This window comes from Thalassophryne amazonica, chromosome 19, assembly GCF_902500255.1.
Source record: "Thalassophryne amazonica chromosome 19, fThaAma1.1, whole genome shotgun sequence".
Lineage (NCBI taxonomy): Eukaryota > Metazoa > Chordata > Actinopteri > Batrachoidiformes > Batrachoididae > Thalassophryne > Thalassophryne amazonica.
In genome coordinates this window covers 7,461,820-7,533,908 of record NC_047121.1, presented here as the reverse complement: position 1 = coordinate 7,533,908, position 72,089 = coordinate 7,461,820, and the positions used below count along the sequence as shown (strand labels likewise).

The 72,089-nt window shown below is 40.6% G+C and overlaps 1 protein-coding gene and 1 long non-coding RNA gene across 2 annotated transcripts; both read right to left on the bottom strand.

The window, feature by feature from the left end:
* Positions 1-17,864: 17,864 nt before the first annotated feature.
* LOC117501042 lies at positions 17,865-51,110 on the bottom strand. Its single transcript, XM_034159845.1, has 8 exons — positions 50,464-51,110; positions 49,967-50,271; positions 49,061-49,415; positions 47,135-47,224; positions 46,129-46,375; positions 45,337-45,492; positions 30,864-30,901; positions 17,865-18,177 (listed from the first exon to the last, which is right to left on the bottom strand). Exons 1-8 carry the CDS (start codon positions 51,108-51,110, stop codon positions 17,865-17,867), a joined length of 2,151 nt encoding a protein of 716 aa, XP_034015736.1.
* A 95-nt stretch (positions 51,111-51,205) lies between these two features.
* Positions 51,206-53,856, bottom strand: LOC117501099. The gene is made up of 2 exons (XR_004557928.1): positions 53,705-53,856; positions 51,206-51,538 (listed from the first exon to the last, which is right to left on the bottom strand). It is a non-coding gene; the product is annotated as an uncharacterized LOC117501099 (long non-coding RNA).
* Between the last annotated feature and the right edge of the window lie 18,233 nt (positions 53,857-72,089).

The following is a 72,089-nucleotide window of genomic DNA, read 5'->3' as shown; positions in this document are numbered from 1 at the left end:
TTGTTTGGTAAGAGTCATTCGGGGACATCTCCAGCAGGTGACCCCAAACTTCCCTTTCCTGGGGCACTTTAACCACCTCTGACTGGGGGATACTGATGCATTCTCAGCCCAGTGTGGAGAAAGAATTTCTCCACCTAATCGTAGGTCTTCACCAGGGTCTCCTCCTGGCTGGATATTCCTGATCCCCGAGCTCCTCACGAATGGCCGTGTATATATGTATGTATATATATATATATATATATATATATATATATATATATATTGTTTGTTAGCAGGATCACTCAAAAAATCCTCAACGGATTTCAATTAAATTTTTACCAGGGGTGTATCTTGGCCTAACTTAGAAGTTATTAAATTTTGGTAATGATCTGGAACACAATCCGGATCCAGTCATTTTTTTAAGGATTCTTTATCGTTGCAGGATAGGGCCAATTTGAACGTTTTTGCATCTAAATTCATGACGGGTCACAAAGGCTGAAGAAAAATTAAGTTACAACACAACAATAATTTAGCATTTGTTTCTCCTCATTGAATAAACTTGATATTAGAAAATAAAAAAAACTTGTGTACTTCATGCAGTTGCTGAAGATCTAAGAGTTTAACCCTCTGGGGCCAACGCCATCATATACGACAGCTGAGACCAAGCTTTACTAAATTATAAATAACTTTTTACCTCTGCCACGGAGATAATGTTTTCGGTCGAGTTTCAATTCAATTCAATTCAATTCAATTTTATTTATATAGCGCCAAATCACAACAAACAGTTGCCCCAAGGCGCTTTATATTGTAAGGCAAGGCCATACAATAATTACGTAAAAACCCAACGGTCAAAACGACCCCCTGTGAGCAAGCACTTGGCGACAGTGGGAAGGAAAAACTCCCTTTTAACAGGAAGAAACCTCCAGCAGAACCAGGCTCAGGGAGGGGCAGTCTTCTGCTGGGACTGGTTGGGGCTGAGGGAGAGAACCAGGAAAAAGACATGCTGTGGAGGGGAGCAGAGATCAATCACTAATCATTAAATGCAGAGTGGTACATACAGAGCAAAAAGAGAAAGAAACACTCAGTGCATTATGGGAACCCCCAGCAGTCTGTCTGTCTGTCTGTCTGTTTGTCAGCAGGATAACTCAAAAAGTTTTGAACGGATTTTGATGAAATTTTGTGGAGTGGTTGCAAATGACAAGAGGAACGAGTGATTAAATTTTAGTGGTGGATCCAGGAATTTTTAAAGGATTCTTCACCATTGCGGGATGGGGGAATTTTGACATTCTAGTTTCTAACTCCACAAAAACAAGGCAGAAAGGCTTGAAAAAAATTACGGTCTAACATAGTCAAATGTTCTATCAAACAACAAAGTTTGGTGATAATCAGATCTGGATTCCAGATCTGGTGATCCAGAATATGCAAAAATATAGGGAAAATAGAAAATGTGTCAGTGTGAGATGACAAATGAAGCTAGAGATGCACAATTAACACCAAATTGTAGATGAATCTGTAGCTTCAAATGTTATGGAGCTACTCAACAAAAATATAAACGCAACACTTTTGGTTTTGCTCCCTTTTTGTAAGAGATGAACTCAAAGATCTAAAACTTTTTCCACATACACAATATCACCATTTCCCTCAAATATTGTTCACAAACCAGTCTAAATCTGTGATAGTGAGCACTTCTCCTTTGCTGAGATAATCCATCCCACCTCACAGGTGTGCCATATCAAGATGCTGATTAGACACCATGATTAGTGCACAGGTGTGCCTTAGACTGCCCACAATAAAAGGCCACTCTGAAAGGTGCAGTTTTATCACACAGCACAATGCCACAGATGTCGCAAGATTTGAGGGAGCGTGCAATTGGCATGCTGACAGCAGGAATGTCAACCAGAGCTGTTGCTTGTGTATTGAATGTTCATTTCTCTACCATAAGCCGTCTCCAAAGGTGTTTCAGAGAATTTGGCAGTACATCCAACCAGCCTCACAACCGCAGACCACGTGTAACCACACCAGCCCAGGACCTCCACATCCAGCATGTTCACCTCCAAGATCATCTGAGACCAGCCACTCGGACAGCTACTGAAACAATCGGTTTGCATAACCAAAGAATTTCTGCACAAACTGTCAGAAACCATCTCAGGGAAACTCATCTGCATGCTCGTCGTCCTCATTGGGGTCTCGACCTGACTCCAGTTCGTCGTCGTAACCGACTTGAGTGGGCAAATGCTCACATTCGCTGGCGTTTGGCACGTTGGAGAGGTGTTCTCTTCACAGATGAATCCCGGTTCACACTGTCCAGGGCAGATGGCAGACAGCGTGTGTGGCGTCGTGTGGGTGAGCGGTTTTCTGATGTCAATGTTGTGGATCGAGTGGCCCATGGTGGCGGTGGGGTTATGGTATGGGCAGGCGTCTGTTATGGACAAAGAACACAGGTGCATTTTATTGATGGCATTTTGAATGCACAGAGATACCATGACGAGATCCTGAGGCCCATTGTTGTGCCATACATCCAAGAACATCACCTCACGTTTCAGCAGGATAATGCACGGCCCCATGTTGCAAGGATCTGTACACAATTCTTGAAAGCTGAAAATGTCCCAGTTCTTGCATGGCCGGCATACTCACCGGACATGTCACCCATTGAGCATGTTTGGGATGCTCTGGACCGGCGTATACGACAGCGTGTACCAGTTCCTGCCAATATCCAGCAACTTCGCACAGCCATTGAAGAGGAGTGGACCAACATTCCACAGGCCATAATTGACAACCTGATCAACTCTATGCAAAGGAGATGGTTGCACTGCATGAGGCAAATGGTGGTCACACCAGATACTGACTGGTATCCCCCCCAATAAAACAAAACTGCACCTTTCAAAGTGGCCTTTTATTGTGGGCAGTCTAAGGCACACCTGTGCACTAATCATGGTGTCTAATCAGCATCTTGGTATGGCACACCTGTGAGGTGGGATGGATTATCTCAGCAAAGGAGAAGTGCTCACCATCACAGATTTAGACTGGTTTGTGAACAATATTTGAGGGAAATGGTGATATTGTGTATGTGGAAAAAGTTTTAGATCTTTGAGTTCATCTCATACAAAATGGGAGCAAAACCAAAAGTGTTGCATTTATATTTTTGTTAAGTAGATCCAGAAGAAAAACGCCATTACCGAAAAATCATTTTTATACAATAACTTTTGAACTAATAAAGACATAAAAGTGATTCCAAGTTCTAGTGGTATGTTTTCATGGTCAAGGATGTCAAATATAAAGGAAAGAAAAGTGTATGTATCATAGTTTTGGTTGTAACACTGAATTGTTGAATAGATCACTGTGCCAAGGAGGGAATCTCTTTAGGGACAGTGACCCTATGGTCTTGTGTAGCACATGCAACACTTTTTCAGAACACTATTTCTGAATTTACTATTTATTTAGAGAAGTGTTTCATAAATGTTAAAAAAATTCAGATATTTGCAGTTTAGTTGAATAATAAATTGCATTTTGTCTCTTATTTGTTTTTGTCTATAACCACATGCAATATCAGTATCAGTGCTCAGATGACATTAGCTTCTGGGAAAGGTGCAAGTTGCAATAAACTGTGATGCCAAGCGCTAAGGATACATGCTATCCAGTCATAGCAGATGAAACTTTTTTTACAACTGCACTGTAAAAAAAATAGTTGAGAATACTTCAAATTTGCAGGCAACAGTCTGCACTAAGACTTTTATGTTGTGCCGATGATGAACTATATACTATAACATATATTTCATCATCAGCACAACATAAAAGTCTTAGTGCAGACTGTTGCCTGCAAATTTGAATTATTCTCAACTATTTTTTTTTTTACAGTGTGAGCAAACATCATTGTTAGACTTTTTTAGGTTGAATGATTCCATGGCGTGTAGATGTTATGGCGTCAGTGACCCCATGGCCTTGGAGGAGGTTTGCTCCATCCGAGTGCTTCTAGTTAATGATATGATATAGAAACTTACTTTTTTTTTTTTGCTGAAAGGTTAACTCCATGGACGTTCGAGCCACCGTTCACCATCTTTGTACTCCTCATAGAAGCTGTGTGATGACGTGAGCAATGTGAGTGTCCAATCGGAATTGGTTCACCGTCACATGGTTTTCCAAAATCCAATCGTAGGGCAGATTCACCTCATGTGACACACCAAAATTGTTTTTTAGGAGTGATGTTTTACTAGATGGCCCATTTGAATAGCCCCCTGGCTGCTCCAATGCACCCTGCACCATTACACACAGCGAAAGTGAAGGTGAGCAGACGGAGAGCCTCTCATAGAATCTCATGTTCTTAAACAGTGTGTGAGTATCAGGATTGCTCGACTAGTTTTCCTGTGAATGTTACTGGATAAGCCTGTGGCAAGCTCTCTCGCTCTGGCGTAAAGCACTGTTTACCATATCAATGGAGCGAGGGAGGAGACTGCTCCTCAAACTGACTGAACCTCGAAGTGTGAATGTTGTTTTCAGAGCAGGCGAGAAGAAACACACAGTCAACTTCATGGTAGAAGTTTGTGATGTGACCTTTGTGTAATAGCAGACAGAAATTGCTTTGAGATGAAGACAAACAAAACGCATAGACTATATATATATATATATATATATATATATATATATATATATATATATATATATATATATATATATATATATATATATATATATATATAGTTCAAAATGTACATTTGTGTTTATTGTTTGAACCTTTTTGTTGTACAGTCTTTCACACAAGAGCCCAAATTATCTTTATAAAGGGTCAAACAGTTATTTATTATAGTTTGCTGTGTATTTTGAATAAATGTGTGTGGAAAATAATTTCCGCTTTACTTTTTCCTTTCTTATTTCTGATTGTAAACCTTTATTACACTTATAAAACACAACTATAGCATATATATTTTGAAAGTACATGTTGTCCCGAAAAAAGAGACATAAAACTTGATTGTGGGATGCAGGGAGAGCTGTTAACAGCAATAATAAAAGATTTATGCCAGGCGAGTGAACTGTCCAAAAAATGCCCTCGGACCCCAGAGGGCATTTGACTGGAATTGACTTGATGGACTATTTGTCTGCACTGAATCTGAAACATGACAGTAAATGCGTGAAACAATGTGGAATAAGTCTCTTTGCTAAAGGGTATTCCATGTTATGTCAGTGACCCTATGGCCTTGGCAGAGGTTTGTGCTCTCCGAGTGCTTCTAGTTAACTAAGTACCAACAACTTAGTAAAAACAGCAACAACAATTCATAAAAAAGATCCCCATCTACAAACATTTCTGCTACTGCTGTGGTGTAAACAGCAAGTGAGTTTTTTGTTAACACTGTGTGACATCATTCAGTGCCTCTCCCAATATGGTTGAAGGAGCAACACTTTTCTGTGTCCCCTCTTGTCATTTTAATCATTATGTCCAGGAGTGGTCAAGTGTACAAGTTACATCAGCAAAGCAGTTTCCATTTCAGTTTTTGAAAATAGTTTAGCAAAGATTTACATTTGTCATATCAAAGTATTACTGGTGTCATGGTGCTAGCTAAGAGGATAGGTAATCTGTCATTTCAAATATTCACAACAGTCAGGACAGAATAGTAAAGAGGGTCTTAATCTTATCAAATATGTCAACACAAGGATAGATAATAGGAAAAACCCACACTAAAGGAGATGGCAAACATAATTAGTTTCTTCTGCTGCTGTCATAATGGATGTAGTGCAGTGTCTGAAAATTATAAATCCTCAATGTTAGACATAATAAAAAAATAATAATAATCAAGCCAGTCGAGTTATTTTTACAGTAAAAAAACACTCTATTACTTTTGTGGTCACTGTGTTGTGAAATGTCTGGGTGCACATTTAAAGCAGCAAATCCAAAAAGATTTAAATTTACATCCCGCTAGCTGAGTGCAGTAGTGCTTGCTATCATTTGGAGGAGTGAGATACAAATAGAGATGATGTTAATCAATTTGTTAAATAATCAGGCAAGTTGGTGCTATTGTTGGTCGATAACTCGATTGGTATATAAACATGGGAGTTTTGCATAAGGAACATCATTCATCAAGTCCAAAAGTATTTGAAAACTTGGTGCTAATCTATCATACCAAGTGCTGGAAAATCAATGCAGGCATGCATAAGGGCCCCTGCACACAGTGCAAATTTGGTCGAAGTGCACATGAAGCAGGAATCGTATGCAAAACATTACACAATAAATTCATAGCTGCCTTGCACACCTGTTTGTGCACAACATGTGGCTGAAAGACAGACTGCGCGCTGTGCAAGCCCATCAAACCCTCTCGTGGCAGGGCTAAATTCCAGCTGACACACATGAACATAACACCGCTCGTGTGGCACTTAGAAAATGTGTGACCATTCACACTATCATCGCAACAATCAGCAGACACTCACTGTCAAGTTGGATGTGAAATTTGTCTAAGTGTCCCGCGAGTGTGGCTTTGCAAACCAGCAACACACATGTGAGGTCCCAGAATGTCAGCTCTCCCTGCACACACATGTGGCATGTGTGTCAATCACGCATGCATTGCACTCTCCCCATCTGTAAACATGTGGTGCTGGGGGCGGGGGGGGCATACTTACATGAACTGCTGATATATGGATGTACACATGGTGTGTTGGTGTGTGCGCTAAACTGACAGGGGGTGTGTACACCCACAGCACGCACATTGACAGGCTGCCCCAGGTGACAATGGACCATTATATCATAACACACAGTGGGTGATCTGATAGTGACGTCACCCACGTGAGCTCTGTTCCGCATGGACACGTCCGCGGGGCCGGCTGGCCACCAGTAGACCAGTAGATGTGGACATCATAACAGCGCACTGCTTCATTAATGTCATTTCATGACTGTATGTCTGTGACCATGGGTCATCTACAGGGGAACAGACAGTTCATACTTGATAAGAGGGTGTTTTTTATGGTGTGTGGTTTGATATTTTTTTAAATATGTCCTTCTCTTTGTTGATTTTAGGCATTTTCCCACACTGTTTACAGGCCAGCGATGGTAGCTCAGTGGTAAAGCTTCGGGTTGGTAATCAGTAAAGTGCCGGTTCAAATCCCATGGGTGATATATTTTGTTTTTGTACAGCAGAGGAGCGAGGTGGTTCCACAGGTACCAGCTGTTTTTTCTTCTTCTTTGTCTTTCGGCTGTTCCCGTTAGGGGTCGCCACAGCAGATCAATCGTTTCCATCTCACCCTGTCCTCTGCATCTTCCTCTGTCACACCAACCACCTGCATGTCCTCTCTCAGCACATCTATGAACCTCCTCTTTGGTCTCCCTCTTCTCCTCCAGCCTGGTGGCTCCATCCTCAGCATCCTTCTCCCTATATACCCTGGGTCCCTCCTCTGCACGTGTCCAAACAATCTCAATCTCGCCTCTCTTACTTTGTCTCCAAACCGTCCCACCTGAGCTGTCCCTCTGATATGTTCATTCCTAATCTTGTCCATTCTTGTCACTCCCAAAGAGAATCTCAACATCTTCAGCTCTGCCACCTCCAGCTCTGCCTCCTGTCTTTTTGTTAGTGCCACTGTCTCTAAACCATACAACATAGCTGGTCTCACTACTGTTTTGTAAACTTTCCCCTTCACTCTTGCTGATACTCTTCGGTCACAAATCACTCCTGCCACCTTTCTCCACCCACTCCACCCTGCCTGTACTCTCTTCTTCACCTCTCTACCACACTCTCCATTACTTTGAACAGTTGACCCCAAATATTTAAACTCATCTACTTTCACCACTTCTACTCCTTGTAACTGCACTATTCCACTGGGCTCCCTCTCATTCACACACATGTACTCAGTCTTGCTTCTACTGACTTTCATTCCCCTTCTATCCAAAGCATATCTCCACTTCTCCAGACTAGACTCAACTTGCTCTCTACTCTCACTACAGATCACAATGTCATCTGCAAACATCATAGTCCATGGGGACTCCTGTCTGATCTCATCTGTCAACCTGTCCATCACCACTGCAAACAAGAAAGGACTCAGAGCTGATCCTTGGTGTAATCCCACCTCCACCTTGAATGAGTCTGTCATTCCGACTGTGCATCTCACCGCTGTCACACTATTCTTGTACATGTCCTGCACTACCCTCACATACTTCTCTGCCACTCCAGACTTCCTCATACAATGCCACAACTCTTCTCTTGGCACCCTATCATAAGCTTTTTCTAAGTCCACAAACACACAATGTAACTCTTTCTGTCCTTCTCTGTACTTTTCCAACAGTATTCTCAGAGAAAACATTGCATCTGTTGTTTTAATTATTGCACAGCAGCAGTGCAATGTGGTTCCACAGGAACCAGCTGGTTTTCATTTATTCCACAGCAGTGGCATGATGTGGTTCCACATGCTTGCACTGTGTTTGTGCATGAGCGTGCACGATACCTTTGCAGCAGGATCGTTCATGCCTGCCCGTCAACGTCAATGTTTTTGTGGTTCACTAATTTGAACTGTTTTGCGCTGTTTCGCAAGTAATTCTCTGAGCTGTTTGAATAGGTATTTCTTTATTTTCTCTCAATAATCTTCCTTATCACAGACAAAATGATGATTAAACATGAATCTTTTTTATTTATTTTATTCCTTTTACTTATTTATGTTTTACATTTTTTTATTGTGTTTTAATCTTAATTCATTTTATTCTGCTTTTTAAATGTTTGTGAAGTGCCTTGAGATGACTGGTCATGATTTGGTGCTATGTAAATTAATAAATTTGAAATTTGTAGCCTACATTTAAGAAAACAAAACATCTACTGCCAAATTAAAATTATGAACATTTATCATGTATTTATGTGTAATAGAATTATAAGTAGAAAGTTGTTTGCATGCCTATGCAGCACTCATGTCACACCTTGCAACTCTGACAGAGCAAAAATCATTTTCATGGTACATTCATTTTTGATTTGGTCATGGTCATGAGAACACTGACTGTTAGTAAACCAACAGAAAAAATGTGGAAAGGCCAAGCAATTTTATACTGTGATATGGGATCTTCGTAAGTCAGACCCATAATGAGCACAAAACCCGATGAACTTTAATGCACCAGATGAGCCAAAGCAAATTTGTTTTGGCTATAAAATATCTCATTGACATCCTGCAACCCTGGGTATCTGCTTGAAAACAGAAAAAATCTTATCAGGCCATCAGAAGCCATCACACAAGCCAAACTTGCACTGCAGGAAAAAGGAAGGTATAAAAAAAAAAAAAAACTGAAGTGAATTGAAGTTGAAGTGTTTACATGTTAATCACCTACGTCATGAACTTTGGCTAAAAACATACAACAAATCTGCAGATACGAATCTGCAGATACGAGGTCTGTCCAAAAAGTAACGGACCTTTTAATTTTTTTCAGAAACGATATGGATTTGAATCATGTGCGCTTGCATCAGCCAAGCTTGAACCTTCATGCGCATGCGTGAGTTTTTTCACATCTCATGGCGCTCATGGCGCACAACAAACACCTCCGTGTTGGAAGTCTCACAGGACATGTTGTGGCATGCCCAGCTGTTACACATTTTCTGGGACACTCACTCGACTGAAAAGCCACCGAAAGCCATCTGAATCTTCCGAATGGTTTCCAACATGGAGGTGTTTGTTGTGCGCCATGAGCGGCTCTGTCCTGATATGCGAATTCCTCCACACGTCTTTCATTACAAAATCTCCTGTAACAGTGGAATGTGCCGAAATGTGCTGATGTCCACATTTTCTGCGATTTCTCTGGTAGTCACACGACGTCCCGGATCAACACAGCCTTCACTTTGGAAATGTCGTTTCAGCCTGTCGATGGCCGTTCAGAGCACGGCGCGCCCTCCGCTGGTGTGGTCCATCTTTAATCCGGTTGTAATGGTCTTTAATAAGTCTAACCAGATCCTTACTCTGGATGACATTACCCTGACCTCTAGTAATACTGTGAGAAATCTTGGAGTCATTTTTGATCAGGATATGTCATTCAATGTGCATATTAAACAAATATGTAGGACTGCTTTTTCGCATTTGCGCAATATCTGTAAAATTAGAAAGGTCTTGTCTCAGAGTGATGCTGAAAAACTAATTCATGCATTTATTTCCTCTAGGCTGGACTATTGTAATTCATTATTATCAGGTTGTCCTAAAAGTTCCCTGAAAAGCCTTCAGTTAATTCAAAATGCTGCAACTAGAGTACTGACAGGGACTAGAAGGAGAAAGCATATCTCACCCATATTGGCCTCTCTTCATTGGCTTCCTGTTAATTCTGGAATAGAATTTAAAATTCTTCTTCTTACTTATAAGGTTTTGAATAATCAGGTCCCATCTTATCTTAGGGACCTCGTAGTACCATATCACCCCAATAGAGCGCTTCGCTCTCAGACTGCAGGCTTACTTGTAGTTCCTAGGGGTGGTAAGAGTAGAATGGGAGGCAGAGCCTTCAGCTTTCAGGCTCCTCTCCTGTGGAACCAGCTCTCAATTCGGATCAGGGAGACAGACACCCTCTCTACTTTTAAGATTAGGCTTAAAACTTTCCTTTTTGCTAAAGCTTATAGTTAGGGCTGGATCAGGTGACCCTGAACCATCCCTTAGTTATGCTGCTATAGACGTAGACTGCTGGGGGGTTCCCATGATGCACTGAGTGTTTCTTTCTCTTTTTGCTCTGAATGCACCACTCTGCATTTAATCATTAGTGATTAATCTCTGCTCCCCTCCACAGCATGTCTTTTTCCTGGTTCTCTCCCTCAGCCCCAACCAGTCCCAGCAGAAGACTGCCCCTCCCTGAGCCTGGTTCTGCTGGAGGTTTCTTCCTGTTAAAAGGGAGTTTTTCCTTCCCACTGTCGCCAAGTGCTTGCTCACAGGGGGTCGTTTTGACCGTTGGGTTTTTTCCGTAATTATTGTATGGCTTTGCCTTACAATATAAAGCACCTTGGGGCAACTGTTTGTTGTGATTTGGCGCTATATAAATAAAAGTGATTTTTTTTTTTTTTTTAATCTGTGTGACGCCGATAGAATCTTCACTGAAAGCCATCTGAATTTTGTGAATGGTTTCCACCTGGCTGTCTCACACAGTTTCTGAAAAAAAAAATTCATGGAGCAAAGCAGCAGTCGCTCAGCCATTTCCCTGACAATGAAAATCCGACGAGGGGGCTGGACCAGTGCTCACTCAAAGCCTGCCCACAGGAGAATGACACAATCGACAGGCGTGAAAAAACACACGCATACGCACGAAGGTTCAAGCTTGGCTGATGCAAGTGCAGATGATTCAAATCCATATAGTTTTTAAAAAAATAAAAAGGTCCGTTACTTTTTGGACAGACCTCGTACAAGTGGGAGAAATAAGATTCCTCTCTATCGGGGCTTACACTGGATTTACACTGGATTTTTTTTGTGTGAATTACAATTGCCAGGAGGTAGTGGTTAAGTGCTGGGCTTCAGAATAGGGAATCCTTGGTTCAAACCCCAGCCAGACTGGAAAATCACTAAGAATCACTGGGCAAGGTCCTTAATCCCAAAGTTGCTCCCAGTGTGTAGTGAGCACCTTGCATTGCAGCACCCTGTCATTGGGGTGTGTGTGAATGGGTGAATGTGAGGTATCATTGTCAGGTGCTCTGAGCTTCTGATTTAGATGGAAAAGCACTATATAATTACCATTGATATATATTCTAAAAGTTGTACGTTGTTCTGCAAAGTATTTATGGATTTTTACTGTAATGCTTTGCAACTGCAGCTGCCAGTATTTTTTTTTTTTACATAAAAACATTTTTTTCCCCCTTACTGTGATTGTAACTGTTTCAGGTCACACATCTCCCACCTTCATGAAAAGGAGAGACTGAGAGATACTAATGCAATTTCAGGGCCAACCTTCAATGACATATATGTTTCATAGAAATCAGCAAAATGACTGAAGAGGAGTCGGCTAACAAACAGGCAGGTAGATATGACCTTGGCCAAAATTATTGACCTTTGCCACATTTGACCTTTCTGAGGAATTCCAGAACACACACCATTTGCATGGCAGACTTGATGCAAATCAGAGTGAAAAATATGTTTGACATTTGAGCTCACTGCACCCGGTGAGGCGGAGAGGCGAGCCCTGAGTGGGCTTACACTTCTGTTGTCAAGTGCCAGGCCCCACTGGGTGTGAACTGCTCCGGGGACAGTGGCAGGTAGGGAGTTTGCCCGGGGCGGTACACCTGTCAAACGGTAACACGCGCAAGTTGGGAGGTGGTGCGAAGCCCCATAGTGCAATGTAAGTAAGTGGTGCGCAGTCGTAATCCCACAGATGGTAACTTCGCACCATTAGCTCCTCAGCCAAGCACATACAATACAGCAAATTGTGAATCATTTCACGTTTTGCGAGATGTGCGTTTATGTTTCAGGACATATTTTTTTCAGTATTCACGTTTTTCAGTTCATGGTTTGCAGGTAATTGGCAATTTGCAGCTGATTCATGTTTTTGAGGTGAACAGACTGAAACCAAAATGGACATAGAAAATTTGGTGAAAACTTGCCCAAGTATGTCAGAGGACTGGTTTATCAAATGCTTCTCAAATTATTACTATTATTACTAATACCATTTGTAGTGGCAGTGCATCAGGAAGGGCATCCGGCGTAAAAAATGTGCCAAATACCAATGCGTATCTGGCTGTATCCGCTGTGGCAACCCCGAACAAAAACGGGAGCAGCCGAAATGACACACACATACACACACTATTTGTAGTAGTAGTAGTAACAGTAGTATACAAAGATAAAAGTATTGTTGTTGAGTGGACATTTTTCACCCAATACACTCTGTGCCTCTACACCAAGGTACTGTGGTACTGTTTTAATTGATTCCTGTTCCACAGTTTTGTTTGTGCACAGAAGATTAATACATCACCACAAACAAGACAACTGACTTTTTAAAGGGTAGGGTACTGTGCTGTTGATTAGTTTGCTACTTTCAGTGTAGTTCTTTTCTGCCTTGATCTGCATATGATAATTTGGACCTTGTTTTGTACTTAGTTGCTTTGTCGCTCACCTCACAGCCTCTTTGCTCTGCACTCAGGGCTGTTTCTTCCTGAACTGTTTGAAACTGAAACAAACCAATAAACTAAATCTAATTTCAAACACATATTTATGCTCAACAAAATACTTTGTGTTTTTTTAAATTTAAATGAGCCACATACTGGTGATTGAACTTTAAAAATATTGCACAACCCTACTGCATAAAGTTGGAGGAACCAGTTACCATAGAAAAACAGACTTTACCCAGTCTTCATGAGTAGATATGAATTAATAGTGTCACATAAAACTGGTCACTCTGATTTATACCCATTGGACTTGATGGCCTATTTGTCTGTCGTACAGTAGCCTGTGTTTGGAGACGTACCAAACCTCACCGGCTTCAGAATCAAGGTCAATTTGTCATCCTTGCAAAATTCTGAAAGCTTTCAATGAAACAACACAAAATGATGGTATAATTACACAACAATATTTATTTGATATCCATTTAAGGCACCATTCTCATTTCAAGTCATGTTTATTTCTGCTCTAAAGTTACGGATTTTAACGTGGCGTCCTAAGGTTAAATGCTCTGTTTTGTAGCCAGCCTCAATTGGCCAGTCAAGGAACTGCACTTCCACACTGGCTTCATTTCACACAGTCTCAGGTTGCAAGTTGGAAAGGACACAAATTGGCTCACTCAAACCATGCCAGGCAATGGTAACGGTTATACCCCTTTCACACATAATATGATTGAAGCCGACTGGCACACAAAGGAGGAATTGCATGCCAATTGTGAAAAATCTGAGCCGCCTTAAACAACTTGTACAGCTGTTTCCACAACCATCCACACACACCAGCAGCCTGAAAACAGCGAGTGACCTGGGAGTGCCCATTCATAACCCGTTTCAGCAGGTGTCAGCCAAATTCCAGGTGCCACACACGAACATCCAACACCACTCGCTGGACACTTAGAAAAGGTGGGGTATTTGCTCCCGGCATGAGAGTAGAGTGCAGATGACCATATTCAAGCTGTCTGTGAAAATTGTCTAATGTGCAACATAAGCGTGGTGTAATCTAGCAACACATGGGAGTGACTGTGCCAACCCCCCCCCCCCCCCCCCACACACACACACACAGACACACAAATGGCTAGTGGCGAGTGTCATTCTCCCCCATCACACATGGCTTGTGGAGTGTCTCCCCCCCAACACACACACACACACCATGAATCCAACATTGTCAATTGTGGCTGAGGGTCCCGGAGTCCGGGCACTGTCCAGCGCAGTGTGCTGCTCGAACAGCTGACCACTGTGTACTGCAACTCAGCTGGTGAACACACAATGCCCATGTGTGGGTGGGCGCTCGCCCCCTCGTCACATAAGGACAGCATCTGAGTGTGCGGCATGGTGTGCAGCTGGCCAGGCAGGCTGATGTCACGTAAATTGAACTGGAAATTTGTGTCCTGTGATTTGTGACTTCTGTCATGTTGTTAACATTTAGAAAAAGTTAGCAATAACTGCTAACTTTTGTTACTGTGTATTAATTTAGCTATGGCTTAGTTTTTTGTTTGTTTTGTCTGTAAAACTGTGAAAAACTGACCGAAAGAGCTAAAATTTTAATGCTGGTGGGTAAATATGGAAGGTCCCAAAAAGGTTTAACATGACATGATCAAATGATCATCAACATGTCCACAAATAATTGAAATTACATAGCTGTTTCCATTCAATGTACAGTTTAGGCACAGTACCCAAATTCTTAAACCAACCCAATCACAAGCCCAGTTTGTGATGGCATCACACAAAAAAGTGATTGAATCTATTAGTTCATGAAGCCATCATGAAATGTGTTTTTGGGGTGTGGGTTACGGTTATGGTCAAAAATGGTGAACTAAACTTGACCTCGTAATGAAAATGTAATGCATTCCATGATGGTATCATGAAAAAAAGAGACTTTGTTGTGTTAAACACATATTAAATAAAATATTAATTCATGCATTATTCTGGCTTGACCTCCAGCTCATTCATCTCCTTGAGGTGATGCCTGTTGCTTTTGCACAATGTGTCGATTTTCTCCGTGGGTTAGTGTAAATGCTCAGGGTTTACAAATGTTTTTGGCGATTCAATTTTATTTAAAAAAAAAGCAACTGTCAGCTGACTATAGCAAGCATAAATTAGGGGAAGCTAATTGGCCCACTAATGGTTTTTTAAATGAGCTGAAATGATGATACACCAACAAAAAAGACTGTGCTTTGCTATATAACTTTCAGATGATTAGCTGAACTGTGCGAACAGTTAGTAGAGACATGGAAAACTCCTTTCAAAGTATGAAAAAGACCTGGAAGTGCAGTACCTGGGAAGACAGTTGGATTGACACCTGTCTACAGCATTCAGCATTGCTGAAGGAGTTCTAGGGATGAGGAAATTGTGTAGAGTGCATCTTTAGTCTCTTGCCAGTCATAGACGTATGGTCCAGTAGGACACAGATGAATTTATTAATTTATTTATTGGCTCTACAAGAAAACTGATTAAATCTGGGTGTAGTTTCCCATTTACATTTTGGCAAATTGTACCTAAAATTTCACATCTTGTTCAGAAGAAAATCATTCTATGTTCCCCTCCACCATGAAGCCATATAACTGGTGATATAACTGATGTAAGATGAGCTATTCAAAGTTTTTCCATTCGCAGTCAGCGAAGCTTAGAACTTCGTTAGAGTTGTGTGGGTGTTTTGGTGGCTTCCCTTGCTACTCTCCTTCCCAGGTTTTACCCAGTTTTTGAGAACTGCCTATTCCAGACAGATGTAACATACAGCACCATACTATTTGTATTTCAGAATGATTGTTGGAAATGAAGTCCAAGACACATTCGCTGACGAGGGAATTATATCCTTCTTACTGTAATGAGAGCAAGACTTAATTTTGACTGTTTACAAGCCATACAAGTATTACTTAGGCTGTCACACAGCTCTCATTGAAGGCTCCTCTCTTGTTTCACATCCTTGTCCTTTGTTTACGTTGCTCTGTTCAAGTGTCTCTGTTGTCTCTGTTTTCTATCGTCAGGAATCGTCTCTCTCTGTATATATATTTGTGGGGTTTCCAAGTTAAGCTCTGTCAGGCTCATTTGAAAGTCAGATATTTGCCTCTTTCTTTCTCCCACCACACTCTGAGCTCAGCACGATGGCTGGAAACACTTAATGAAACCTCTGCCACAGCACAGCAATCAGCGATAACAGGGCAGGGATACGGGCCATCCCGTGCACTCCGCTGAGGGTGCACGCTGCCACCACATGCACACTAATGAGGCAGACCCCACCGTTACTGTGTGTCTCACGCAGTGTTTCTCTGCACTCTCCACACTGCCAGAGCCCATCAGGAAATGCAATGAACACAACATATGAAGCAATAACATTTCATTGACCATGTCTGTACAGTCATTCATGGACATTATGAATACATTATCAGAATTAGTAAAAGAGCAGACAACAATGCTTTAGGGAACTATTTCAAATGTTTGTACAAGCACTAGATTTGTCAGAAATACTCCTTAGATGCAAATATTTTGAAAATGCTGTTGGCTGCCATGTTTGGTAAGGAAAACTTTTTTTTCTGTGATAAATATGCACAGACTTGCCCGGTATTGATGATCCGAGCATCACATAATACAATTTTTGAACCATATAAGAATCCAGATTTGGAACCCTCACAAGCCATTCGTCAAGTCACGCAACATTACTTCAATTGCCCATCAATATGGACACCTGGATTTGATTGATGCTACCTGTCTGTTTCCTTGGACTTCATCTGCAGCATCCTGATCCAAAAACTGATAACTGGGTACCAATTTTGGCTGGAGAAGTGACTTGTGCTGGACTGGTGCCCCATTTATGGGCATATGAAGACTTTAATTTGCTTCATGCTATGGTATACGTACATGAATAAGCAATGGCCTTCAGAGCCAGTGCTGGATTTACTGCTTCAGTCAAAACCAAACTTAAACCAAGATAATCCAAATGGGTCCATCTGGTGGGATTCTGAAATGCAATAGGCTAGAATGGTGGCCATTTGTTCTTGTTCGTTTTAAATAGAGTAATGTGAAAGCAATAACAGCAGAGTGCAGGTCGAATGCGGCCGGAAGACAGCGCAAATCCCCACATGATGGCAGAATCCATCAGAAATATGCAGAATGCATATTGAATGGACCCTGTGGACCGTGTAGCTCTGCTGCAAATTGCTGGCCTCCAGCAACAGCTGCTGGAGCAGCTCATGGAGGCCAGGAGAAGAATAAGGAGGAGGAGACACAGATGATACCACACCTGACCATGGCTGGCAGAGGAGAAGAGGAGGCTCTATGGACGCTACAACAGACTCATGGAGGAGCTCTGAGTGGAAGACCTGCAGACCATCCACAACTACCTGAAGATGGAACCTGCCATGTCTGAGGAGTTGGTGCAGAGGGTGGGCCCAAGGATCCAGAGAAAGGAAACCTGAATAGGGAAAGTGCTGCCTGCAGGCCTGAAGCTGGCCATCACCATTAGGTACCTGGCATCAGGTGATAAATACCCCAGCCTGATGTACAGCTTCTGCCTCATCATCCCCGAGGACTATCAGGCCATTGGGCATGAGTATAATGCATGTGGTCATCAGGAAACCAACCAGGAACAGCTCCTCCTACCACAATTACAAGAGGTTCTTCTCTGTCCCCCTGATGGCCCTCGTAAATGGGGACTACAACTTCCTCTGGGTGAAGATTGGGGCATGTGCCACTTTATCAGAAGCCCAGATCTTCAATTAGCCAGAGCTGAAGCAGTGCCTGGAAGATGGGATCGCAGGCTTCTAAGAGCCATCCCTTCGCCCCACAGTGACGTGGCCATGACACACTTCATCCTGAGTAATGTTGCTTTCGGGATCAGGGCCTACCTGATGAAGCCATATAGACACTCAAACCTCCAGAGGGATGCGTGAATTGGGATGAGTGATCCTGGCCCAGAGATGGCAGGTCCTCCTCACCACACTGCAGCCTAGGCCGTCCATTGTGCAGGACATCATTGAGTGTCATGTGTACCTGCACAACCTGATGACGATGTGGTACCCTTGTCTTCACATTGGCAGCATGGGGGACGAGGAGGATGAGGAACACAACCTCGTGCCAGGGGCCTGAAGACAGCATGGACAGCTCGCCTATGTTCAGCACGTGGCAGGTGGCTGTCAGGTCACCAGGGCTGAGAAGAGCCAGCGCAAAGCCTAAAGCACTTTTTCAACAGCCCAGTTGGTGCCACGCCCTGGCATGACTGTTTGAGGGATGGCTGGCAAACTCACACAACACATTCACATGCCCCTGTGATGGCAAGCAGTGTCATTATACAATTGTGCACATGCAGCCACACATACCTCTCCACCTCCCCTATCTGTAACCATGACCGCTATGTGTCTGTCTCCCTTCCACTGTATCCACCCATCACCCTCCACACCCACCAACCCACGTGCTGTGGCATCCACACAGAGTGATATCACGGGCCCACACACACACACACACCACCCTGTCAAGGTGGCCCAGTCACCAATCAATAGCTGGATGTACATCAAGTACTGCCAACACAAACTGCTGTGGGAGTGGCTTGGATGATACCTGACACATGTACACTGCATATGGGGTGCATGTGATGTCAGGGTCACCAAAACACACAATAACTGCCCTGTGTGCCCTCTCATACAAGGGGGCACACAGGACACAGGTACAAAGATGTACCGGTGTCACTATGACACACCCAACACGTCAGCTGCAGCTCATACACTGAATGGGAATGGAAACCAACGGTCAGACACAAACCTGTGGCAAAAAGATGACACATAACAAACAGTGAGGTAAATAAGTATTTGATCCACTGTCGAGTTTGAAAGTTTTCCCACCTACAAAGAATGGAGGTCCATGATTTTTTATTGTAGGTACACTTCAACTGTGAGAGACAGAATCTAAAAAAAAAAACAAAAAAAGAAAAAAAAAATCAGAAAATTACATTGTATGATTTTTAAATAATTAATTTGCATTTTATTGCATGAAATATATTTGAAAAAAACAAAAAAACAAAAAACAAACCTTAATGTTTGGTACAGAAACCTTTGTTTGCAATTACAGAGGTCAGACATATCCTCTAGTTCTTGACCAAGTTTGATGAGTGTGAAGTTGGAAAATGAAGGGGTGATGATGAATATCATCAGTGCATATGCCCCACAGGTAGGTTGTGAGATGAAGGAGAAAGAAGATTTCTGGAGTGTGTTAGATGAGGTGGTGGAGAGTGTGCCCAAGCATGAAAGAGTGGTGATAGGAGCAGACTTCAATGGGCATGTTGGTGAAGGGAACAGAGGTGATGAGGAAGTAATGGGTAGATATGGTATCAAGGATAGGAATGGGGAAGGACAGATGGTAGTTGATTTTGCAAAAAGGATGGAAATGGCTGTGGTGAATACCTATTTTAAGAAAAGGGAGGAGCACAGGGTAACATATAAGAGTGGAGGAAGGTGCGCACAGGTGGACTACATTCTTTATAGGAGATGCAAGCTAAAAGAAATCACAGACTGTAAGGTGGTAGCAGGAGAGAGTGTCACTAGACAGCATAGGATGGTTGTTTGTAGGATGACTTTAGAGGTAAAGAAGAAGAAGAGAGTGAGAGCTCAACAAAGGATCAGATGGTGGAAGCTGAAGGAGGAAGACTGTTGTGTGAAATTTAGCGAGCAGGTGAGAGAAGCACTAGTTGGAGGGGAAGCAATTTTGGACAACTGGAAAAGTACTGCAGATGTGGTGAGGGAGACAGCTAGGACAGTACTGGGTATGACATCTGGACAGTGGAAGGAAGACAAGGAGACTTGGTGGTGGAATGAAGAGGTCCAGGAGAAAGAGGTTGGCGAAAAAGTTTTGGGATAGTCGGAGAGATGAAGAAAGTAGACAGGAGTACAAGGAGATGCGGTGTAAGGCAAGAAGAGAAGTGGCAAAAGCAAAGGAAAAGGCATATTGCGAGCTGTACAAGAAGTTAAATAGTAAGGAAGGAGAAAAGGACTTGTACCGATTGGACAGACAAAGGGACAGAGCTGGAAAGGATGTGCAGCAGGTTAGGGTGGTAAAAGATGCACATGGTAATGTGCTGACAAGTGAGGAGTGTGTGCTGAGAAGGTGGAGGGAATATTTTGAAGAGTTGATGAATAAAGAAAATGAGCGAGAGAAAAGGCTGGATGATGTGGTGAGAGTAAATCAGGAAGTAAAAGAGATTAGCAAGGATGAAGTGAGGGCTGCTATGAAGAGGATGGAGAGTGGAAAGGCAGTTGGTCCAGATGACATTCCAGTGGAGGCATGGAAATGTCTAGGAGAGATGGCAGTAGAGTTTCTAACCAGATTGTTTAATAAAATCTTGGAAAGTGAGAGGATGCTTGAGGAGTGGAGACGAAGTGTGCTGGTTCCTATTTTCAAGAACAAGGGTGATGTGCAGAGCTGCAGTAACTACAGAGGCATAAAGCTGATCAGCCACAGCATGAAGTTATGGGAAAGAGTAGTAGAAGCTAGGCTTAGAAAACAGGTGAAGATCTGTGAGCAGCAATATGGTTTCATGCCGAGAAAGAGCACTACAGATGCAGTGTTTGCTCTGAGAATACTGTTGGAAAAGTACAGAGAAGGACAGAAAGAGTTACATTGTGTGTTTGTGGACTTAGAAAAAGCTTATGATAGGGTGCCAAGAGAAGAGTTGTGGCATTGTATGAGGAAGTCTGGAGTGGCAGAGAAGTACGTTAGGGTAGTGCAGGACATGTACAAGAATAGTGTGACAGCAGTGAGATGTGCAGTCGGAATGACAGACTCATTCAAGGTGGAGGTGGGATTACACCAAGGATCAACTCTGAGTCCTTTCTTGTTTGCAGTGGTGATGGACAGGTTGACAGATGAGATCAGACAGGAGTCCCCATGGACTATGATGTTTGCAGATGACATTGTGATCTGTAGTGAGAGTAGAGAGCAAGTTGAGTCTAGTCTGGAGAAGTGGAGATATGCTTTGGATAGAAGGGGAATGAAAGTCAGTAGAAGCAACACTGAGTACATGTGTGTGAATGAGAGGGAGCCCAGTGGAATAGTGCAGTTACAAGGAGTAGAAGTGGTGAAAGTAGATGAGTTTAAATATTTGGGGTCAACTGTTCAAAGTAATGGAGAGTGTGGTAGAGAGGTGAAGAAGAGAGTGCAGGCAGGGTGGAGTGGGTGGAGAAAGGTGGCAGGAGTGATTTGTGACCGAAGAATATCAGCAAGAGTGAAGGGGAAAGTTTACAAAACAGTAGTGAGACCAGCTATGTTGTATGGTTTAGAGACAGTGGCACTAACAAAAAGACAGGAGGCAGAGCTGGAGGTGGCAGAGCTGAAGATGTTGAGATTCTCTTTGGGAGTGACAAGAATGGACAAGATTAGGAATGAACACATCAGAGGGACAGCTCAGGTGGGACGGTTTGGAGACAAAGTAAGAGAGGCGAGATTGAGATGGTTTGGACGTGCAGAGGAGGGACCCAGGGTATATAGGGAGAAGGATGCTGAGGATGGAGCCACCAGGCTGGAGGAGAAGAGGGAGACCAAAGAGGAGGTTTATGGATGTGCTGAGAGAGGACATGCAGGTGGTTGGTGTGACAGAAGAAGATACAGAGGACAGGGTGAGATGGAAACGATTGATCTGCTGTGGCGACCCCTAACGGGAACAGCCGAAAGACAAAGAAGAAGAAGAAGATTTTCATACATGTACTGTATATGCTTTGTGAACACTGCACATTCTATTCCAAATCAAAACCAGAAGAAACATATATCATATTTGTTTTTACTTAAGAGAAAGTGATGAAAATGGAAAGGTAGGTTGTTCAAATAAATAGCAGTTTGCATTTTTATTTGCAAACTCAAACTTTTACTGTATAAACTGACAAATGCTTTATCTTTCCTGTGAATCAATGAAATAATATTTAGTTGTGTAAGCACTGTTTCTGAGAACTGCTTCATATCTGCATTTCATGGATCAACCAACTTCTGGCACCTTTGAACAGGTATTCCAGCCTAGGAACATTTGACTACATTCCACAATTCCTCTGCATTTCTTTTGCCTCAGAAACAGCATTGTTGATGTCACACCACAAGTTTTCTGTTGGATTAAGGTCCTGGGATTGGGCTGGCCACTCCATAACATTAATCCTGACAGACAGGACACAGCAGGTGAGACTGGGGAGCATCACTTCCAGCACATGGACAATCACCACTGGCTCCCCTCAGGGGTGTGTGCTCTCCCCACTGCTCTTCTACCTTTACACAAGCAACTGCACCTCAGGAAACTCCTCTGTTAAACTCTTGATGTTTGTGGACGACACCACCATCATTGGACTCATCCAGGATGGTGATGAGGCTGCATACAGCCTGGAGGTGGAACCGTTGGTCCTCTGATGTGGTCAGATCAACCTAGAGCTGAACCCATTCAAGACTGTACATATGAAAACAGACTTAAAGAAGGAATCCATCATCACTCCACCCCCCCACCCCCCCATCCTCAACAACAGCGTGCTTACTGTGGACACTTTCTGGTTCCTGGGATCCACCATCTCCCAAGATCTGAAGTGGACCTCCCACATAGACTCCATCAGGAAAAAGGCACAGCAGAGGATGTCCGTCCTCAGGCAGCTCAGGAAGTTCAACCTGCCACAGTAACTGCTCATCATCTTCTACACAAAAATCATCCAGTCTGTCCTGTGCAACTACATTTGTTTGGTTTCCCTCTGCCTCCAAACATGACAGGCACAGACTTCAATGAACTGTCAGATCTGCAGAAAAAAATCATTGGAGCCAGCCTGCCCTCCACCCAAGACTTATACTGATCCAGGGCCAGGAAAATAGGTGGAAACATCTCTGCATACCCCTCACACCCTGGACACACACTGTTTAAACTCTTCCCATCTGGTCGATGTTACACAGCTCTGTTCATCAAAACAACCAGACACCGGAACAGTTTTTTCCCTCAGGCCATCACACTGATGAACAACTTAACCTGCCAAAAACTAACTCATTCGTATACCTCATGTAAAACTTAACTTCAGTCTGTTGTCTGTTTCACACTTTCTTTTTTTCTCTAATTGCACATCTTATTTGACTTGCACATTTCATTTGCACATATTTTTTTTTACTGTTAATTATACAGTGTTTAGTGTATATTTAGAAATGCTGTACAGAGAGAGTGCAGCTCAAACCAAAGTCAAACTTGTTGGATTTTGTAGATACTTGGTGAACAAAGGCTATTCTGATTCTGATTTTGATGTTGTTGGTCTGGAACCAAGATGCTGCTCACTTGCTGGTGTGTCATTTCAAGGGCATTTCCTCTTTGGCACAAGACAACATGACCTCTTCAAGTATTTTGATGTAGTCAAACTGATCCATGATCCCTGGTATTGATAAATAGATCCGGCACCATAGTATGAGAAACATCCCCATATCATGGTGCTTGCTCCACCATGCTTCACTGTCTTCACAGTGGACTGTGGCTTGAATCCAGTTTTTTTGGGGTCATCTGACAAACTGTCTGTGGCCCCTAGACCCAAAAAGAACAGCCTTGGTTTCATCAGTCTACAAAATGTTTCTCCATTTCTCTTTAGGTCAGTCAATGTGTTCTTTGGAAAATTCTAACCTCTTCAGACCACGTCATTTTTTCAACAATGAGACTTTGTGTGTGGGCTTCATGTTCATTGGCTTCACATAGTTGTCTTCTAATTGTTACAGTAGTCACAGAGAACTTTAGACCTTCTTTGATCACCCTGGAGCTGATCATTGACTGCGTCTTTGCCATTCTGTTTATTCATCGTTTTGACAGTTGGGGTTTTTCTGTAATTATTGTATGGCTTTGCCTTGCAATATGAAGCGCCTTGGGGCAACTGTTTGTTGTGATTTGGCGCTATATAAATAAAATTGATTGATTGATTGATGATCGATCCATGTGAATGGTGGTTTTCTTTTTCTCCATGTTTTCTTGTTTTGGTGCCATTTTAAAGCATCTGAGATAATTTCCTGCAGTTCTTTATCTGTTTAACTCATAATTTTTTTCTTTGTGTTTTGATTTGGAATAGAATGTGCAGTGTTCCCAGTGCATTTGCATGTATGGAAATAAAAACAATTTTAAGGATTTGAGCGTTTTTCACTTTTTTAAACACACTCCTATTATTTTGAACACAACTGTATTTTCCTCCAGCCGCAGTCTTTTCTACCTCTCTGCAGATGCATGTCTGAGTTGATCACAGCCCACACAGTCTGGAAGATGTGAAGTCTCTCTCTAGCTACCTAACAAAGCTAAAGAACACACAGATTTAGTTAAGTTCTGTTGAAGGAGTTTAAAAGGAAAATGGACTGTACTAATGTAATACTCTTCATCTGCAGCAGACACTCCAAGTTCTTTACAATAATACACCACCTCCACCCACTTCCATATACACACTCACGCTCTCAAGGTGCCGTCACACAAAGTGCTCATTTGCACACCGAGAGCAACGTATGGGTAAGGACATTGCTCAAGGGCACTTGAGTGATGGTCATGATAGTTTCACAAGTGCCCAGTGTCTTCCTCACTGCAAACATTTTGTTTGTACAGTTGAAGAACTGACCCCTCTGATTGCAAACACATTTCCAACCTTCTCTTCCCCAAAGGTCAAGCCCCACAGACACACACAGACTGTGTGTGTCTGTGGTGTTTAGGGGTGTTTGCAGCACTCGCACCCCAACTCTCTACTATGTGCCATAAACATTTCACATAATGCCACACTGTCAAGGTCAAATTTGCCAAAATGTCAATCAGTGAAGTAAAGGCACTTTGAATTAAAGGTCAAAAGTTACATCAAAAGTCAAACCTGGCACACATATGGGCGTGGGTTACAGAATATCACAGCAATGTCAAATGTGCTCAAGTAAAATATGTGGGGCCAAGATCATGTCTACCTCTCTTTTTGTTGGCCTATTGAGTCCTGTTGCTGATTTCTGTCAAACATGGAATGTCAATGAGTGTTGACCCTGAGATTGCATTTAAGGAATTTAGGCAAAGGTCAAAGTCAACCTTTTTTTCTCCCCCCCAGCTGGATTTGGACCAAAAGTGGCACATACTTAGGGAGATCCCAGACTGGCTCTGGCAAGGTCAGCCACATGTCAGTCATTTGGATAACGGTCAACATCACTTGGGTGAAATGGAAGATTACCGTGCCACTTACTGTCTTCATGCTCAAGGGTATTATTACATGAATTCTTCAAATTAAACAGACTGATCTGGATGAAACCTGATGAGTGCCCCAATTCAAATAAAAAATAAATTGAAAACAAGAGCAATCTGGGATTTCTGATGTCCACCAATCTGGATCCGGATCCTCTCCAAAATTCAGTGGAGTCTTCCATGTCCTAATATGTATATGTTGCAGACATGAAAGAGCAAAGCTCTTCAGCATCTCACCATATCATTTAGGCCCTTCAGACTATTTTTCAGTAAATGCTTCTGGACAGCATTAGCATGGCTAAACATCTTCAGCCTCTGGGGTGTGCAAAGCCCCCCAGACACCCCCAACTATGACCCTCTTAATACCCTGCCACTTTAAGCAGTTTCTTTATTTGCATTCTCACATGCCTGGAAAAGGAGTCCTCACCATCTCATTTAGGTCTGTCACACTTTATTTTCAGTAAATATGCTGGTAGCATTAGCATAGAAAAATGCTTCTGGTGCCCCCCCAGACCTCTTGATCACCGTCAACACGGAGTGTTCTGATAAACTGAACCTTTTCAAATCTCGGCTGTTGTCCTGTGTCCTTGTTTTTGTCTGTGTGATTATTGTTTTTCTGTGCTGATGGGGATTTTTTTCCTCATTGCTGCTGTGTAACGCAGCGGCTATGAGGGTTTTTTTTCTCCTTTTCCCTCGTGTTTTGCTTTTCAATATATGTTTATGTACCGGGCCGGCCTATGTGTTGTGTTGTGTGTGTGTTGTTTGTTATGGGTCGGTGTTGGTTTGCTCAGCCCTGCTGTTGACCAAGGCAGGGATGTACATCTGGAGCTGGTCCCTGGGCGCCTAATGGCGACTTCTGCTCCTACTGGCAATTAGGATGGGTTAAATGCAGTAGACACATTTCATTGTGCAGGGAACATGTTCTTCTGTGCATATGACAATAAAATTCCTTTGAATCCTTGAATTTTAAGCATTTCCTTTATTTGCATCTCACATGCCTGGAAAAGAATCCTCACCATGTAATTTAGGTCCTTCAAATTTTTTTGTTTCAGTAAATGCTTGTGAGGAGCATATGCATGGCTAAAAATCTTCAGCTTCTGGGGAGCTCCTCCCAGACCCCTCAACTACGGCCCTCTTAACCCCCTGCCACTTTATGTTGATGTAAATGAATATTCTAACTTTTCAGCTACTTCACAGTAGGGCCACACAATATGGCCAAATTAGCTGAACTTTCAGGTCTTCCTTTTAAGATGGATAGATGGATAGATGGATAGATAGATAGATAGATAGATAGATAGATAGATAGATAGATAGATAGATAGATAGATAGATAGATAGATAGATAGATAGATAGATAGATAGATAGATAGATAGATAGATAGATAGATAGATAGCTTTTATTATCATTGTCATTACAACAACGAGATTGCCGCACTCACATTCCATGTACAACAGCAATTGATCTACAATTATTACTTGTTTACCGTAATAATGGCACACATCAGAATTAGGACAACACATATACATTTGACATTGTTTATGTGCACTAAACTTGAAACGTCCGTTTCCCAATTGTGGCGATGTGAGTGTGTTGTAGCCGCTGCAACTGTCAAGTCACGCCGCCAGGCCAGCTTGAGAGGACAAGGCCTGCTGCAGGGAGGGATGGGCAGGAAGAGTGATAAGACTGGAGCATGCTTCAGTCCATGTGTAAGTCTGTCAGTTTATTGTCCTTGTGGGTTGAGATAAGAATGGAGCCAAATAATCTCACCAGAGCCTGGATAAATTCAATCCATCCATCTTCTACCTCTTAGTCCAATTAAGGGTCGCTGTATTTATATTTTAATTACATTTATACCAAGTTGTACAGATTTGCTATCAGTTTGAGTTTAAGGAAGATGATTTTAGACATTAGAAAAGGGCCATTTAGTCACCAATATAACTAGGAGTCCATGGTTCAGACGATGTGTTCAAATTCAAAACTGGCTTCAGACATTTTTCTTCTTCTACTAAGGTGGATTAGGACTTTTTTTTGCTGAACACAGCACCAACTATTGTACAGAAGGGACCTAGCAGTCAATATGTTTCACGGATTTCAAAATGGCTCTTTTCAACCAGACGTGCGGTCCTTTGACATGTCAATCACCCGGGTGGCACCTGGGGTGTCCAATCAGATTTCAGTGTAATCCAGTCTAACTCAGCTACACCCATGCCAGGAAGTGTTCAACATTTGACATTTCCTGTTTCACTGTGGACTCAAAATTTAGCACTTCCTGTGTCACTCTCAATTCCCACAAGATCCCATGAGATTTTGTTTGTTGTCAAACCAGGAAGTGTTCAACATTTTACTTTTTTTCATTATTTAATGAGACAAACAAAAAGTTACACAGAAACCTTACAGAGGGTAAAATACAGCAGCAAAAAACATCCCAACGAACAGGTTAATTAAAAAAAAACAAAACAACAAAATTAAAAAATGGGAATTATAAAAAAAAAAATGCTTTCTAAAGTCAAAAGCATTTGACATTTCCTGTTTCACAGTGGACTCAAAATTTGGCACTTTCTGTTTCAGTCTTAACTTGCCACTAAATTCCCACGAGATCCCATGAGATCTCATGTCTTGTTAATCCAGGAAGTGTTCAACATTTGACATTTGTTGTTTCACTGTGGGTCAAATTTTGGCGCTTCCTGTTTCAGTCTGAACTTGCCAATGATTTCCCGCAAGATTCCACAAGATGTCATCTGTCATTCCAGGAAATGTCAATCCAGGAAGTGTTCAACATTTGACATTTGTTGTTTCACTGTGGACTCAAAATTTGGCACTTCCCAGTGTACCATGAGCGAACTTCACACCACTTGCGACTGTTCGCATCGCTTCACTTGTAATATCTATCTGTTGTGCAAATTTGGTGAGAATTCATGACGTAGTTTTGATGTAATCCTTAAGTCTATAAAGAGAAATCCTGAGCCAGAATCCGGATCCAGATCAGGATCACCTTAAAATTTCAGTGGAGTCTTCCATGCCCTAATATCTGTGGTGAAAATTTTGTCACAATCCATGCAGTAGTTTTGATGTAATCCTGCTAACAGACAGACCCTTAAATAAATAAATGCAAATGATTTTATTTCATCCTTGGTGGACATAATAATTACCATCAAATCCTTACATGAGTGTTGGCACAGCTACCAATCAATCAATCAATTTTTTTATATAGCGCCAAATCACAACAAACATTACCAGGGAAGAACATTCAAAAAAATCTGAGCGACTGCTAAGATTTGACCTCATTCACTTATGATTCAAACAAATATTTGATTGCTTGAGGCCATATATGATTCTCTTCACATCATAATACTTTTTTAACTCTTCAGAAGTATCCTAAATATTATCATTGGGCTAAATGTGATCATTCGGCTCTTACTTTGAGACCTCTACTTTAAACCTTATGGAATAAGGTGAAAAAGAAATGGGTAAGCTTTGTTTTCTCATTCATTTGTTTGTTCTGTCTCTTCATGTGTTCACATCAGTGTGGCATTGCAGTGCATGCGCAGTGTGAAGTTTGTTGCAGACCATTACTAATGTGTTCTTCAGCACAACAGCCACATACTGCATTGACACCACAATGAGGAAACAAGTCTATTCTTGCAAATCAATATGCTAAAGCATTTATGAAAGGCAATCTCATGACTGTTGCTTCAGTATTGGCTGACGATTAGGCTGGTTGACATTTTGATAATGGTCAAATGAACATACAAGGAAATGGTCCGAAACAGTCAAACAAATCATATGTATGCACATAATTACCTGTTATGCACCATTTTTATTACACTCTCTCTTTGCATATAAATCATTACATTTTCCAGCGTGCAGACCTTGCAGCCTTTTTTTTTTTCCTAATTTGTGTTCATGATGAGTTCTGCCTTTGTGGCACAATATTGCACTCTTTATATACTACATTGCAGTGCATATTGTTTGTTTGGGTATTGTCATCACTTCATGAGGAAACCATTATATGCAAGTTGGAATAAAACAGAGAATTTCTATTTCATTTTTTTTATGTTCCCTCTGTGCCAGTTCATGACTGTATGAACATTGTGCTCTGCTTGCCATTAAAGAAACCATACATTTCCTTAGTTTGGATATCCCATCAGATAATCTGCCACTTTCTCTGGTAAATGTACCTGTGGATTATTGGCAGTAGTCCGTTGTTCCCTTGGACAAGAGGAAAAGGCAGGCTTGGAGGAGATCTGGAAAGCGAGGTGGTGTTCGAGGCCAAATGAATGCGTTTATCTACAGGCTAAGCCATAGTGAAGTTGTTAGTGTCTGTTATCACCCATCCATTCTCTGACTGTGTGACCCTAGTTATCAATAGAGGTCTATGCCAGGTGATGGTGTTAAAGTAAAGTTATTAAATGTTCGGTACTTGTACCGGTGATCCTGTCCCAGTACCTTTGATATATCAGTGCTGGATGTGGCGAGCCCTTAAGTCCACTGTATTTTTACAGCAGCTCAATCTTGAAGAAGAAAAAAGCAAATAACCAAAGGTTGCATGGTCTCGTTGTGTCTCACAACGCTGTGGTGACCCACGGTGAGTTTTACAAACATTTCAGCTTTGTTTTCTTTCAACCTCTGTGCACATCCTGTGACTGACTGAGCAAGGCTAAAATGGCAAGAACTAATAACAGGACAGCAGCAACACAATCACTTTTCTAAAAAAAACAAAACAAAACAGTAATGATACTTTGATTTTTTTTTTTTTCCACATATGCCCAAAGTCTGAATTAGAGGATGGCAAAAGATAAAAGCACAGAAAACCTTCTTGCCTGTCAATCAGGTCACACTTTCCACATGATAACCATGCATACATAGTCCATTCAAAATGCCAAAAAAAAAGTCTGAAAAATAGTAAAAAGCTAAAAATCAGTGTATGCTCTCCACCCAGTAGTCTTGATAACATGCAAAAAGTCCCAGTGTATCATTGACCTTTCACCATTATGATGTCATAGCTTATACTTACGTGAGAAATGGCCTCATCTGGATATGTAATTTAGTATACAAGGGTATATTTTTGATTACTTTTTTATTTAACAGCCATATAATGCTTAGGAACACTGATTAAATGTAAATAAACAAAAAAGCATGAGACCTCCTTTATGACATCATAATATGAAGTCATGTTGAATTACCTCATAGTCGGTAATTATAAGGATTTTCACTGGAATGTTGAAGAACCACAAACTACTCCTAAAATAGGACATTATACAATCCAGTATAGGTGTTCTATGCAATTTTTCAAACTTGGGGACATGGGTTCACAATGTAGTATCACAGTTAAAATCAGACTGTTCCTACATGGAGTGTTATTAAGGGGATTTTCATTTTCGTTAATAAAAGTCACAGAGGAAGTCACATTAATCAAAATGATCCTCGTAGTGGGTTTTTAGGATGAAGCATGGACACAATACTAGATTGTCGTGTATAGTTTTTACGACATATCGTGTGCACAGTAATGGATGAAATGCCCTTTAACCTCTCTGCAACCTCTCTCATTGCATGCTGCTTTTTCAAATGGTTTCCATCCTCTGGTCACAGTGACTACCTAGTCTGCTAACAGTTCATCATCACACAGAAATCAAATGCTCTCCTCATCCATGATGACAGTGTTTACCTTTGAACAGCCTCGTAATATTCACTTCTCAGCATCCCCTGAAAAACATGGAAAAAACCTGATTCTTTGACAGATGTTAAAAAATCAGGAAGTTAAAAAAGGAGATACACGATGATGTGATGTTTTCACAATGAAATCATGGCGTCTTCAAGATATCATAATATACTATCTGTTTCATTTTGAAGCAGTGTTGTCTATCAAACAATAAAGATACACATACCACTGAGAATAATTAAATGGTGAATGTGTGAAACACTATTTTCCACATCCATGGCACTCATAGTGTCATGATGTCATACAAGGAAAAGCTCAATGAGGAGGATACATGGGGACTTTTAGTATGTTGATTAGTATGGTTAAATGATTGCATCCAGCAAATTGCAGCTTTCTACTATTTTTTTTTTCAACCAAAAAAATGACCTAATATTACTGAGCTAACAGGCCATGGTGTTTTAATGCATTACTTGATTTCTTTGAAACTGCAGGAGATTGGAGCACAAATGGTGCTCTCTGAAACTTGTCAGTCAACTGCAAATGGCATAAGAGTTTAAGAAACTATCAATGAGATGTCTATCAATGCAGTGTTTTAATTAATAACAACAGACATAATTTTAGATTTTTATTGAATACTGTGGCAACATTAACTTCGGATCAATTTATGTGCGACTGAACCTTATCAGCTGTCATTTATTTTTTACACTTTTTAATAACAAGATTGATGTTGTTCAAGATAAAATACAGTAACTCTGTTTACCAGAAATGTAAACGGCCACATTATGGATTTTATCAAAGATCATGGAGAAGGTTGTCTCAAACTATCTTGTATCATTCTCTTATGATCTGTTTGAACAGTTGCAGTCAGCTTTCAGGGTTCATCATTTCACTAAAACTACTTTAACAAAAGTGATAAATGAACAGCTGCTGACCTTGGGTGCTGGATCTGCATCTGTGCTGTTATGGGATCTTAGTGGAGTCTTCGACAGAGTACACCACAAAATTGTTGCACATACTTGACAATACTTCTCATAAGGTGATTTGAGGACATACTCATACTTTGAGGACTATCCTCAAATCACCTTGCAAGGTCATGTTATTGTTTTAAACAATGTCACATCCAGATATTCTGCTGTGAGGCATGGGGTTTCTCAAGGGTCAGCTTTTGCGCCTTTATTTTGCTCTCTGAATTTGACACCTTTGGGAAAACTCATGTAGTTTTAGATTAGATTTCACTTTTAGGCAGATGATTTACAGCTACATATGTTAGTGCACACAGGAGATAATTAAAATACTGCAAGGTCAAAGTGTTGTGTTGCTGTGAAGAACTGTCTGTCCTCTAACTTTCTGCTGCTCAGTGATGTTGCTTGATTTTAGTAGAATATGTAATGATCTCAGCCTTTCTGTCAGTGGTGGTGAAGCTTTCTCTGCAGCTTCTGTGGTTTTGATAGATTGTCTTCTCTGCTCACCGATGATGCCCAGGAGGTTGTAAGCACTACACAGTGACTTCCCTGCAAAGCACCACACCCCCACATCCATGTGTATGTATCATGCATGCTACATGCTCCTTTGGCATTCCTCCTCCAGCTCTCCTTTTTCACTTGGTGCCTTCCTCCATTAATTCCTCCTAAGGCGTTGTGAGTTCCAACATAATTGCTTGCTTTGATGTATTTAACAACACAAAGTCCAACCTATGAGTGGTTTCCACAATGTCCCCAAGCAATATGAATAGCTTCCCTAGGTCTGCCTTCATTTGCTGTTACCAAGAGAACTGCATGTTTTATAGCCAAAACCACTTTGTTGATGCATAAAGTCAGCCTTTTGGAAGTGCTGTATGATGGGCTAACAGGGCAATTCCACAAGGTGCTATTCTACTACAATTTCCCACTATTGTAAAAAGTGCAAAAAATGGAATGAAATGGCTTAATCCGACTTGCCTCCTAACTGGCCTGTGTATAAAGTGCAGACCTGGCAACCAACCAGGAAATGAAAGAATTGATGTGCACCCTTGGCTAGATATTACTGGCTTTGAACAAAAAACGCAACAAACGCTGCTTCAGCTAAAGCCATAACTACTTACGTATACCAAGTTTGTTCAAGATTGACAAAGATGGATCAAGAAGTTACGATTGTTGTGAATATGGCCACAGACATATCTTTACAGAATCAAAAGTTTTCCACTTTTAAAAAAGAACTAATGATCCAGAAAATATTAAGCTTGGGATGTATGACTCTGGACTGACTCGGTGTTACTACCCTGAACCAAAGTCCTCCCTTCTCACAAAGTTCCAAACATTTCGTGGCTGAATTGATGACATTTTCTGCTAAACCTCAAGGAACAGTCCCCATGGCTCAAATACAATTGTTGAATTAGTTCCAGCCAATCCCGGTTCAAACTGAACTTATTAGACAGCATCATGAAATCTGTCCATTTCACGCAGACACCAACACCCAGACACCAACAGGACACTTAATACAGTTGACAGCTCAATAAACCGAGAATCACAACCAGCCAGGTGGCAAAAGATCAAAGATCATGTAAAGGACCATCACTGGGATGGAACCACAGTGTGACCTTGAGGAAAGACATGCATCCGTCAATACGTGAATGTACGTTCTTTTAACCAAAGACCAGTGTTGTAATGTAACAAAGTAGAAATACTTTGTTACTGTACTTAACTAGAATGTTGATGTATCTGAATGTTATGTCAAAATTTCAGGGACTTGCACTTTTAGTCCATTACATTTCCTAAATAAGATGGGAACTTTTACTTTGATATATATATATATATATATCTCAAATCAATTTTATTTATATAGTGCCAAATCACAACAAACAGTTTCCCCAAGGTGCTTTATATAGTAAGGCAAAGCCATACAATAATTACGGAAAAACCCCAATGGTCAAAATGACCCCCTGTGAGCAAGCACTTGGCGACAGTGGGAAGGAAAAACTCCCTTTTAACAGGAAGAAACCTCCAGCAGAACCAGGCTCAGGGAGGGGCAGTCTTCTGCTGGGACTGGTTGGGGCTGAGTGAGAGAACCAGGAAAAAGACATGCTGTGGAAGAGAGCAGAGATCAATCACTAATGATTAAATGCAGAGTGGTGCATACAGAGCAAAAAGAGAAAGAAACACTCAGTGCATCATGGGAACCCCCCAGCAGTCTAAGTCTATAGCAGCATAACTAAGGGATGGTTCAGGGTCACCTGATCCAGCCCTAACTATAAGCTTTAGCAAAAAGGAAAGTTTTAAGCCTAATCTTAAAAGTAGAGAGGGGGTCTGTCTCCCTGATCCGAATAGGGAGCTGGTTCCACAGGAGAGGAGCCTGAAAGCTGAAGGCTCTGCCTCCCATTCTACTCTTACAAACCCTAGGAACTACAAGTAAGCCTGCAGTCTGAGAGCGAAGCACTCTATTGGGGTGATATGGTACTATGAGGTCCCTAAGATAAGATGGGACCTGATTATTCAAAACCTTATAAGTAAGAAGAAGAATTTTAAATTCTAGTCTAGAATTAACAGGAAGCCAATGAAGAGAGGCCAATATGGGTGAGATATGCTCTCCCCTTCTAGTCCCTGTCAGTACTCTAGCTGCAGCATTTTGAATTAACTGAAGGCTTTTCAGGGAACTGTTAGGACAACCTAATAATAATGAATTACAATAGTCCAGCCTAGAGGAAATAAATGCATGAATTAGTTTTTCAGCATCACTCTGAGACAAGACCTTTCTAACTTTAGAGATATTGCGCAAATGCAAAAAAGCAGTCCTACATATTTGTTTAATATGCGCATTGAATGACATATCCTGAAGATTTCTCACAGTATTACTAGAGGTCAGGGTAATGCCATCCAGAGTAAGGATTTGGTTAGACACCATGTTTCTAAGATTTGTGGGGCCAAGTACAATAACTTCACTTTTATCTGAGTTTAAAAGCAGGAAATTAGAGGTCATCCATGTCTTTATATCTGTAAGACAATCCTGCAGTTTAGCTAATTGGTGTGTGTCCTCTGGCTTCATGGATAGATAAAGCTGGGTATCATCTGCGTAACAAAGAAAATTTAAGCAATACTGTCTAATAATACTGCCTAAGGGAAAGTGAATAAAATTTGTCCTAGCACAGAACCTTGTGGAACTCCATAATTAACTTTAGTCTGTGAAAAAGATTCCCCATTTACATGAACAAATTGTAATCTATTAGATAAATATGATTCAAACCACTACAGCGCAGTGCCTTTAATACCTATGTCATGCTCTAATTTGTGTAATAAATTTTTATGGTCAACAGTATCAAAAGCAGCACTGAGGTCTAACAGAACAAGCACAGAGATGAGTCCACTGTCTGAGGCCATAAGAAGATCATTTGTAACCTTCACTAATGCTGTTTCTGTACTATGATGAATTCTAAACCCTGACTGACACTCTTCAAATAGACCATTCCTCTGCAGATGATCAGTTAGCTGTTTTACAACTACCCTTTCAAGAATTTTTGAGAGAAAAGGAAGGTTGGAGATTGGCCTATAATTAGCTAAGATAGCTGGGTCAAGTGATGGCTTTTTAAGTAATGGTTTAATTACTGCCACCTTAAAAGCCTGTGGTACATAGCCAAGTAATAAAGACAGATTGATCATATTTAAGATTGAAGCATTAATTAATGGTAGGGCTTCCTTGAGCAGCCTGGTAGGAATGGGGCCTAATAGACATGTTGATGGTTTGGAGGAAGTAACTAATGAAAATAACCCAGACAGAACAATCGGAGAAAAAGAGTCTAACCAAATACCAGCATCACTTTAAAGCAGACAAAGAGAACGATATGTCTTTGGGATGGTTATGAGTAATTTTTTCTCTAATAGTTAAAATTTTATTAGCAAAGAAAGTCATGAAGTCATTACTAGTTAAAGTTAAAGGAATACTCGGCTCAATAGAGCCCTGACTCTTTGTCAGCCTGGCTACAGTGCTGAAAAGAAACCTGGGGTTGTTCTTATTTTCTTCAATTAGTGATGAGTAGTAAGATGTCCTAGCTTTACAGAGGGCTTTTTTAATAGAGCAACAGACTCTTTTTCCAGGCTAAGTGAAGATCTTCTAAATTAGTGAGACGCCATTTCCTCTCCAACTTAAGGGTTATCTGCTTTAAGCTGCGAGTTTGTGAGTTATACCATGGAGTCAGGCACTTCTGATTTAAGGCTCTCTTTTTCAGAGGAGCTACAGCATCCAAAGTTGTCCTCAATGAGGATATAAAACTATTGATGAGATAATCTATCTCACTCACAGAGTTTAGGTAGCTACTCTGCCCTGTGTTGGTATATGGCATTGGAGAACATAAAGAAGGAATCATATCCTTAAACCTAGTTACAGCGCTTTCTGAAAGACTTCTACTGTAATGAAACTTATTCCCCACTGCTGGGTAGTCGATCAGTGTAAATGTAAATGTTATTAAGAAATGATCAGACAGAAGGGGGTTTTCAGGGAATACTGTTAAGTCTTCAATTTCCATACCATAAGTCAGAACAAGATCTAAGGTATGATTAAAGTAGTGTGTGGACTCATTTACATTTTGAGCAAAGCCAGTCGAGTCTAACAATAGATTAAATGCAGTGTTGAGGCTGTCATTCTCAGCATCTGTGTGGATGTTAAAATCAACCACTATAATTATCTTATCTGAGCTAAGCACCAAGTCAGACAAAAGGTCCGAAAATTCACAGAGAAACTCACAGTAACGACCAGGTGGACGATAGATAACAACAAATAAAACTGGTTTTTGGGACTTCCAATTTGGATGGACAAGAGTAAGAGTCAAGCTTTCAAATGAATTAAAGCTCTGTCTGGGTTTTTGATTAATTAATAAGCTGGAGTGGAAGATTGCTGCTAATCCTCCGACTCGGCCCGTGCTACGAGCGTTCTGGCAGTTAGTGTGACTCGGGGGTGTTGACTCATTTAAACTAACATATTCATCCTGCTGTAACCAGGTTTCTGTAAGGCAGAATAAATCAATATGTTGATCAATTATTATATCATTTACTAACAGGGACTTAGAAGAGAGAGATCTAATGTTTAATAGACTACTTTTAACTGTTTTAGTCTGTGGTGCAGTTGAAGGTGCTATATTATTTTTTTCTTTTTGAATTTTTATGCTTAAATAGATTTTTGCTGGTTATTGGTGGTCTGGGAGCAGGCACCGTCTCTACGGGGATGGGGTAATGAGGGGATGGCAGGGGGAGAGAAGCTGCAGAGAGGTGTGTAAGACTACAACTCTGCTTCCTGGTCCCAACCCTGGATAGTCACGGTTTGGAGGATTTAAGAAAATTGGCCAGATTTCTAGAAATGAGAGCTGCTCCATCCAAAGTGGGATGGATGCCGTCTCTCCTAACAAGACCAGGTTTTCCCCAGAAGCTTTGCCAATTATCTATGAAGCCCTCCTCATTTTTTGGACACCACTCAGACAGCCAGCAATTCAGGGAGAACATGCGGCTAAACATGTCACTCCCGGTCCGATTGGGGAGGGGCCCAGAGAAAACTACAGAGTCCGACATTGTTTTTGCCAAATTACACACCGATTCAATGTTAATTTTAGTGACCTCCGACTGGCGTAACCGGGTGTCATTACTGCTGACGTGAATTACAATCTTACCAAATTTACGCTTAGCCTTAGCCAGCAGTTTCCTTCAATGTCGCCTGCTCTGGCCCCCGGAAGACATTTGACTATGGTTGCTGGTGTCGCTAACTTCACATTTCTCAAAACAGATTCACCAATGCCCAGAGTTTGTTCCTCGGCGGGTGTGTCGCCGAGTCGGGAAAAACGGTTAGAGATGTGAATGGGTTGGCGGTGTACACGGTGCTTCTGTTTAGGACTACGCTTCCTCCTCACAGTCACCCAGTTGGCCTGCTTATATATATATATAGTGGTGGGCACACTTCAGATAATCCGATAACATAATTATCAAAGATAATGTTTTCATTATCGGATTACCTTTTTAGATAACTTTAAAAACCATTACCGGACTAATTATCTTCCGATGAATTGTCGTCGGATAACTTTTATACCGATAACGTAGCAAACGAAGCTGAACAGCAGCAAGCATTTTTAAAATTTAAAATCAGTTGACATGTACCTGTTGAAAGTTTCTTAAGAGATGTATTGTTCTATCCTCTGCAAACAGATGCGAGCTAGTTTCAGGAGAAACCACTCTACCCTCTGCAGACAAAGAAGAACTGGTGACAAAAAAAAAAAAAAAATTCCTTTAACACCATACTGATACGCTGACAATATCACCCAAGTCATCCAGAGGCATACATTTTTAACTTATGGCTCAAATTTTAACAAAACTAATTTTGGACAAATTATTTAAAATTACTGTCATGCCTGAAGTTTTATAAACTGAAAACATCAGATATACACTCAACAAAAATATAAACACAACACTTTTGGTTTTGCTCCCATTTTATATGAGATGAACTCAAAGATCTAAAACTTTTTCCACATACACAATATCACCATTTCCCTCAAATATTGTTCACAAACCAGTCTAAATCTGTCATAGTGAGCACTTCTCCTTTGCTAAGATAATCCATCCCACCTCACAGGTGTGCCATATCAAGATGCTGATTAGACACCATGATTAGTGCACAGGTGTGCCTTAGACTGCCCACAATAAAAGGCCACTCTGAAAGGTACACAATGAAAGACTGAGCCAATCAGTGTTTAGCAGAGGCACATTTACCCAGAATCCTTTGCGATCTGTCTGTTTTTGTAACAAAACCTCAGAATTAGTGCATTATTCAACATTAAAAGATATATGTTATATTTTAACTTTGTACAAACGACAGAATTGACAATAATGTAGTTATTCTATCAGTATTCACACAAAACTATAAGTCAGGATGCCTTTATTTTTCAAGACCTCCGCCTGACCAGAACATCGTGATTGGTAGAGAGCTAGGCTTTGTGGCTGCTCTCAGGGTGCTGTAGCCGTGTAGCCGTGTAGCCATGTAGCCGTGTAGCCGTGTAGCCGTGTAGCTTCCAAAAAGGGGCAGTATGTTCAAACATATAAGTGCTAACTCATTATTTGGGTCTTATGTAGCTTTTTATGCTTCTAAAAGCGACCGTGGTGTTAAAACTCAAATTCAGCTTGTTAGCAGTTGTAAATGTATCAGAGACAATACTGGAATTTATCGGTTATCTGTATTCCGATACGTTTTTGGGTGGTTCATCCGTTTATCTTTATCAAAGATAACTTTTCAGTTATCTGATTATCTATCGAAGTTAATTTTTTGGTTATCTGTGCCCACCACTGTATATATATATATATATATATATATATATATATATATATATATATATATATATATATATATATATATATATATATATTATAATCTTTATCTTTCGGCTTTTCCCGTTAGCAGATCAATCGTTTCCATCTCATCCTGTCCTCTGTAGCTTTCTCTGTCACACCAACCACCTGCATGTCCTCCCTCAGCACATCCATAAACCTCCTCTTTGGCCTCCCTCTTCTCCTCCTGCCCAGTGGCTCCATCCTCAGCATCCTTCTCCCTATATACCCAGGGTCCCTCCTCTGCACATGTCCAAACCATCTCAATCTTGCCTCTCTTACTTTGTCTGCAAACCATCCCACCTGAGCTGTCCCTCTTATATGTTCATTCCTAATCTTGACCATTCTTGTCACTCCCAAAGAGAATCTCAACATCTTCAGCTCTGCCACCTCCTGCGCTGCCTCCTGTGTTTTTGTTAGTGCCACCGTCTCTAAGCTGTACAACATAGCTTGTCTCACTACTGTCTTGTAAACTTTCCCCTTCACTCTTGCTGATATTCTTCAGTCACAAATCACTCCTGCCACCTTTCTCCACCCAGTCCACCCTGCCTGCACTCTTTTCTTCACCTCTCTACCACACTCTCCATTACTTTGAACAGTTGACCCCAAATATTTAAACTCATCTACTTTCACCACTTCTACTCCTTGTAACTGCACTATTCCACTGGGATCCCTTCCATTCACACACATGTACTCACTCTTGGTTCTACTGACCTTCATTCCCCTTCTATCCAAAGCATATCTCCACCTCTCCAGACTAGACTCAACTTGCTCTCTACTCTCACAACAGATCACAATGTCATCTGCAAACATCATAGTCCATGGGGACTCCTGTCTGATCTCATCCGTCAACCTGTCCATCACCACTGCAAACGAGAAAGGACTCAGAGCTGATCCTTGGTGTAATCCCTCCTCCACCTTGAAGGAGTCCATCATTCTGACTGCGCATCTCACCGCTGTCACACTATTCTTGTACATGTCCTGCACTACCCTAACATATTTCTCTGCCACTCCAGACTTCCTCATACAATACCACAGCTCTTCTCTTGGCACCCTATCATAAGCTTTTTCTAAGTCCACAAACACACAATGTAACTCTTTCTGTCCTTCTCTGTACTTTTCCAACAGTATTCTCAGAGCAAACATTGTATCTGTAGTGCTCTTTCTCGGCAGGAAACCATATTGCTGCTCACAGATCTTCACCTGTTTTCTAAGCCTAGCTTCTACTACTCTTTCCCATAACTTCATGCTGTGGCTGATCAACTTTATGCCTCTGTAGTTACTGCAGCTCTGCACATCACCCTTGTTCTTGAAAGTATGAACCAGCACACTTCGTCTCCACTCCTCAGGCATCCTCTCACTTTCCAAGATTTTAACAATCTGGCTAGAAACTCTACTGCCATCTCTTGTAGACATTTCCATGCCTCCACTGGAATGCCATCTGGACCATCTTCCTTTCCATTCTTCATCCTCTTCATAACAGCCCTCACTTCTTCCTTGCTAATCTCTTGTACTTCCTGATTTACTCTCACTACATCATCCAGCCTTTTCTCTCACTCATTTTCTTTATTCATCAGCTTTTCAAAATATTCCCTCCACCTTCTCAGCACACACTCCTCACTTGTTAGCACATTACCATGTGCATCTTTTACCACCCTAACTTGCTGAACATCCTTTCCAGCTCTGTCCCTTTGTCTGGCCAATCAGTACAAGTCCTTTTCTCCTTCCTTACTATTCAACTCCTTGTACAGCTCACAATATGCCTTTTCCTTTGCTTTTGCCACTTCTCTTTTCACCTTACGCTGCATCTCCTTGTACTCCTGTCTACTTTCTTCATCTCTCCGACTATCCCAAAACTTTTTCACCAACCTCTTTCTCCTTATGTTTTCCTGGACCTCTTCATTCCACCACAAAGTCTCCTTATCTTCCTTCCACTGTCCAGATGTCATACCCAGTACTGCCCTAGCTGTCTCCCTCACCACATCTGCAGTACTTTTCCAGTTGTCCAAAATTGCTTCCCTTCCAACCAGTGCTTCTCTCACCTGCTTGCTAAATTTCAAACAACAGTCTTCCTCCTTCAGCTTCCACCATCTGATCCTTTGTTGAGCTCTCACTCTCTTCTTCATCTTTTCTCTAAAGTCATCCTACAAACAACCATCCTATGCTGCCGAGCGACACTCTCTCCTGCCACCACCTTAGAGTCTCTGATTTCTTTTAGCTTGCATCTCCTATAAAGAATGTAGTCCACCTGTGTGCACCTTCATCCACTCTTATTTGTTACCCTGTGCTCCTCTCTTTTCTTAAAGTAGGTATTCACCTCAGCTATTGCCATCCTTTTTGCAAAATCAGCTACCATCTGTCCTTCCCCATTCCTATCCTTGATACCATATCTACCCATTACTTCCTTATCACTTCTGTTCCCTTCACCATCATGCCCATTGAAGTCTGCTCCTATCACCACTCTTGCTCATGCTTGGGCACACTCTCCACCACCTCATCTAACACACTCCAGAAATCTTCTTTCTCCTTCATCTCACAACCTTCCTGTGGGGCATATGCACTGATGATGTTCATCATCACCCCTTCAATTTCCAACATCACACTCATCACCCTGTCAGGCACTTGCTTAACCCCCAACACACTTTTAACGTACTCTTCCTTAAAATGACCCCAACGCTATTTCTCTTCCTGTCCTCACCATGGTACAACAACTTGAACCCACCGCCGATGCTCCTGCTCTTACTTCCCTTCCACTTGGTCTCTTGCACACACAATATGTCTACCTTTCTCCTTTCTCCATCACATCAGCCAGCTCTCTCCCTTTACCAGTCATACTACCAACATTCAAATTACCCCACTCTCATTTCCACCCTTCTAGTTTTCTTCTTCTCCCGCTGTTTGTGGAAACATTCTCCTCCTCTTCTTCATCGTGTATATATATATATATATATATATATATATATATATATATATATATATATATATATATATATATCGACCAAGTCGGTACCACTGATGGTGACTAAACAACATCCAGCCTCAGTGTACACACAAAAATATATGATAGCCATCCCAGGGTGGTAGCTGTAGCCAGGTAGGGGTCAATGAAGAATTACACAGAGTTCAAAATTTAAAAATGCTCCAATCATGTTGAAAAATATATCACTTTATTTGTCTGATGATAATTCCAAAAATGTATAGTCTGGACTATCTATGATGGAATGTTCTGGACTTATGCGGTAAAAATGGTGACAAAGGTCAATTTCAGTTTGTAGAGGGGAGAAAAGTTAAAGTTGCTCCAGTTTCAGTAGAAAAAAAATATGCAAATTATTGCTTGACATAAAAGGATTAATAAATGGAATAGTTTTGATTGTATTGTATGTTTGGTCTCCTAAGTAAAGGTCAAACAAGGTCGACATCCATTGGATTCAATGACAGGTGACATATGTTATCCTGTAACGTGATAACTAAAAATGACAGATGGTGCAAACTATTCCTTATTAGAACCCTTTAACCCAAACAATAATTTGCATCATTTTAAATTAAAATTTTTACCGCTGAGGAAGAGGAGAAATGCTGCGTGAAAGCGGCTCCACATTTTAGGATTTAGGATCACAAAGAGCGCTGTTTTTGGTTGCTTTGCAGTGGTTGGTGGTGGTGATGCTTGGAAAGTTAAGTGTGTCGCTGTAAATTACTGTTCTGGCTGTTGTGTTTAACAGCCAGAACCATCTGTGTGGGTGTGTGGGTCTTCCAGGAAAAAAGACTGCGTCATCAATTTCAGTAATTTTATAGTATACGATACTTGTACTTTCACCCCAGTATCACTTTGAGCTACTTTACAATGTCTTTGGCAGTCTTGTATAATTTATTGTCCTGTTTTTATAGTTATCCAAAGATAAAATTTATATACCAATGTAATCTGTTACACGTTTCTTTCATGTGACATTATGAGCATTCCTTTTATAACCCTGGGTGCATGTTTAAATGTTATTTGTTGAACTATTAATGAATTGTCGTGGTGAAAACAGTGTTTCTGTTAATCAATTATCTTTTCTAGGATTGGTTATAAGATGACTTAGTCAGCTCATACACTGAAAAAAAAAAAGATACTTTATAGTGTTACAGACAGAAATTACACATTCCACGATATAATATATTGAGATTATATTGTTTCCAAATCACTCACCAAATACTCCTTAATAAGTGTGCCCAGGTCTTCTCCAAGGTAAAGTATTAGGCCCTTCAGCAGACACTCCCTTTTTATGTTGACCTCAAGGCTCTAGGTGAAGGTTAACACATATAAAAAAGATGGCCACACACACACACACACACACATATATATCAATCAATCAATTTTTAATCAATTTTATTTATATAGCGCCAAATCACAACAAACAGTTGCCCCAAGGTGCTTTATATTGTAAGGCAAGGCCATACAATAATTACGTAAAAACCCCAATGGTCAAAACGACCCCCTGTGAGCAAGCACTTGGCGACAGTGGGAAGGAAAAACTCCCTTTTAACAGGAAGAAACCTCCAGCAGAACCAGGCTCAGGGAGGGGCAGTCTTCTGCTGGGACTGGTTGGGGCTGAGGGAGAGAACCAGGAAAAAGACATGCTGTGGAAGAGAGCAGAGATCAATCACTAATGATTAAATGCAGAGTGGTGCATACAGAGCAAAAAGAGAAAGAAACAGTGCATCATGGGAACCCCCCAGCAGTCTACGTCTATAGCAGCATAACTAAGGGATGGTTCAGGGTCACCTGATCCAGCCCTAACTATAAGCTTTAGCAAAAAGGAAAGTTTTAAGCCTAATCTTAAAAGTAGAGAGGGTGTCTGTCTCCCTGATCCGAATTGGGAGCTGGTTCCACAGGAGAGGAGCCTGAAAGCTGAAGGCTCTGCCTCCCATTCTACTCTTACAAACCCTAGGAACTACAAGTAAGCCTGCAGTCTGAGAGCGAAGCGCTCTATTGGGGTGATATGGTACTATGAGGTCCCTAAGATAAGAAGGGACCTGATTATTCAAAACCTTATAAGTAAGAAGAAGAATTTTAAATTCTATTCTAGAATTAACAGGAAGCCAATGAAGAGAGGCCAATATGGGTGAGATTTGCTCTCTCCTTCTAGTCCCTGTCAGTACTCTAGCTGTAGCATTTTGAATTAACTGAAGGCTTTTCAGGGAACTTTTAGGACAACCTGATAATAATGAATTACAATAGTCCAGCCTACAGGAAATAAATGCATGAATTAGTTTTTCAGCATCACTCTGAGACAAGACCTTTCTAATTTTAGAGATATTGCGTAAATGCAAAAAAGCAGTCTTACACATTTGTTTAGTATGCGCTTTGAATGACATATCCTGATCAAAAATGACTCCAAGATTTCTCACAGTATTACTAGAGGTCAGGGTAATGCCATCCAGAGTAAGGATCTGGTTAGACACCATGTTTCTAAGATTTGTGGGGCCAAGTACAATAACTTCAGTTTTATCTGAGTTTAAAAGCAGGAAATTAGAGGTCATCCATGTCTTTATGTCTGTAAGACAATCCTGCAGTTTAGCTAATTGGTGTGTGTCCTCTGGCTTCATGGATAGATAAAGCTGGGTATCATCTGCGTAACAATGAAAATTTAAGCATAAAATTTAAGAATAAATTTTAAGAATAAAATTGGTCCTAGCACAGAACCTTGTGGAACTCCATAATTAACCTTAGTCTGTGAAGAAGATTCCCCATTTACATGAACAAATTGTAATCTATTAGATAAATATGATTCAAACCACCGCAGCGCAGTGCCTTTAATACCTATGGCATGATCTAATCTCTGTAATAAAATTTTATGGTCAACAGTATCAAAAGCAGCACTGAGGTCTAACAGAACAAGCACAGAGATGAGTCCACTGTCTGAGGCCATAAGAAGATAACTTGTAACCTTCACTAATGCTGTTTCTGTACTATGATGAATTCTAAACCCTGACTGAAACTCTTCAAATAGACCATTCCTCTGCAGATGATCAGTTAGCTGTTTTACAACTACCCTTTCAAGATTTTTTGAGAGAAAAGGAAGGTTGGAGATTGGCCTATAATTAGCTAAGATAGCTGGTTCAAGTGATGGCACACACACACACACGAGTGAGAAAAATACTTTAGCACATACCTGATCAAGAATTTTGAGCATCCTCTTGCTCTTCTCCATGACAGCTCCTCCCTTGCTTCTGATGAGCTCGATCAGCTTGATGTAGTGCTTGTCCAAGGCAGCCAGGAATCTTGTTTGAAGTGGAACAGTTGTAATCCGGAGAAATTCAGCATTGATCTAAAAATAAATGACACAGAAATACATTACTAACTAATCAACAAAACTTGTATTTTGAACAAATGTAAAAAATTTTTGACAAATTTTATTTAGAAGATTACATGTCTCATCTACTGTGAACAATGCAGGCCATCTCTCTCTCAACTCTTCCACTCTTGATTCCTTTTCCACAATTTCTTGTCTTTGCAGAGGAAATGTTTTGGCCATTTTGTACTTTATCACTGCACAATTGTCTCTCTTCTTTACTTGTGTTAAAAGTGACAGTCTCTCATTTTCAAGTTTTTCAAGTGCTTCAGCTACTTCAGTGTAGTCAGCATCTGTTGGGTAAGCTTTGAACTTGAATATCTCATCAGACACTCTTAACAGAATATCTGACTTCAGTTTTGTAGTTTGAGTCAGCCTTGTGTTGTTTGACCTATACTCTGCATTTCCCTTTTCTAACTGCAGTTCAGTGTCATAGGAAAATTTTGGGATTGGAAACTCTCTAGGCCACATTTCTCTTCTTGTGGATGAGCTGGATGGTGAGGAAAGGATCTCTGTGTCATCTGAATCACAGAAAGATGATCAAGCAGATTGTGTGTCCTCAAAACCTGTGACACTGCATCCTTGGCTGCTATCATCAGTTATTGGGATGACCTTGATAGTTGCCAGATCCTCAAGTTCCGCAGTAGATGTTAAATTCATAAATGCATCTCCAAAGTCTTTGTCTTGGTACTGTAGTCTGAATTCCCCATTCAAACCACACACTTTCCTGACTTCATCCAGGAGTTTTTCCATTGTCTCTGGAATTCCAATGGGCAAAATAAGCTTCCTGGTGTCATCGGGCTTCAGAATAATCCACAACTTGGCCGGTATTTTCACTGCTGCGTCACCCAATACAGCTCTAAAAACGATAAAACAACAATTATTACAAATACTGATATACACCAAACATTGTAAATATAAAGTTTTTCCAAATGTAAAATAAGTTGTAAGTGTGTTGCACAGCTGCATCATTTATGCATTAATATTAACCCTTTTGGCACCACATTTTTGGATTGGCTGTTTGAAGGAAAAAAAAAAGAAAAGATATCTCATAGTAAGCTAAATGTTCAATAGTAGCCCTGGTCTAAGCACCATGTCCTCGATATGCACCATGTATTTTTTCAGCAGTTAAAAGACAGGGGAAGGCCTGTCCCAGCACCTCAAAACACAGCAAATGACTGGTGTAGAATTGCTCTGGTGGTGCCCAAAGGGTTAAAACAGACAGTGTTAACTAAAGGCTTAAAACAAATGCATTCTAATCATAACCATAAATATACCACCTTATGCATGTATGTATCTTTTCAGGGAGATGAGGCACCGTCCACCAATCATATAATGATTTAGAGGGTAGTGATCTGTCAGTTCTTGCACCCCAACAAGCTTTAGCATTCCATTTGCGGATGTGACCAAGTCATAAGCTCGATAATGTTCCATATACCAGGCATCCAGGTTCTTTATAATGAAAAGCAGAGTCTCTTGCTCAACAATCATATGAACAATTTCACAAAACTCCGGAAGTCCAGACAGCGATCCATGTGCTGCCACCATTCCAATCCTGTAGTTTAAGCCATTATACAAAACATTTTTGGCCAAGTTCACAATGTCCATATATGGGTACTTGTGTTTCAGGGCCAGTGTTATATCTTCATTAACAATATCAAAGGGCACTGTTGAGACCTCAGTGACCTCTAAAGACGGTTTAGGAAACCTATAGATGTGCAGATTATGTGCAGTCTGAAATTGATGTCTTTGTGCTAATGAATACATTTTTGTAACAATTTGTATGACGGATCACTCTTTTGAAGAAACTATGTTTTGCTTCAAATCTCATAGTCCACAGTGCAACAAGAGGGCCAAATTGCCGTATTAGCTGTGGATAATGCTCCAAGTAATGGTGTTTAGGAAGTATTCTTTCATGAGGGAATACTTCTTGAAATACAGTCCTGTGTTCCGATATCTTGAAGTCCAGTGGTGTCAAAAGTACACACATTTGTTACTTAAGTAGAAGTATAGATACTGCAGTTTAAAAACACTCTGGTAAAAGTTGAAGTATCAACTTGACCTCTTTACTCAAGTAAAAGTGAAAAAGTATGTGCTCCAAAACCTACTTAAAGTATAAAAGTATAAAGTAACCTTTAAAAAAAAAAAAAAGGTAGATGCCACTATATGAATTGAAAGCTTAATTTAAAAACTGATTCGTTGTACATGTGGCCCAAGACACAACATAATCATAAACCCATTACTGTCAAAGACAGTCACTCGAGGAGCATGTTCTTTCTCAAACTTTATTGGAATTCAATTACACGTCCAAACAGAGGTAGTATTCAAGAGATATTCAAGCCTGCAGAACTGCCAGAATATAAATGTGTGAGTTCCATCAAATACCTTGAAGTAACAAGATAAACTGTACCCTTTGGTGAAAAGACATTCTATGTAGCCCAAGTTTGTGTGTGAGGGGAGGGGGGGTTACATTCTGCACACACAGTTAAAATCTTACTGCCTGAAAAATTCAAAGAAAAAAAAATATATACACACTGGCACGTTCTCCCTTTGTCATAGCTGACAGTCAAGACCAAAACTGAAATGAAAATGAGCTCTTTATCACTACATACAAATCCCTTAAGAGCACCTAAAACGGTCTGAAAAATGGCACGGAGTAGGAGAGTGCAACAATTTTGCATATACACTAAGAGTATGTTAGTCCCATCAATAAAAAGTTAAAATCCTACTGCATAAAACACATTTTCCTCGTTGTCATAACTGACGATCAAGACCAAAATTGAAACTTAAAAAACCCCTCACTACATGCAAAATCCTAAATGGCATCACATGTACCCTCAGTAATGAATTGTTCCTGACTGCTTCATAAGAGTTTTGTTCTCAGGGTATGTCAGGTCTGTTGGTAACTTCTGAGAAAAAAAAAAAAAATCACACAATGGAAGCCAAAGTCCCCAGCTAGTGAGGTGCATTAAACGTATGAGGTCTGTTAGAAAAGTATAGGACCTTTTTATTTTTTCAAAAACCATATGGATTTGAATCACGTGTGATTGCATCAGCCAAGCTTGAACCTTCGTGCGCATGCGTGAGTTTTTTCACGCCTGTCAGTTGCGTTATTCGCCTGTGAGCAGGCTTTGTGTGAGCAGTGGTCACACGTGATTCAAATCCATATGGTTTTTGAAAAAAATAAAAAGGTCGGATACTTTACTGACAGACCTCGTATTCCTCTTTATTGCATCCTAGTGTGTCTGCTGTTGAGCCCTCACAGCAGCACAGGGCTTTAGAAATGAATTACACATCCTTTATCCTCACCTTTTAGCAACACCTTTGAGAGGGTGTGTGTGTGTGTGTGTGTGTGTGTGTGTGTGTGTGTGTGTGTGTGTGTGTGTGTGTGTGTGTGTGTGTGTGTGTGTGTGTGTGTGCTATTAATATGCATCAGTGTAATGATGAGGTCCATAGAACCGTTCAGAAACTGGACACTCAAGAACTGTGTATGAGGGTGTGTGCGTCAGTAGCAAAAGCAAGACAGCATACCCAATAAGACTACCAGAATGCTTTGTTGCGCCTCAAAAGAAGCTGATTCTCAAAGTTCTTGTGATCAATACGTGCCCTTTTTGGACGGAAGATCAGTCCCGTTACACTAAACAGTCTCTCACATGCAGCTGAGGCTGGGAGTGCAGTGTTAAGCCTCAAGGAAAGGTTGCAAATAGCTGGAAAAGTCTTAAGTGCTTCCATTGTATCACCTGGGGAGCCAAGGTAAGTCTCCAGCTGTTTGGCATTTTCTTGGGAACTGGGCTGTTTGATTGAAGAAAAGAAGTCCTCCTCCTCTGAAGAAGAAGGCAAGCTCTCAGCTTGATTGTCCTCAGCTTGGTCCTTCAAGTGACTTTTGATATAGTCAAGGCCTAATGAATATGGGGAAAAGACAAAAAACACTGAAATTACAACAGTGAAAAATTGCATAATGATTAACTATATATGGGTTACAAACAAATACAGCACATACAAATACAGCACATACAAATACAGCACATACAAATACAGCACATGCTTGTGTTAGAGCTGAAACAGTTGGCACCGTCCTTGACTGGTTGGCATTTGAGGGAAATTCACACTGGCCATGGAAACCAATAGAATGTATAGTCTACCGTCAATTAGATATCGACTGATACAGTATTTCCCTGAATGCTACCACAGATGACATCTGATGACCTATAACGTGTCCTTTTATCCTTTTATCGCTGCTAAAGGACACTGCCATATTGAATGAGGAAAATGATTGTATTTCAGCTGTGTTGGATAATAAAAAAAAAAAGCCTGATTTGGTTATTCAAAAAACTTCAAAATTATGTTCAAAAATAAATAAATAATCCTGAAGGGTGCCAACAGTTTCAGCCATGAATGTACTTCGTAGCAAAAAAACCCACCTGTATTATAGTAAAAAAGCAGCACTTACCGAGTCTCAGGGTGTAGTCGTCACTTGTCCAGCTGGTCTTGAATTTGGGCATGAGAATTGCAGCAGCAATCAGCTCTGGTTCTGTGAGGACGTGTTTGAAACGCTTCTCAAGGCCTTTTAGTAGAGCATCAATTAAAGGCCTACAGAACTTGGTGGAAAGGCGGAGGTTTTTGAGTATTGTGATCGTTGGCACCAACCAGCCCATCTGCACATTCGTATCGCCCTGCAGGACATCCAGGGCCTTCGCCACCGGGGCTATGGTCTTCATGTATTCGGCCAGGAATGCAAGCTCAACAGGTGTGAACCTATTGAATCAACAAAGAAAGAACAGAAAACAACACCTTCAATTAAATAACTAACAAATACTGCAAATCACCTGCACAAGGGGTTAGTAAAAATATACTGTAAATAGAGGAAATGCATTAATATGTATTTTATATCTTTTCAGTTAATATTGATTGAAATAATTCAAAAAATAAAAAGTGTCCGGTACATACATGGCTATCTTCAGTGCGCTGCATACAGCTGTGATGGCCCCTTCTCCCTGCTCCCTTGTAATTCTGATGATCCTCTCCACTGCCAAGAACAGGGAATTCCATCTTGTTGCATTTGGCCTCAATAACTGCAGTTTGCAGTTCTTTTCGATGACCTCTGCTGCTGTGGTAGATCTTGCGCTTTTGTTCCAAAGTCCCCAACACTTCAAAAAAGCTGAGCATGAAACCCGCTTGTAGGTGCTGTTGACATTGGCCTCCTCAACATCAACAGTTGACACCAAATTAAGAAGGTGGCAAGCACAGCGATGGTGTCTGGGTAGTTGGTATTCCAGGCAGTCATCCTCGTCAAGTATCGCTCCAGCCTCGACGAACTCCATGCCCTCACTCTCCTGTTCTTCATCATTCCCATCACCATTGTCATCTTCGGCTTCAGCACTCTCGACACTAGGACCTGGGTTGTTGTTTTCATCAGTTTGCCCATATAGCTTAAAAGCTTTTATGAAGTTGGACCCATTGTCAGTCGTGGTGCGTGTGATTTTGTCTCGGATCTTGAATTCACAGTGAACTTCGTTCAATGCACTGGCAAGGGCAGAGAAGGTGTGTGACCCATTCAGCTGTTTACAGGCTAGGGCAGCGCACCGTCTGGTCATACTCTGAGGGTCTAACCAATGCGCTGTTACGCCAAGAAATCCACGCCTGTATGCTGTCCAGCAATCCGTTGTAGTGCCAATGAAGTCAGTTTCACTCATTGCTGCTTTCAGATTGTTTCTCATTTCAAGAGAGGCTTTCTGAATTTTGTTGACTACAGTGTTGCGGGACATGACATTTACATTGGGCTGGAGATGCTGTATGAGATCTATAAACCCCTGCTGTTCCACTGTATTAGTTGCATGTAGACCTTGCACAATAAAGTTAAGGATTTTTTTTTATCGACACTGGCCTGGGACACTGGCCTGCTGCCCCATAATCTGGCTTGTTTGGTTGCTGGGCCTTGCTGTGGTGGTGCTCCGTCTGCCTTTCTTTTTGGGGCCGTTGAAGTGAGGGCTTTGTATCTCTCCAGATGATTTCTGTGTTTTCTCTGCAAAATATGCAACAAAACATTTAATCATTAGTTCATTAAGAGGGCACTGTTAACATCGTTACAGATTTGTTCAGCCACATTTCCTCTACTTATACAGTAAGTGGCCACTAGGGATGGGTATTGATAAGATTTTATCAATATCGATTCTGCTTATCGAGCCGATTCCTTATTGATTCCCTTATCGATACCTCTTGTGAATTTTGTACTAAAAGTAGGCTTTACAGTTTTTCTATGTATTTCATTGAGTCTTAAAGTAAATAAATATGAAATTGGTCACTGTATCCTTGATCTCTGGACATAAATAAAAATAAACAAAACGGTGTTTCACTTTGAAGTTATTAATTCAGACTAGATTCTATCGTTCTAACTTGACTCGGCAGAGAGCTGTGCAGCGTTTGGAGTTGTGTGAACAGAACGGACGACAATTCTCGTTTCTTTCTCCAACAAGACAGGAGTCCCAGTTAGTGACTTTAATCCACACAAAAGTGAATCATGATTCACATATTCAGGGATGAAGGTGGTGAAAAACAAAAAAAGCTGAAACCCAAAATTACCCCCCAACACCACCTGCACGAAAATGTTTCAATTCTAGAAGCTCTGAAATGCAATCTGGGACTATTCCAGACAATAAACTGGAGTGAGTGCAGCATCCATTTAGTGAAGGAAAAAAAAAAACCTAAAAAAAAAAAAAAAAAAAAAAAAAAAAAAAAAAAAAAAAACAAGAAAAACACAACTTTCCTTATTCAAATTCATTCCAGTAGTATTCTGCTCTTACTCGGATGCAGCAGTTTTCTATTTTGGCAGATAGTTCTGGAGGAAATCACTGAAGAAATTAACACATTAAAAATATGGTTTGACCGAAACAAACTGTCATTAAATAAGACAGGGATGAACTGGAGGTGTGAGAGTCACTAGGTGTTCAAAGGAAACACTTATTTATGTATGTATGTATGTATTTATTTATTTATGTATGTTCATTGTTAGTTGCCATTATATTTTCTGTTGTGTTTCTATTCAGGTTCTTTTTGCCTCTTTCTCTAACATTGTATATAATAATCATTAGATTATTAATATATAAACAAAAATACATTTAAGAAATATTACAATTTGAAAACAAATGCACCCGAACGTGATGAGAACTGCAATTGCTTAATGCTAAGTTTTAACATTGAAAATGCCATAGACATGCTAACGCGTTAGCATCGCTCCCATTTTTAAGTTATAAAATACATCTATCAACTGTTTCAGAAGACCATAACAGGTCGGTTTAACATAGAAAAGGTAAATAATACCTCTTTGGGGTTTTCGCGGGGGAAAATTAAGCGAAAGAAAGAAAGAATAAACGAAGTAATAGGTCGAAGCATTGCTTCAATCTGCAAACCACTACTTCGATTGGTTCACGGTTCAAAGCAAAGCCGTGCTGCAGGGTCTGTAATCAATGTAGAGAAATTATCATTTTCCTGATACACGCCCCAAAACAACAGCCACTCTGAAGGACCGATAATAACAGAATCGTTAAGCACAAAGCTTATTGATGTCAGTGGATTCAATCATTTCTTAACAATACCCGAAAGGAACCAGTTCTCGATACCCAGTGGCCACCATCTCACACAATTCACACTTTGACACAATTGCCCGGGGTAAAAAACAATGAAGTGGCTATTCAACGAGCCGGGGATAGGCTCGGTGAATAGCCTGCGCTAAGCTAATGGACGAGCCCGGCTCGGTGAATAGCCAATTAAACATGGTCCTAAATTAGTTGATGAAGATATTTGGACAGGTCATATTGAATTCAAGCAATCTTGGTCTATACAAAAGAGAGTGACACGAAGGAAGGCTATGAAATTGTTAATTCAGTTGCCCAGGACACACAACCAACCAACACAACTGAAGACAGTGAAAAATGCTGAAGGCACACGATTACATAAACATGGGAAAATAAACCAGATATTAGATGGTCTAAAAGCTTACAAGAGTGTAGTAGCTCACACTTTAGAGATTGGGGGCAGCTTATTCTGAAAACATCAGAGAGGCAAGGCTAACACCTTCGACAATTGTTAGCTGCTACCCGGGCATGTCTTGGCATGTCCCTATGCTAGCCAAGCTGCAGCAAAATATATCAATTATCACAGTTCGGTAGTAACAAAGAATAAGCTTACTTACCTCTACATGTTTTTTCAAATTGGAGGGAGAGTTCTTGAATGCCAAAATAACGTGGGTCTTGGGTGTGCAGAGTTTGCACTGCATTTTCCACGAGTCATTTTTGCTCCCGACTATTTCGAAAAAATCTTTGAGATAGGGCCAAGAATGAGGAAGGTCTTGTTGGTCTCCGTCTCCGTCTCCATCTCCCGATACGCTCTCGCCTGTGTCCGACCTTTGACATATCGACATCTTTTTCTGAATCCGACATTGTGGTGTGACATACACTTCACATTTGCAGCTTGTAGAACACCAGCTTGCTTGCTTCTGACAATTTCCTTTTGTGTCAGCAGCACAAATTTGACGAATAGCCTAACCAATGAGTGTTTGCGTTATACGATTCATCCAGTTACACTCGTTCTCACTAGGTGTGGATGGCGCCACTGATCTGTATTGGATGGCGCACATGACGTGAAATATATATATATATAAACATTAAACTGAAGCCAAGAGTAACGAGGCTGTTTGTTTTAAAAATGTAAGTAATAGAAAGTACAGATACTTGTGTGAAAATGTAATGAGTAGAAGTCAGAAGTAGGCAGAAAAATAAGTAATGGAGTAAAGTATAGATACCTAAAAAGTGTACTTAAGTACAGTAACGAAGTATTTGTACTCCGTTACTTGACACCTCTGTTGAAGTCAAGATAACAAATTGAGCCCTCAGTGTGAACAGGTGCAACAACAAGTTCGACAATGTCCATTAAATCACAGAGGACTTGCCACGCTGGCTCATTTGCAGGAACTCTGGGTCCGATCAAGAGAGGAAGAAATCTCAACAGGCTCCAGTTCTCATGTGCATTTCCTCCAATTGTTCTTTTTGTTGCGTAGGTTTGGGGTACAAGATGGGGACGGTTCGTCTTATCAGTCCATTTAAATGGAAACTTTGTAATTGCCTCATTCAAATTGGACAGTGTAAAATATTGTTTTGAAATTAGCACAGTAAGACAAAGAGCAATCTCAACAGGTACAATCCCTTCAAACAAATCATGAACAACATCTGGGGGGAAACTTTGTGTCAAATTAAAATATGACAAATTCTCTGACAACACACACTTCCTTTTTACACCAAAATGGCTAGCCAGTGAATTTTCTTCAACAGCTTTAAGATGAGAAACATGAATTTCCTTGCTCCTCAGACAAAATGCTCCTGACTTAACTTCTTTTGATTGAATTTTCTGCTGTACAAAATCTGCAAAAGTGCCTGCCTGAAAAGTTTTCCACAAAGCCTGCAAAACTGTGTGCTCCAAGATTGTCTGCTAAAACACAGTGAACAAAGCCTTTCACATTTTTTCCTAATTTGGCTATAAACACACCTTCTTGTTCTAATATTATAAGATCCTGCAATAATCAATCAATCAATCAATCAATCAATCAATCAATCAATTTTTTATATAGCGCAAAATCACAACAAACAGTTGCCCCAAGGCGCTTTATATTGTAAGGCAAGGCCATACAATAATTATGTAAAACCCCAACGGTCAAAACGACCCCCTGTGAGCAAGCACTTGGCTACAGTGGGAAGGAAAAACTCCCTTTTAACAGGAAGAAACCTCCAGCAGAACCAGGCTCAGGGAGGGGCAGTCTTCTGCTGGGACTGGTTGGGGCTGAGGGAGAGAACCAGGAAAAAGACATGCTGTGGAGGGGAGCAGAGATCGATCACTAATGATTAAATGCAGAGTGGTTAATAAGGGCTTCAATACAGCATCATAACCATAGTACTTGACATCCTCACTGTGAATTAGTGCTGCTAAATATATATTAGCCAGTGATGAGTGACAAGTAGCAGGAAAGTTACCCAAAGTCCAATATACCCCACAGACTTTATATTTTCTTCTGGAGGTACCAAGAGGGTTACAAATTTCAAAGTCGTCTAAATACAAATAAATTGAAATAGCACATGCGTTTGAAAAAAATACATTTTCTTTGTAATTACTACCATCATAAAATAACTTGTATGTACATTTTCTTTGTAATTACTACCATCATAAAATAACTTGTACTGTATTTCATCTGACTGAATTTGATGGGGATATTTTAAATTGATGGCAATATCCAGAAAATTTTCACAGCTTAAAATCTGCTGTAAGGATTTTAGTATACAGATGTATTGAAATTCTACAGGTTCAACAATATCAAAATGTTTCTTATAGTACGTCTTTCTCTTCCAAGCAGTGGAAAGTGAGCCATGATTTCCAAGAGTGGCTGCAACTGGATGTGATTTACAAAGAGCAGATACCAGATCTTGCACCACTGTTTCATCTACACAACAGTTACCATTCTGCAAGTGCTGAACTACAGTTTGATGGATAAGAGGGACAGAAGCAGTGCTTATCAAATGGTCAAACTCTTGCAAAAGTTCATCAACAGCAACACTAGAAACAAGATAAATATGTTCCAGCTTCAGAAAAAGAGATGCAAGTTTGAGTTCAACATTACGTGGCACGTCATTTAAATCCTGGCTGTCAAAACAGACATGACTGAAATCTTCTGTAGTGATATCATCTGAGTCCTCTGAATGAATGCCATCAATGTGGATACTATCAGAACCATTTGGTTCAGTGTGAAAATTTGTAGCCAAACTCTGTTTTTCAAAAATTCCAGGTTTTAGGTCTTTTACTGAACAGTCCTTATGATTTCTGCTTTTGTGTGTGTGATAAGAAGCATAGATATTTGTTTTGTATGAACACCCCTGAAACACACACTACTGTTTCATTGTTCTGAAGATGTTGTGCTATATGTTTAAACTAGTCCTTCAATGTTGAACTTTGATTGCAGTTGCATATGAGGCATTTGAGTGTGGTGGTTTCAGTTTGTGAAGATGACTGATGAAATCTGGACAAGTGGGTCAGAAGTGTCTTCCAACTCTTACAGGTACATGGACAACTAAAATAGATGCAAGGATAAGAATAGCGGCATCCATAATGACTGTGTTCAAGCTTATAATGTTTAAGAAGCTCAGATCTTCGTGACACAGAAGAACCACAGTCTTTGCATTTCCACATTCATCAGAAAACTAGGAGAGAAACAAAAAATACCACCCTTACCCATTTGCAGTTAAGCACAATATTCACAATGCAGGATAAAACTTTTTGCATATTATATATGGGCCATTTCACAGTAATTACAGCCAAATTGTTACATTTTGGTGTCCAGTTGCAGCCAGATTTTGGAGTCTGTTTTCAATGTTAAATGTGATTTTACTGTGAGAATGTCCATAATAACTTATTATCTTCTAATTCCAATAGCAGGGACCAAGATTATAGTTACTCTGGACAGTCTCATAGTAAAATTACATTCACAACAGAACACTTTTGCTGACAATACTGCAGAATGGCATATAGAAATAATTATGCTTATTGACAGTTACTTCTTTAGCAGGAAGACAACACTCTTTAAGCTGAATGTTAGGCTAAGAGAGTGTAAACTTGTAAGTTCTGAATTTCCTAGGGTTGGAAATTCATATATGACATGTTCTGGTGCGTTTGTGTGTGTGTTTTTGTGGGCTACTTACCAAATTCAGCAACCAGACTGAAACCTTGAATGATTCCAGAAATCCTAATCCTGGGAATACAAAGGAAAGTGAAATGTATTTTTGTTAGGACAGTAAATATTATTCCTTGTCGTCACTACAATTTGAGACTCATTAACTAGCTCTAATAAATTAAGAAGTAATTGTATGTTGCAAAATGTATTTTCCCTTTTATCAGATATCACTCAATTATTTAGAATAAAATGTTATTAAAAAATATAATAAAAGTAGTATCCACATAGTTTAAAAAAATGTGAATACAGGTTTTTATAAAACAAAAAGAGTAAACAAATCCCCTGAAGCAAAATGGACACTGAATTCATGGCATGAAAGAAGAGGGAAAAGGCTAAGCAGTAGTAAGCTGCTTTGCTTAACATTAAACATGAGGCACACAACTTTCCATAAAAAGGGCTTCGGTTGAGTGAATGATGCAATAGCTGTACATACAGCAACAAATTGATAAGTACAGACAAAGGAATGGGAATTGTTAAGAATTAGGCAATATTAAAACTAGCAATACTCATTATGAGTCAATCAATCAATCAATTTTATTTATATAGTGCCAAATCACAACAAACAGTTGCCCCAAGGCGCTTTATATTGTAAGGCAAGGCCATACAATAATTACGGAAAAACCCCAACGGTCAAAACGACCCCCTGTGAGCAAGCACTTGGCTACAGTGGGAAGGAAAACTCCCTTTTAACAGGAAGAAACCTCCAGCAGAACCAGGCTCAGGGAGGGGCAGTCTTCTGCTGGGACTGGTTGGGGCTGAGGGAGAGAACCAGGAAAAAGACATGCTGTGGAGGGGAGCAGAGATCGATCACTAATGATTAAATGCAGAGTGGTGCATACAGAGCAAAAAGAGAAAGAAACAGTGCATCATGGGAACCCCCCAGCAGTCTAAGTCTATAGCAGCATAACTAAGGGATGGTTCAGGGTCACATGATCCAGCCCTAACTATAAGCTTTACCAAAAAGGAAAGTTTTCAGCCTAATCTTAAAAGTAGAGAGGGTGTCTGTCTCCCTGATCTGAATTGGGAGCTGGTTCCACAGGAGAGGAGCCTGAAAGCTGAAGGCTCTGCCTCCCATTCTACTCTTAAAAACCCTAGGAACAACAAGTAAGCCTGCAGTCTGAGAGCGAAGCGCTCTATTGGGGTGATATGGTACTATGAGGTCCCTAAGATAAGATGGGACCTGATTATTCAAAACCTTATAAGTAAGAAGAAGAATTTTAAATTCTATTCTAGAATTAACAGGAAGCCAATGAAGAGAGGCCAATATGGGTGAAATATGCTCTCTCCTTCTAGTCCCCGTTAGTACTCTAGCTGCAGTATTTTGAATTAACTGAAGGCTTTTCAGGGAACTTTTAGGACAACCTGATAATAATGAATTACAATAGTCCAGCCTAGAGGAAATAAATGCATGAATTAGTTTTTCAGCATCACTCTGAGACAAGACCTTTCTAATTTTAGAGATATTGCGTAAATGCAAAAAAGCAGTCAATCAATCAATCAATCAATTTTTTTTATATAGCGCCAAATCACAACAAACAGTTTCCCCAAGGCGCTTTATATTGTAAGGCAAGGCCATACAATAATTATGTAAAACCCCAACGGTCAAAACGACCCCCTGTGAGCAAGCACTTGGCGACAGTGGGAAGGAAAAACTCCCTTTTAACAGGAAGAAACCTCCAGCAGAACCAGGCTCAGGGAGGGGCAGTCTTCTGCTGGGACTGGTTGGGGCTGAGGGAGAGAACCAGGAAAAAGACATGCTGTGGAGGGGAGCAGAGATCAATCACTAATGATTAAATGCAGACTGGTGCATACAGAGCAAAAAGAGAAAGAAACAGTGCATCATGGGAACCCCCCAGCAGTCTACGTCTATAGCAGCATAACTAAGGGATGGTTCAGGGTCACCTGATCCAACCCTAACTATAAGCTTTAGCAAAAAGGAAAGTTTTAAGCCTAATCTTAAAAGTAGAGAGGATGTCTGTCTCCCTGATCTGAATTGGGAGCTGGTTCCACAGGAGAGGAGCCTGAAAGCTGAAGGCTCTGCCTCCCATTCTACTCTTAAAAACCCTAGGAACTACAAGTAAGCCTGCAGTCTGAGAGCGAAGCGCTCTATTGGGGTGATATGGTACTACGAGGACCCTAAGATAAGATGGGACCTGATTATTCAAAACCTTATAAGTAAGAAGAAGAATTTTAAATTCTATTCTAGAATTAACAGGAAGCCAATGAAGAGAGGCCAATATGGGTGAGATATGCTCTCTCCTTCTAGTCCCCGTCAGTACTCTAGCTGCAGCATTTTGAATTAACTGAAGGCTTTTTAGGGAACTTTTAGGACAACCTGATAATAATGAATTACAATAGTCCAGCCTACAGGAAATAAATGCATGAATTAGTTTTTCAGCATCACTCTGAGACAAGACCTTTCTGATTTTAGAGATATTGCGTAAATGCAAAAAAGCAGTCCTACATATTTGTTTAATATGCGCTTTGAATGACATATCCTGATCAAAAATGACTCCAAGATTTCTCACAGTATTACTAGAGGTCAGGGTAATGCCATCCAGAGTAAGGATCTGGTTAGACACCATGTTTCCAAGATTTGTGGGGCCAAGTACAATAACTTCAGTTTTATCTGAGTTTAAAAGCAGGAAATTAGAGGTCATCCATGTCTTTATGTCTGTAAGACAATCCTGCAGTTTAGCTAATTGGTGTGTGTCCTCTGGCTTCATGGATAGATAAAGCTGGGTATCATCTGCGTAACAATGAAAATTTAAGCAATACCGTCTAATAATACTACCTAAGGGAAGCATGTATAAAGTGAATAAAATTGGTCCTAGCACAGAACCTTGTGGAACTCCATAATTAACTTTAGTCTGTGAAGAAGATTCCCCATTTACATGAACAAATTGTAATCTATTAGACAAATATGATTCAAACCACCGCAGCGCAGTGCCTTTAATACCTATGGCATGCTCTAATCTCTGTAATAAAATTTTATGGTCAACAGTATCAAAAGCAGCACTGAGGTCTAACAGAACAAGCACAGAGATGAGTCCACTGTCCGAGGCCATAAGAAGATCATTTGTAACCTTCACTAATGCTGTTTCTGTACTACGATGAATTCTAAAACCTGACTGAAACTCTTCAAATAGACCATTCCTCTGCAGATGATCAGTTAGCTGTTTTACAACTACCCTTTCAAGAATTTTTGAGAGAAAAGGAAGGTTGGAGATTGGCCTATAATTAGCTAAGATAGCTGGGTCAAGTGATGGCTTTTTAAGTAATGGTTTAATTACTGCCACCTTAAAAGCCTGTGGTACATAGCCAACTAACAAAGATAGATTGATCATATTTAAGATCGAAGCATTAAATAATGGTAGGGCTTCCTTGAGTAGCCTGGTAGGAATGGGGTCTAATAAACATGTTGATGGTTTGGATGAAGTAACTAATGAAAATAACTCAGACAGAACAATCGGAGAGAAAGAGTCTAACCAAATACCGGCATCACTGAAAGCAGCCAAAGATAACGATACGTCTTTGGGATGGTTATGAGTAATTTTTTCTCTAATAGTTAAAATTTTGTTAGCAAAGAAAGTCATGAAGTCATTACTAGTTAAAGTTAATGGAATACTCAGCTCAATAGAGCTCTGACTCTTTGTCAGCCTGGCTACAGTGCTGAAAAGAAACCTGGGGTTGTTCTTATTTTCTTCAATTAGTGATGAGTAGTAAGATGTCCTAGCTTTACGGAGGGCTTTTTTATAGAGCAACAGACTCTTTTTCCAGGCTAAGTGAAGATCTTCTAAATTAGTGAGACGCCATTTCCTCTCCAACTTATGGGTTATTTGCTTTAAGCTGCGAGTTTGTGAGTTATACCGCGGAGTCAGGCACTTCTGATTTAAAGCTCTCTTTTTCAGAGGAGCTACAGCATCCAAAGTTGTCTTCAATGAGGATGTAAAACTATTGATGAGATACTCTATCTCACTTACAGAGTTTAGGTAGCTACTCTGCACTGTGTTGGTATATGGCATTAGAGAACATAAAGAAGGAATCATATCCTTAAACCTAGTTACAGCGCTTTCTGAAAGAACTCTAGTGTAATAAAACTTATTCCCCACTGCTGGGTAGTCCATCAGAGTAAATGTAAATGTTATTAAGAAATGATCAGACAGAAGGGAGTTTTCAGGGAATACTGTTAAGTCTTCAATTTCCATACCATAAGTCAGAACAAGATCTAAGATATGATTAAAGTGGTGGGTGGACTCATTTACATTTTGAGCAAAGCCAATTGAGTCTAATAATTGATTAAATGCAGTGTTGAGGCTGTCATTCTTAGCATCTGTCTGGATGTTAAAATCGCCCACTATAATTATCTTATCTGAGCTAAGCACTAAGTCAGACAAAAGGTCTGAAAATTCACAGAGAAACTCACAGTAACGACCAGATGGACGATAGATAATAACAAATAAAACTGGTTTTTGGGACTTCCAATTTGGATGGACAAGAGTAAGAGTCAAGCTTTCAAATGAATTAAAGCTCTGTCTGGGTTTTTAATTAATTAATAAGCTGGAATGGAAGATTGCTGCTAATCCTCCGCCTCGGCCTGTGCTACGAGCATTCTGGCAGTTAGTGTGACTCGGGGGTGTTGACTCATTTAAACTAACATATTCATCCTGCTGTAACCAGGTTTCTGTAAGGCAGAATAAATCAATATGTTGATCAATTATTATATCATTTACTAACAGGGACTTAGAAGAGAGAGACCGAATGTTTAATGGACCATATTTAACTGTTTTAGTCTGTGGTGCAGTTGAAGGTGCTATATTATTTTTTCTTTTTGAATTTTTATGCTTAAATAGATTTTTGCTGGTTATTGGTGGTCTGGGAGCAGGCACCGTCTCTACGGGGATGGGGTAATGAGGGGATGGCAGGGGGAGAGAAGCTGCAGAGAGGTGTGTAAGACTACAACTCTGCTTCCTGGTCCCAACCCTGGATAGTCACGGTTTGGAGGATTTAAGAAAATTGGCCAGATTTCTAGAAATGAGAGCTGCTCCATCCAAAGTGGGATGGATGCCGTCTCTCCTAACAAGACCAGGTTTTCCCCAGAAGCTTTGCCCATTATCTATGAAGCCCACCTCATTTTTTGGACACCACTCTGACAGCCAGCAATTCAAGGAGAACATGCGGCTAAACATGTCACTCCCGGTCCGACTGGGGAGGGGCCCAGAGAAAACTACAGAGTTCGACATTGTTTTTGCAAAGTTACACACCGATTCAATGTTAATTTTAGTGATCTCCGATTGGTGTAACCGGGTGTCATTACTGCCGACGTGAATTACAATCTTACCAAATTTACACTTAGCCTTAGCCAGCAGTTTCAAATTTCCTTCAATGTCGCCTGCTCTGGCCCCCGGAAGACAATTGACTATGGTTGCTGGTGTCGCTAACTTCACATTTCTCAAAACAGAGTCGCCAATAACCAGAGTTTGATCCTCGGTGGGTGTGTCGTCGAGTGCGGAAAAACGGTTAGAAATGTGAATGGGTTGGCGGTGTACACGGGGCTTCTGTTTAGGGCTTTGCTTCCTCCTCACAGTCACCCAGTCGGTCTGCTTTCCCGGCTGCTCGTGATCTGCTGGAAGAGAACTAATGGCGGCTAAGCTACCTTGGTTTGCACTGACTACAGGGGCCTTGCTAGCTGTAGAATTTTCCACGGTGCTGAGCCGAGTCTCCAATTCGCCCAGCCTAGCCTCCAAAGCTATGAATAAGCTACACTTATTACAAGTACCATTACTGCTAAAGGAGGCCAAGGAATGACTAAACATTTCACACCCAGAGCAGAAAAGTGCGGGAGAGACAGGAGAAGCTGCCATGCTAAACCGGCTAAGAGTTAGTAGCTACACTAAGCTAGCGGATGCCTAAAAACACACAAAGTGAATAATGTGTAAATAATTTAGAGGTGATTCAGCAGAGGGAGTGCTTTAGTTAAGGCACGTGAAGATTACACTGTGAAACAAATCGTTATCTAGGTAACTAGATCAATCTAACTGCGCAGATTAAACAGCTAACAGATACAGAAAAACACCGCTGTGCTCCGGAACAGGAAGTGATACAATACCGCAGTGAGAGCCAACCACCAGTAGACTGTTATTGGTACTTAAAAAAAAAAAAAAAGAAATAATTATTGCTCTACCTTTGGACCTGGTTATGTAGAAACCAAGTCTTGCATGGATATATTATAAAAAGTCATGAAAAATCCAAATCTAAACAAGAGAGTGTAAAAAAAATAGCATTTTATCATTAAAACCAAGTGAGTGAGATTTCTAAGTGTGTGTGTTTTATGATTTTCACCAGCTGAAGGCTTCATATAGGATGCAAGTCTTAAACGATAGAGCCTCCTCCGTTGTCACATTTAGTTTCCAGTCATGCCATTCCCCACTCAAAACGAGGCACACCGACGTGCGCGCATGCACACAGACACACGTGAATGTGCAGAGACTTTTGCGGAGGAAAGGCTTCACTTGAAACTCTGTTACTGTTGATGAAGAAGAAAACACGCGTGGTTCAACAACGCATTGAAGTAGGTTCTGGTTTTGTCTCCTTTAGAGCAGGTCAGCAGCAGCAGAAGCCTGTGCACAGAGCCGCCCGCCTCCCTGTGGGCCGCACGGCTGGAGGGAGGAGAGAGAGAGCAGGTGCTCACTGTGTCACAGTTCAGACACATGGGATGGTCCAGACCGGTAGACGTGGCCCTGGGGCTGCAACGATACCGGGTTTCTGTACCTGGACACAACACGGGGACGCGTATAAAGTTTTATAGAACTTACGGTGACGTATTTCAGCAGCAACTTGCTAGAGTTAGCCCACGGGGTAACACGCTCTCCTCCCGCCCAGAGTCTGCTGCAGCTCCGGGTCTGTGAGGGGGGACAGCCACTCAAAGATCCGGGCCTCCTGCAACACTCCAGGGATATTTTAGGCTCCTGTGCGTCCCACGCTTTCAGTCCAGCCGCAAAATAACCAAATTACAAAAGACGTGAGAAAGAAATATTAATTAGCTCGCCAGTTCAAGTTTTTGAAAGTTGCCTTGGTAAAAGAGCGCAGTGTAAAAGTATTTTAGACGGTTAGTAAAGCTGTGGTCTGATCTTCTGCTAAACATTAATGTACATGACAACCCCCAAATTCAAACTCTTACCTTATAGAACTTCCCAGCATGAGGTAGACGACGGTGCTCTTGCGAAGCGAGGCAATGGCTGACATCAAAAACTTTCAGGGACCGAAGCGTTATGATGACAGACGTCATAACGTGATCACGTGACACCCAATGATTGCTTTAATGTAGGATTATCTCTCTCATCAAAGTAATATTATAAGGTTTGACAAGAGGGCTTAACACTCGCTTTGATGCAAAGTGATTCCATTGGATTTAAACTGGAAACCACAATTTTCCATTACACCAATGTACGAGTAAATAAGTACTTTGAATGAAGTGCACTGCTGTTTCACTTTTTTCAGTGTATTTTGTTAGCCAAAGAAAAAGAGAGAGACCTAATGTTTAATGGACCATATTTAACTGTTTTAGTCTGTGGTGCAGTTGAAGGTGCTATATTATTTTTTCTTTTTGAATTTTTATGCTTAAATAGATTTTTGCTGGTTATTGGTGGTCTGGGAGCAGGCACCGTCTCTACGGGGATGGGGTAATGAGGGGATGGCAGGGGGAGAGAAGCTGCAGAGAGGTGTATAAGACTACAACTCTGCTTCCTGGTCTGCTGAAGAGCTTCGCTCATCATGTCCACAATATATACATATTCACAATAATTTCTGAACCCAAACTTTTCAGCTACATTACAAGCAGGTTTATTCCTATTCAATTTCTATATATTGTTCATTCATTTCTCTTGCTTTTCATGTCCCATCATCAACATATCGTCTCAGTAATAAAACTATGAATCATTACACACATCAAAATCTCAGTCACATTTGTTTGTACCTGTATCTATGTATATATTACACCAGGTGTTAATCTTGTATCCAGTTTCAATCAATTATATCCAGAATTTATGACTTTCAAATTGAAGACTGATTAATATCAATCACAACATGATTAAGTTCCTGCAGTATGCAAGTAGTACCCCTTATGAGGTATTTAATTCAATTTCATATTTAATTATATATTGTTTGGACTTATTTTCACAACACTATGATGTTTCAAAACATGACAGATTTGCTATTTGGGATTAAACAGAAAGGAACAGAGCTGTGTGGAATAATCTTTATCATTGTGCTGTTTCCAAATAGTTTTGAGGGTTTTTTTATTTAATTTTTTCATGTTATGGTTTTACATTCTGTATTGCAGACTAATTCATGCAGTGATTCCAGCCCAGTCTCACATTTTTTGTGCTCCCGTCACAAAATTATTCAAATTTTTGTGATTGTTTTTTTAACTATTACTAACCTTACTCCTGCCCCCAACCCTAACCTTTACCACCCCAACCCCACCACTTCACTTTTAATATCATGCAGCCATCATGTAATGTATTTGAATTATTTCATGCTGCCGTGACAAAAATGATGCACTTTTCGTGACAAAATCACAAACCAATAGATTATTGTATGTTTCGTGCTGCTGAATCATGACACGCCGAGAGACCGGGTTGCATGTTTCATGACATGATTGCACACACTCTAATATGGTATTAAAATGTTTTTAGTTTTAGTTAGGCAGGAAGAGCTGTTAGGTTGAAGTTGGGATGAAAAGATCAGCAAATTTCTGATGCAATTTTTCACTAGAGTGAGCAAAGCAGATGGCAGTCTGTACACTAAGTCAGTGGACGGCATCATGGACGACTGAGAACAGTTTTGGACTCCTATTTAAAGTTTGCATTGGACTGTTAAGCACCAGTGATGAACACCAAAATGTAAGAGTCTTTTCTGTTTATAAATTGGTAAAATATCAAATGACAAGGATCTATTTTCACCAGGGACATTCATTGTTTTTACTGCTTACATACGTAGGAATAGCAAAGCAAAATGGGTTGTTTCTGCTCTTTGATGGCCTCTCTCAACAGTTATACTGCCTCCAGTGTTTGCATAATAATCAATCCATAATTTACTTTCTGTATGAACATAACCTTGAGTGAAAGAAAAGGCCTCAGAAACACCAAATGTAACAAATTCCTTTTGGGTTTCTGCAGTTACTTGGGGCTGCTGTCATGATCTCACAGAAATCCAGCTGAAAGGTGAAAGCATCTCTGTGCTCTGTTCAAATTACACTGTGCTAATTCTGCTGCTTCATTAATCACGCAGCACCCTGCTGGTCAAACACAAAGGCAGGTTGAACTTCAAATTAAAAAAAAAACAAAACAAAACAACAACAACAAAAAAACAAGCAGCCAATTTCATTTAAAGATAATTTTGGTAACAAACCCTTGAGATAAAGAGGGAAGTGAAACTCAAAGTCAATGAATATTGCTTCAAGCCTGGGGGGGGCTTCAAGCCTGGGGGGGGCTTCAAGCCTGGGGGGGGCTTCAAGCCTGGGGGGGGCTTCAAGCCTGGGGGGGGCTTCAAGCCTGGGGAGTTCACGTGGGCAGGCAGAGCAGCACTGAAAGATGAGGTCGGCCCATTTTCATACCTTTATCTAAACTTCTAATGGCCTATCACTACACAGGACAGATCAAAATGTAATTACTCCTTGTCAAGTAATGAAGTTGTGTCACAAGGCATCCAAATTGTTCATGTAGCAAATGGACATTTTATTTTTTTTTAATTATTTATTGTAGTTTGTTTTGTTTTTACTTGACAATGTGCTCTTTGTTTGCTGTTGTTCTTGATCACTTTTTTTGTTTGTTTTTTTCCATTTAAAGTTATTTACAATTTTTATTATTATTATTATTATTATTATTATTATTATTACTATTATTACTATTATTATTCTTATTATTACTTGTAAACATCTTAGCATCAGTGGGTGTGTTCAAAAATTGAGTGTGGTTGGTATTTGCTAAAATCTCTGCAGATTCTCACTCCCAACTCATCACAGGTTGCAGCTCCTTTCCACAGCAACTGTGCTGAATCTGAGCTTGTGTCACACACCTCGCACCTCCTGTCAAATAGGACACAAATCATCTTTAAGGCACATTCATTTTTTGGACTGGTTACTGGGTGGTGCTCTTCTCTCGTACCTCTCGTAGAGCATTGCAAGTGTCACACCTGGATTGTAAACTGTTGAAGGTTGGTGAGGCGACAGGGGTCCTCCCAGTATACTCCTGGAACCATTGCTGGTGTCGTGCAACACCTGAACGTCCTCGCTGTGACTCGTAATGTGGGAGATTAATGAGAGAACAGAGGTGTGGGTGAGCCATGAAACAACAGTGCATCCAGAAAGTATTCACAGTACTTCACATTTTACACATTTTCTTATGGTAAAGTCTTCTTCCAAAATGAACTTCATTTCTTCAATGTCAAGCATATCCATTATCATTTTCAATTTCAATTTATTTTCATTTATGTTGTGCCAAATCACAACAAAGTTGCCTCAATGCACTTCACACAAGTAAAGTCCAACCTTACCAACCCCCAGAGCAAGAACATAGGCAACAGTGGTAAGAAAAAAGTCCCTGTGATGATTTGAGGAAGAAACCTCAAGCAGACCAGACTCAAAGGGGTGACCCTCAGCCAGTGAAGAGTTGGGCAATGCTACCAACAAAATTTATAAACAATTCACAAAATGAATATACAGGAAATGTTGCCAGTGCACAGGACAGGAGGGTAACAGAAAGAGACACCACACCCATCTCTGGATGGAGCCACACCTCAAACAGAGAGGAAAAGGCATCAGAAAGACAACAAATAGAGTATAATTTGTCTGCATTAATCAACAAGAAAAACAGAAGAATTTGTAAGGTGATCGCTGGCCACTAGCCCTAAACTTCATTAAAAGACCCAGAATTTAGATGAAGTTGAGTCGGCGGTCTGCTTTTTTCCTTAATAAAATGAATTTAAGAGTCAAAAGCATAGTAACATAATATGCCAGTATGCTAGCCATACGAAAGGGAAAATAAGTGTGTCTTAAGTCTAGACTTGAAAGTGTCTACAAAATCTGACTGTTTAATTGATGCAGGGAGATCATTCCACAGAACAGGGGCATGATAAGAGAAAGCTCTGTGACCTGCAGACTTTTTATTCACCCTAGTGGCACAAAGTAGTCCTGCACTCTGAGAATGCAAAGCCCAGGCTGGTACATAGGGTTTAATTAGGTCAGCTAGGTAGGGAGGTGCCAGTCCCTGAACAATTTGATAGGCTAGTAGCAAAATCTTAAAATCTGATCTCACAGGGACAGGAAGCCAGTGAAGAGATGCCAAAATGGATGTAATGTGGTGATGTTCTGATGTTATTGACTCTTCATAGTAAGTCAGATTAATCCATCAAGTTGCCTTTCTTGCGTGGTAGTCAGGACCCAGGTCTCTGAGCCACTTTGCAGCACATCCATAGCATGTCCATAGGGCATTCAGCAGGTTTTCTACATAAAAACCCCTGGTAGCTGCAACATCTCATTTGTGGACTTCTGATACCACTTGAATATTCTGCAATCTCACAGGCACCAGACTCAGTGGTTGAACATGTACATTATTAATTGAACTGTTGCCATACACAGTTCACAATACTCCAACACAGCCTCTTCCATAAGCTTTTAACCAGAAGCTTTAAAAATGCAAGATCACTCCCTAGATCCCAGGCAAGGAGCATCGCCCCACAATCCAAACAAAACAGTCCCACTTGCCAGTGGCAAAGACCCCAAAACAGCACACAGCTGGGAGGTGCAAATTATCCACAACTCTGTCATCCAAACATTTAACAGCTTCAAACATCATGTTTTTAAAATGGGATATTACATGAACATAAAAATGTTAATAAAACATGATACAGACACTATGCCATACTAATTATTGTACAAATGTACCAGAAATACTTTATAAAAGCAAAATCATTTGTGCATTTTTTTTAAATTTGTGAAACTAATAGAAATGTTTGCTGCATCAGTTACAAAGCACTGGCTCATATTAAGATTAGAAAGAGCTTCATAGATGAATTTAAAAAATGCAAAATATTTATATAATTTGTTGCTAGATTTATACTTGTGGGACTGAACAGGGATCCCTTCATTGGCACTGCAGTTTCCTCTGTTGTTCCAAGCAATGGAATAACATGGCTGAATCGTGGTTATACTTTCATCACTGAAGATGTTTGGCTTTAACATAAATGATGAATATAAAAAGACACTTGTCAATGTCATCTTTTAATATTTGGTATTTACATTTAGATGTGTTAAAACAGCACAGAACCTTTTTTTTTCAGACCACTCGGTTTCTGAACTTGAAAAAATCTGGAAGAGATGAATCTCAAAATAACATCTATCCATCAATTTTCTGTCCCTGCTTACTTCAGTTGAGGGTCATAGGGAGCTTGGGCCTATCCCAGCAGTCATAGGGTGTGAGGCGGGGTACACCCTGGACAGGAAGCCAGTTTGCAGGGCCACATACACACAAACACATTCACACCTGCCTATGGACAATTTAAAGATTACAATTCATCTAACTTGCATGTCTTTAGATGTGGGAGGAAACTGGAGCATCCAGAGTGGGAATCAAATCTCACTAATTTAGAAGATCTTCACTTAGCCTGGAAAAAGAGTCTGTTGCTCTATAAAAAAAAGCCCTCCGTAAAGCTAGGACATCTTGCTATTCATCACTAATTGAAGAAAATAAGAACAACCACAGGTTTCTTTTCAGCACTGTAGCCAGGCTGACAAAGAGTCAGAGCTCTATTGAGCCGAGTATTCCTTTAACTTTAACTAGTAATGACTTCATGACTTTCTTTGCTAATAAAATTTTAACTATTAGAGAAAAAATTATTCATAACCATCCCAAAGACATATCTTTATGTTCGGCTGCTTTCAGTAATGCTGGTATTTGGTTAGACTCTTTCTCTCTTGTTCTGAGTTATTTTCATTAGTCACTTCCTCCAAACCATCAACATGTCTATTAGACCCCATTCCTACCAGGCTGCTCAGCGAAGCCCTACCATTAATTAATGCTTCGATCTTAAATAATATGATCAATCTATCTTTATTAGTTGGCTATGTACCACAGGCTTTTAAGGTGGCAGTAATTAAACCATTACTTAAAAAGCCATCACTTGACCCAGCTATCTTAGCTAATTATAGGCCAATCTCCAACCTTCCTTTTCTCTCAAAAATTCTTGAAAGGGTAGTTGTAAAACAGCTATCTGATCATCTGCAGAGGAATGGTCTATTTGAAGAGTTTCAGTCAGGTTTCAGAATTCATCATAGTACAGAAACAGCATTAGTGAAGGTTACAAATGATCTTCTTATGGCCTCAGACAGTGGACTCATCTCTGTGCTTGTCCTGTTAGACCTCAGTACAGCTTTTGATACTGTTGACCATAAAATTTTATTACAGAGATTAGAGCATGCCCTAGGTATTAAAGGCACTGCACTGCAGTGGTTTGAATCATATATATCTAATAGATTACAATTTGTTCATGTAAATGGGGAGTCTTCTCTTCTAGGACCAATTTTATTCACTTTATACATGCTTCCCTTAGGCAGTATTATTAGACGGCTTTGCTTAAATTTTCATTGTTACGCAGATGATACCCAGCTTTATCTATCCATGAAGCCAGAGGACACACACCAATTAGTTAAACTGGAGGAATGTCTTTCAGACATAAAGACATGGATGACCTCTCATTTCCTGCTTTTAAATTCAGATAAAACTGAACTTATTGTACTTGGCCCCACAAATCTTAGGAACATGGTGTCTAACCAGAGCCTTACTCTGGATGGCATTACCCTGACCTCCAGTAATACTGGGAGAAATCTTGGAGTCATTTTTGATCAGGATATGTCCTTCAATGCGCATAATAAGCAAATATGTAGGACTGCTTTTTTGCATTTTGCGCAATATCTCTAAAATTAGAAAGGTCTTGTCCCAGAGTGATGCTGACAAGCTAATTCATGCATTTATTTCTTCTAGGCTGGACTATTGTAATTCATTATTATCAGGTTGTCCTAAAAGTTCCCCGAAAAGCCTTCAGTTAATTCAAAATGCTGCAGCTAGAGTACTGACGGGGACTAGAAGAAGAGAGCATATCTCACCCATATTGGCTTCTCTTCATTCGCTCCCTGTTAATTCCAGAATAGAATTTAAAATTCTTCTTCTTACTTATAAGATTTTGAATAATCTTATCTTAGGGACCTCATAGTACCATATCACCCCAACAGAGCGCTTCGCTCTCAGACTGCAGGCTTACTTGTAGTTCCTAGGGTTTGTAAGAGTAGAATGGGAGGCAGAGCCTTCAGCTTTCAGGCTCCTCTCCTGTGGAACCAGTTCCCAATTCGGATCAGGGAGACAGACACCCTCTCTACTTATAAGATTAAGCTTAAAACTTTCCTTTTTGCTAAAGCTTATAGTTAGGGCTGGATCAGGTGACCCTGAAACATCTCTTAGTTATGCTACTATAGACTTAGACTGCTGGGGGGTTCCCATGATGCACTGTGTGTTTCTTTCTGTTTTTGCTCTATATGCACCACTCTGCATTTAATCATTAGTGATTGATCTCTGCTCCCCTCCACAGCATGTCTTTTTCCTGGTTCTCTCCCTCAGCCCCAACCAGTCCCAGCAGAAGACTGCCCCTCCCTGGAGGTTCTGCTGGAGGTTTCTTCCTGTTAAAAGGGAGTTTTTCCTTCCCACTGTCACCAAGTGCTTGCTCACAGGGGGTTGTTTTGACCGTTGGGGTTTTT

What these genes read in the sequence shown, in the direction of transcription:
- LOC117501042 (XM_034159845.1), bottom strand. Translation starts at nt 51,110, where the DNA reads ATGACCAGACGGTGCGCTGCCCTAGCCTGTAAACAGCTGAATGGGTCA. An exon ending in AGCGCACTGAAGATAGCCAT is followed by an intron (nt 50,272 to 50,463) that starts GTATGTACCGGA and finishes TTGATTCAATAG; the next exon opens with GTTCACACCTGTTGAGCTTG. An exon ending in AGGATCTGGCAACTATCAAG is followed by an intron (nt 45,493 to 46,128) that starts GTCATCCCAATA and finishes ATTTATTTTTAG; the next exon opens with ATCAATGCTGAATTTCTCCG.